The sequence below is a fragment of the Vicugna pacos genome, unplaced genomic scaffold (assembly GCF_048564905.1).
Source record: "Vicugna pacos unplaced genomic scaffold, VicPac4 scaffold_20, whole genome shotgun sequence".
Lineage (NCBI taxonomy): Eukaryota > Metazoa > Chordata > Mammalia > Artiodactyla > Camelidae > Vicugna > Vicugna pacos.
The window spans coordinates 30968834-31040922 of record NW_027328741.1 but is presented as its reverse complement, the minus strand read 5'-3'; the positions used below and the strand labels follow the sequence as shown (position 1 = coordinate 31040922).

Below are 72089 nucleotides of genomic sequence, written 5' to 3'. Positions count from 1 at the left end.
CTCTAGACGGACTCTTGGATTTTCACATAGAAGCCCCTGGTAGTGGGTCATCCTTGTGTTAGTTATCCATTTGTAACCTGGGCCATTCATCAGGGCCACCACAGAATGGGGCACTTTTACATTTAAAGTCTGTCCCAGTGTGAGTTTGTCTGCCTCATTGACCAGGAGGGCTGTGGCAGCGAGGGCCCGTAAACAGGGTGGCCATCCTGATGCTACAGGGTCCAGTCTTTTAGATAAATAAGCCACAGGGCGCTGCCATGGCCCCACATTCTGAGTTAGGACTCCAAGAGCAGTTTGGTCTCTTTCATGTACAAACAGATTAAACTCTCGTGTTACATCTGGTAAGCCTAGTGCTGGGGCTTGGGTTAGTAGTTCCTTTAATTGCCTAAAGGCATTTTCTTGTTTAGTTTCCCATTTGAGGGTTTCTTTTCCTGATCCAGCAGTTGCTTCGTAGAGGGGCTTGGCTATTCTTGAAAATCCGGGGATCCAGATCCGGCAAAACCCAGCTGCGCCCAGGAACTCTCTCAGTTTCCTTTTTGTTTCCGGTCTGGGTATGGCACAAATAACTTGTTTTCGTTCTGGTCCTAGGGCTCGGTGTCCCTCTGAGATAATAAATCCCAAGTATTTGACTGTCTTTTTGCAGATCTGGGCCTTTTTCCATGAGACCTTGTACCCAGTTGTTTGGAGTAACCCTAGGAGGGCTCGAGTTCCTTTCCAACAGTCCTCTTCACTGGGGCTGGCTAACAGCAAGTCATCCACATACTGGAGCAGAGTACAGTTCAATGTTTCCCCAGGGAATTTTACAAGGTCTGCGGCTAGTGCCTCTCCGAACAAGGTGGGCGAGTTTTTAAAGCCTTGGGGGAGACGTGTCCATGTCAGTTGAGTTTTTCCTCCTGTATGGGGATCCTCCCATTCAAATGCGAATATGGGCTGGCTCACAGGTGAGAGTCGAAGACAGAAGAAAGCATCTTTAAGGTCTAGGCATGTAAACCATTTGGCATCTGCCGGAATGAGGCCCAGAAGAGTGTATGGATTTGGCACTGCTGAATGTATTGTAGTGACTACTTCATTTACTTTTCGTAAGTCCTGCACTGGCCTATAATCTATTCCTTCTGCTTTCTTCACTGGGAGCAACGGTGTGTTCCAGGGAGATCTGCACTCAGTTAGGATTCCCTCTTGTCTGAGGCGCTGTATATGCTTCTGGATTCCTAGGTGGGCCTCTCGAGGCATGGGATATTGCTTCTGTCTGACTGGGCTGGCTCCAGGTTTGAGGTCAATCACCAGTGGTGCCTGATTATGTGCCAAGCCTGGTGGTCCATTTTCAGCCCAGACTAATGGAAACTCTTCCAGGAGTTTGCAAGGATTTTCCTGGAGTTCTCTGCTCTCATACAGACGCCACTCTTCTTCTCGGGGAACTGAGATGGCTAGAATCATAGACTCTCCCTGTAGGGTCAGATGTGCCTGTTTCCCGGGGACAAAGGTAATTTGTGCCCCCAATTTAGACAGAAGGTCTCTTCCAAGCAATGGTATTGGGCATTCAGGCAAATATAAAAATTCATGTGTCACTAGATGGCCCCCTACTTGACAGGATCGTGGTTGGCAGAAATGGCGGGCAGTTGAGTCCCCAGTAGCCCCAATAATAGTCGCCTTTTTTTTGGTCAGGGGGGCTACAGGTTGGTCACCACAGAATACTCTGCTCCTGTGTCTACCATAAAAGTCATTGGTTGGCCCCCTATAAACATCTTGACCTTGGGCTCCCGGGGGCCCAGGGGCAGGGAGCCCGGTCTCTCCTATTCTGAGTTAACCCCAGCCAGTCCGATGTGATTACTGGCTGGTGGCTCCAGCTGATAAGTAGGCCTTTTAGGGAGTGCTCTCTTTCCATCCTTTCTGTTTGGGCACTCGTTCTTCCAGTGCCCTGTCTCCCGGCAGTATGCACATTGGTCTCGGCCCAGGGGCATCCATGGTTGGGGTCCCCTCTTCCGGGGTGGTGCAGGGTTCTGGCTGAAGCCTGTTTTCCCCAGGGCTGCTGCAAGGAGCGCGGCTTTCTGCTTCATTCGCTGGTCTGCTTCTCGTTGGGCTTCCCGTTCTCGGTTTACAAAAACTTTGTTTGCTACTTCCAGCAGCTGTGTAGCGTTCATCCCTGCGAATCCATCCAGTTTTTGGAGTTTCCGGCGTATATCTGGGTATGATTGGGCTACGAAGGCAGCGTTGACCATCCGTTGGTTTTCTTGGGCCTCAGGATCAAAAGGAGTGTAGACTCGGAATGCTTCACACAGTCTCTCATAGAAGTCAGTGGGGGTTTCGTCTGGCCTCTGGGTCACTGTGGTCGTTTTAGACATGTTAGTTGGCTTCTTGGCTCCTGCTTTTAGCCCTTGTAGGATGGCCTCCCGGTACTCACGTAGTGCTTCTCTTCCTTCTTGAGTGTTAAAGTCCCAATCTGGTCTGGTGTCAGGGGCACGTGTCATGGCCCACGCCTCAACATCCATTGTGTCCCCAGGGGCTCGGCCCTGCAGCCATTTTCGTGCTTCAGTGAGAATGCGTCTCCTCTCCTCTGTATTGAAAAGAGTCAGAAGCAGCTGGCGGACATCTTCCCAGGTGGGCCGGTGAGAATGGAAGATAGACTCTATGAGGTCAATCATAGCCTGTGGCTTTTCAGAGTAGGAAGGAGTGTGATGGCGCCAATTGAGAAGGTCTGTGGTGCTAAAGGGTTGGTAGTAGAGTACGGGGTGCCCAGGCTGAACAGTCCCGTCTTCCCCAACTTGCTGTGGCCCTTGTGTCTCCCGCAGCGGCATTTGGAGGGCCGGTGGTGCTGGCTTCACGGCTTGTGCTGAGCGGAGTCTCCTTCCTACCGGCTCAGGCTGGGGGCTGAGTTCTGCCTCTGGGTCCTCAGGTTGGGGAGGTGGTGACACAGAGGGTGGTGGTGTCTCCAATGGGACTGGAGGTGTTTGTGCCTTGGGGGCATATGGAGGGGGCAGGCATATCTCGTCTGCTGCGTCTCCCTGGAAAATCGGTTTTTTTCTGTCTGTCTTTTTGGCCTGGACTGGCTGAGCTGCTAATATCTTGCATTGTCCAGGTCCATTTGAGCAAAACCGAATCCATGGGGGTAGAGTCTGGGCGATATTCAGCCAGGAGTCAATGTAAGGGAATTGATCTGGGTGGCCTGGGGTTCCAGTGATTATTTGATAGACTGCTCGCACTGTTGCTAGGTCCAGAGTTCCTCCTGAGGGCCACCCGACTCCAAAGGCAGTCCATTCAAGCTCACACAAAGTGCGCAGCCTGCCAGGGGTCATTCGAATTCCATAGTCTCCTGAGAACCCCTTTTTGAAATTCTTAATCATGCAGTCTAGAGTGGTGGGTTTTGACTTAGAGCCTCCCATTCTTTTAGATATTTAAGGATAATAGTTCTGTTGCTTTAGATGTTTGGGAAGGTAGCCTTTATATCTTTTTCTTCTTCACTCTTCAAAACACCGGAGTTCCCAGAGAGACTGCTCTCTTGCTGGGTCTATGAGTTGTTTTAAGGCTAACTTGGTCAGGGACTCTGGGTTCCAGTCTCAGCTGATGTCTCTGGATCTCAAGGCCTCAAGCAGTTTCAGGGACTTTCTTCATAAAATCCTCTCTATATTCTGAACTAACGTATCAGGGGCGTGGGACTGACGGCAGATGGCAAAACAAATGGACTAGAAAAGGGACCTCCAGGGCTGGGCAAGCCCGGTCCTGAAGGAATTCGTCTTCTAAACTTACGTCCTGGGTGTCTGGGGCTAGGCAAAAGGGGCACTACTTGGGTCAGTTCAGTAGGGGAACAATAAGTCTCGGGTGTTCTGTGACAGAGTCAGGTAGGAGACTTTCTCAAAGAAATAGCATCCTAGCCTCCAAGGGCACAGGGGCGTTGACTCATTGGCTATGTCCTTTTCCCTCCCAGTGTAGCCACCCTGTGCCGGTGTCGCAGACAAGACAAGGGAGGGTTTTCGTTGCGTCCGCCTGGCCGCTCCCCTCGCGGGGACGAAGGTGCCTCTTAGCTTTGGCGGGTCAGTATAAGCCGCTGACTCCGATCGGGACCCTGAGGGACCGATACCGCCCTGAGCCGTATGAGGTCACCACGGAACCGCAGGTTGGGACTCACTCGAACTCCGTAGCAGAATGCCGTGGAGCTACAAACTCGAGCCTGATCGCATGCTTCACAGGCCGCTCATTCACTCACACATACACACACACACAGAGGTTAACAACATTCCTCCCACCAATACCAATATCCTATTTCCTGTAGGAGGGGATCAGCCTCCTCTTCTGTCCACTGGGACAGGACCTGATTCCTGACCTGATTCCTGATTTCCCCGTCTGAGTTACCATCAGACGGAGAGCCTGTAGGAGGGGATCAGCCTCCTCTTCTGTCCAATGGGACAGGACCTGATTCCTCCCGGGGGATCCTACCTTGTCCGGACGGCCACCTGGTGAGTCTGTCCGTCCCTCCACGGAGTCTGGCTCTGGTTGTAGCCCAGCCACCCGGGGGGCCGAGTTGCCGTCACGAAAGAGAACCCGGAATACCGTCGGGTGGCGCCTCCTCGTTCGCTGCCGGAGTCCCGTCCCCCGGTGGGCCAGAGCCACCAGTCCAGCGGCTCAAGGGGCCGGCGTGGTTGTATCTCGCTGGGGCCTCCAAAAATGTTACGGAAATGACAGGCCAGCCAAGAAACAAGCACCACTCGGAGGGTTGGAGTACTCAGATTTATTACGCCGGCGGGCTCAGAGGGGCTTCTGCTCCGAAGCTCTGAGCACCTCCAAGACGTGCACATGAGGTTTTATAGGGTTAATTACAAGTATGGGGCTATTAGCCAATAAGGTTCAAACAACAAAAAGCAAGGAATCAGTACACTGGAGCTTATCAATTTGGAACAGATCACGTTACTGACACTTGTTGAGCTTGGATTTACGAGTTAGCTTGTTAGCCCAGTAAACTGACACTAAACTTTAGATTTACAAGTTAGCCCGGCAGAACTTATATCAGTAAACCAACACTTATCACACTTAGATTTGTGACTGAGCTCGTTAGCCCAATAGACTGACACTAAACTTCAGATTTATGAGTTAGCCCAGCAGAACTCAGATCAGTAATCCGACACTTGTTGCACTTAGATTTGTGACTTAGCTTGTTAGCCCAGCTGGGCTTTTCCTTCACAATCTCACGGTCGCCCCTCTCTCTCTCTTTGGGGACAGCCTACATTCTGTCTATGGAATGTGTCCCTACTTTTAATCTGAGCACCCAACCCCCACACCTCGTGAACATTCTCTGGACTTTCTCTTGCATTTCAATGTATCTCTCTGAATAAACTACCTTCACTCAACTGTGACTCTCTCTTGAATGCTTTCCTGCATGAAGCCAAGGACCCACACTTGGCGGGGCATGTCCCAGGGGCTCAACTGAGACCTGGACTTTGCCTTCCTCACGCCCCACATCTGTTTTCCTGCCTCAGGGGTGCACTCAGAGTGAGGGGGGTATCCTGCAGTGGCGGAAACATGCTGAGGGTTGGGCCCCCCAGAATGGAAATGACCTGGCTGAGGGTTAAGGCTGCAATCTTGGGATGAGGGGAAAATCTTGGAATGAGGGGCCTGGGGTGAGGTATGAGGGGTCATCTTGGGGTGCAGGCCCCTTAGATTAGGACATAGTGGGGCAGAATGTGGCGGCGGGGACCTCAGTATAAGAAGGTGTTTCATCTTGGGGGTCCTGTCAGGGACCTGGCCTAGCCTGGGGTGAGGGGCCAGTGACAGGGGTTTGGACAAGCAGGAGTGTGGTTGGGGGTGTGGCCTGGCCCAGGGCAGGTGTTGGTGGTTTGCTTGGGCGCCAGGACCCGGTCTGTGGCGGGGTGGGGCGTTGGGAATGGGCCTCGTCCAGCCCAGCTCGCCACTCGCTGTGCTGCAGGAGCCGCTGCCCAAGCACCGGCGCTGCGGGCGGGCGGGGGAGGTTGCGCGCAGGCCGCCCGGACGCCAGTGCCCGCCCAGAGCTCGCGGAAGCTGTGCGGGAGCCAGGCGCTCCTGGACCAGCCCCCCCGAGGAGGAAAACGGCCTTGGATCTGGGCAGCCGCCTGCTGTCCCCTTCGCTGGCCCCTCTGGGTAGGTGAAGGGATGCTGGTGGGGGCACGCAGGTCGGGGAGCCGGCGGGAGAGGCACACATGTGGGAGTGCGGAGGTGAGGCCGGGGCCGCGTGGCTCGTTAGGACCCCGAGGCCGGTCCGGGGCCGCCGCCATGTTTCGTTGTGCCCCCCCAAATTAGTAGCCACTGAACCCCGCACCTTCACCGCCACTCATACGCTGGTTTGGGAAAGCGGGCGCAGCCCCAGGAGGTGGGAGGGCGCCGGCCGGGCCCAGAGCACCTCCGACTGACCCTCAGGCCAGGGTCCCCCGGCGCAGGTGGGCCTGCCTGATGAGTGGTGGCTGCCCCCAACCCTTCAAGGCACAGGCCACCTGGGGCGGAATAATGGGCGAGGCCCAGGTCTTTGGGAGCTTGTCAGCCTGTTCTGAGATCAAAAGCCTTTGACAAGTCTAGTTTTAGTCTTTTGAGGAATCTCCATACTGTTTTCCACACTGGCTGCACCCAACTACTTTCCCACCTGCACTGTAGGAGGGTTCCTTTTCTCCACAGCCACTCCAGCATTTGTCATTTGTGGACTTTTGCATGAAGGCCATTCTGATTGGTGTGAGATGAGACCTCATTGTAGTTTGATTTGCATTTCTTAGATAATTAATGATATTGAGCATTTTTTCATATGGCTATTGGCCATTTGCATGACTTCATTAGAGAATTGCTTGTTTAGTTCTACCCATTTTTGGATTGGATTGATTTTTTTTTAATTCAGTTTTATGAGCTGTTTATTCTGGAAATGAAGCCCTTTTCAGTCTCATCTTTTGCAAATATTTTTCTCATTTCATAGGTTGTCTTTTTGTTTTGCTTATGGTTTCCTTTGCTGTGCAAAAGCTTATAAGTTCATTTGGGTCCCATTTGTTTATTTTTGCTTTTATTTCTATTTTTTGGGTAGACTGCCCTAGGAGAATATTTATGAGGTATATGTCAGATAACATTTTGTCTATGTTTTCTTCTAAGAGGTTTATAGTGTTTTGTCTTATATTTAAGTCTTTAAGTCATTTTGAATTTATTTTTGTGTATGATGTGAGGAAAAAGTCTAACTTCATTGATTTACATGCAGCTGTCCAGTCTTTGCTATATCATTTGCTGAAGAGACTGTCTTTTCTCCATTGTATGTTCTTGCCTCCTTTGTCAAAGATTAACTGACCAAAAATTTGTGAGTTTATTTCTGAGCTCCCTATTCTGTTCCACTGATCCATATGTCTGGTTTTGTACCAATACCTTGGATGACTGTAGCTCTGTAGTATTGTCTGAAATCTGGGAGGGTTACTCCTCCAGCTTTGTACTTTTTCTTCAGTAATCCTTTGGTAATTCTGGGTCTTTTGTGATTCCATATAAATTTTAGGATTATTTTTTGTAGTTTTGTGAAAAAAAATCCTCGGTGATTTGACAGGTTTTGCATTAAATCTGTTGATTGCTTTGGGTAGTATGGCCATTTTAATAATATTAATTCTTCCAGTCCAAGAACTTGGGATATCTTTCCATTTCTTTAAGTCCTCTCTAATTTCCTTAGTCAGTGTTTTGTAGTTCTCCATATAAGTCTTTTGCTTTCTTGGTCAGATTTATTCCTAATTATTTTATTGTTTGGATGCAATTTTAAAAGGGATTATTAGTTTCATGTAAAGAAATGCCACTGATTTCTGTATGTTGATGTATCCTGCTACTTTGCTGAATTCTTTTATTAGCTCTAGTAGTTTTTGTGTGGCGCCTTTAGGGTTCTCTATATGTAGTATCATGTCATCTACATATAATGACAATTTTACCTCTTCTCTTCTAATTTGGATCCCCTTTATTTCTTTTTGTTGTCTGATTGCTATATACTATATTGGATGCTAATACTATATTGAATAGAAGTGATGAGAGTTGGTATCCTTGTCTTTTTCCAGATTTTAGCAAAAAGGCTTTCAGCTCCTCATGGCAGAGTATTATGATAGTATGTGGGGGCACACTCAGGAGTTAATAGATCGTAGGGCTGCGATGCAAAAAACTGCTGCTCTGTGTCTTGCTGAAAACAGCGAGACCAGCCTTGCTTATCTTCGGTGTAGCTTGTTAGCTATAGGGCTGCTTCTGCTTCTTGGGAAACCATCGCATCTTTCCCTTGCTGAAAACAGCAGGGCATTCTTCACTTATCTAGTTAGATCTTGAAATTTATGGGGTCTTTGTGCCTGCCTGGTTTCCGTTATCAATTGTATACTCCCTGAACCTTGTAAACTTCTCCCTAGAAATACAGATTAACACTAGTGTTTCTATTTTTCACAAAACTGCTGACCTGCATTTCTGCACGCGCCCTGCCTCTTGCCCATCCCTGTGCCATGTTTTGTCTTAATCCTTTGTTAGACTATTCTCAATAAATAGAGAGCTGCAGAGGGGCCCTGGGAGTTGGAGTTGATATCTGGCTCCCTCTCACTCTTGACTTGCTGAAGTGTTGAGTAATTCATTCTTCTGCAGTGAGTCTTTCCCGGACAAAGCCCACAAGCGGTGACACCGATGTGACAGTCTTGAGCAGCAGAACCGACACGCTGAGGGAGGGGAAAGCACTTGGGGCTGAAAACTGCCTCCCGGTAAGGGACAGCAGCCCCCGCCTGGAGCAGCTACCACCTTGGCCAGCATTCAGTGCGAGCTGTCTTTCTCTTTCTTTTCTCACTTCCTCTTTTAAGATGGACCAACAAATGACTAAAGAACAACTTCTTTACCTCGGGACATTACAGCAACTCTTAAAAGCGGCCCAGTGTTCCGTTCCTGAGGAACAATTAGTTAAGCTACTGCAAGTCATACGGGATTTCTGTCCTTGTTTCCTGCCCAGGGAACAATCGATTTAGAATTATGGGAGCAAGTAGGGAAAAACTTAAAAAGAAGATATGAACAAGGAGAAAGGGTGCCCGCATTTGTTCTGGTCACCTGGAGCTCAGTTCGAGCCGCATTGTGCCCTTTGTATGTGGCGCCCTCGCCAAACAACTTTAGGGAACAAGACGATGCCCCCTGCCGCGTCTGCCCCCTCGGCCTGCCTTTTACAGACGGCGAGCCTGCCTTTCCGCCGGCGCCTGAGAACGTCCAGAATTGTGTGGGCCCAAAAAAGCCCTCTGTCATACAGCAGTGTCTTAGAGAAGGCTTAGCCCTTGGAGAGCCACATGCTGTCCCTGTCACCCCTGTGCAAGGGCCAACCCCCCAAGACACGATGCTCTCCTTTTTCATGTTTTCAAAGAACTGCAGCACAGCATCGAAGGGAACGGGCTACAGTGCCCTGTACTAAGGGCATCACTGGGGTAATAGGGTGTGAATGAAAATACTGCCATGTGAGTGAAAATACTACAACCATATCAGTAAACAAAGAATGCTGAAACCAGGTCATCAGTGGCTGCCGCCACCCCCTAGTGGGAGCGGGCCTGCAGCCCAGCCTCTGCAGCCACTCACAATGTTGCCCTCTGAGCGGACTCAGAATAACAAAGGACGGGACACTGGCCCTGGATAGCTAGGTGCTTGTCAAAGGAATGAATTCAGTGAGCCCAAATATTTGCTTCTTCCCATACATAGAAAGACACTAAATTCTTTAACTTGAGATGCCTGGCTTTCTTTAGATAACAAGTAATTTTCTATTGTTCCTACTACCTGGTCTTTCTTGTACAGCTCCTATATATCCTAGCTCCTCCCCAACCTCTTCGGAGCAGTCCCTCAGAGCGATCTGAGAGGCTGTCATCCCGGCTCGAGTCCTCCCGCCAAATAAAATATAACTCTTAACTTTTAGGCTGTGCATTTATTTCAGTCGACAGTTTTGGTGACCACAAAGGGACGCAGAGCAGACTTCTCCTTTGCCTGAGCTCTATGAGGAGCTGGAGCCTTGGTACCAGCAGTGGCACTTTGTGCCCACCCGCCTCCTCGGGGAGTCCAGACGAATTTGGTTGAGTCTCTCCTGGTTTTCAGATCTCCCATATTTGTTGATGATCCTGAGTTTTATTTGGCAGGGTATCCAGGTACCTGGCCCTCCAGTTGAAAGATACTGGGGGATATACCCACCCAGTGGAGATGTCCTGGGTGGGGCCCGGTTGAAAGATCCTGGGGTCTGGACTGAGTGGTTAGGTAAGAGGCTGGTCTAACGCTTTCCTCAATTTGGCTACCTCCATTGAATTTGTCAGGATAAAAGTAAAATCTTATGAGGAACATTTCAACTCCATAAATGGGACCCTCCTTCTTGCTGGCAACAGCTTTCTCAGGTGACTGAGAAACTTGCAGGAGTGGTAGAGGCAAAGACCTCATGCCGTGCAGTTGTCCCTGCAGGAAAACCTACTAGCGATTTTATTCTGACAACCCGACCTTAGAATGGGAAATAAAACTTTCAAAACAAAAGAAAAAGAAATGACAGATTGCCAGCCTCCAACTAATACCCCAGCCAGGTTTATGTAGGTACAAAACTTACAACATTAATTGAGAATTAAAAAAAAAAAAACTCACTCTGAAAATAACTAGCCAGGCCTGATAAAAACATTTTATTTTGAAATTCTGACCTTATGAAAATAAAATCCCCTTTAGAGGGAACTTGGATTTCTCTTCATGTGTCCTTGAAACGTAAATGTTTTATCTTTCTCTGGGTGTTTTATGGGTGTGTATGTATGTATATATGTTTCCTTTTTTTTTTTAAGGAAAACTTGTACTCTGCCATGCAAAGGTTCAAGTATTGTGTACACATGGCGGCCAAGCAAATAAATTGGGTTCGTCAACAATCCTTTTTACCAATTCTCAGGCATTTTGCCAACTTAACCTTTGTTGCATCGGCCTGGACCACAAAGGCTTTTACCTTTTGAGGAGTAAACTTCTGAATTTTATTTAGGCAACACCCCCACCCTTATGTTGAAAAGCCTCTTCATCTTATTGGGTTAAAATCACTATATTAATTGATGGCTATATGATGGATCCTTTAATTTATAAAAACTTCTAAATTGGTGAAAGTTAAGGGAGTTCTCATTATAAACATCTGTTTTATTGGTATCTATTAAAATCAATCAAGTTTAAAGGTGGAAAAATATATCTAATGGTTAAACTAAGAACATAGTTAAAAAAAAAAAAGGTTTATAAAGCTACATTTGTGTTTTCCCTTTCCCTTCAATGGGTTTTAGAGATGCTAATAAAAATATTAGAATAATTCATGTTAATTAGGTTGAGTAACTGAAAAAAGGAATGTAAAAATGTCGAAATTTTTTTCTTAACAAGAAAAGAAAAAAAATAAATAAGGGACTTATCCCAAATGAATAAATGTTTTGAAATGGTCATTTTGAAAGGGATAAATAAAATGGACATTTTTGGATTTAGATACAAGGTTTTGATACTATGCTATGTAAAGTTAATATAAGGCCAAGGGGATCACCTACTGGTCCCCAGCATTAAAGTTCAAACAAGAATGCTTTATTTACCCCAGTGTAAAATATATACACTTATAGGGGTGGGAAACTATATATAGACTGAGATATTAGATTAATGATTGGGGAAACAGACATATTAATCAAATTAAAAATTGATAAAAGCCTAAATCTTTTGGCTCAAACATGGGGTTCCCTGAGACTTTTATATAAAATTAGATAAAGTGGACAAAAAATAAAAGAAAAAGTCTTCTGGCACTCCTTCTAAAATTAAAATTATTGATTAAACCTAATGAATATTAAAATTCAAGTTATAAGAGTTAACAAAATTAAGATAAAATTTGTAAAATTGGTATATTTAAATTGGCTTTATATAAACCTCTTTTGCTTAATTACATTGTGGGATAGATATGTTTCAATGGAAAAACGCTTCTCTTCTTGGTATTATAAGGCTTGGCACATATCTGTGCCTCAGAAAATATTAATTTAACAAACTAAAAGAAACCAATAGTTAACCTGAGCCATCCAATATAAAGTAAAACTAAAAACTGATATTCAGGGGATAATAAAAGTAAATAAATAAGTAAATAAATAAATAAACAAACAAATAAATAAGAGATTTACCCTGGGTTTAACTTATATCTGAAGGAAAAGAGATCTTACTAAATATGCCTTAGGCATTTGTTTTAACATGGAACACTTTGTTTGGAGGTCTTCTCACTGATGCAGAAAAGCAAATTAAGGAGAAACATACAACTGGACCCAGGTGACAGACCAGTTCTTTGGGGAACTGGAAGCAACTGTCTTTGTCTTGCAGATCAGAAATATAAATACAGCAGACAATGACCTGAGACTGAGCCTAATTAGCTCAATAAGGTAGAATTTATGGCGAAAGAAATTTTTGGCATTTTTGAACTCAGAACTCTGATGGGTCCTTCAGACTTTGTCAAAGACGAATAGGAATCTTAAAAGTCTTTTTCATAAATAGTAAGCTTTATTGATTTGAGCAAATTCAATTTATCCCAACTGTTATTTATAAGCAATAAATTTATAAATACCTAACTCATAACTAAGTTTTAAAGTGAAGCTATAAGATATCTAGATTTGTCTGTTCATAAGTCTGTGTACACATTATAGATATGAGATCTCTACTGCTAAAAAGTTTCCAAAATTAAATTTATAAAAGAGGTCTGTTTAATTCCAGCAGTGTAACCTAATGTGCTTACAAATTAAATGTTTCTAAAATAAAAACTGAACAAACTGACTTTCAGGTTTACATGAACTGGAAAATACTCAATATTAAGTTAAAACCTGGTATTAAGTTCAGTTTAAGTTTGTTTTATTTAGTATAGTTGTCTTTAGAGTCACCAATATTAAGTATAATACCTTTATTGTACCTAGGCTTAATGAAACTCAAATACGATCTTGCTGTATCTGTTGCACATTTGTCAAAAAAAAAAAAATAGAAATTTGGTGTGATAAAATTCCAAGTAAATTAAATGCAGATGAGATAAGCGCTTTCGGGTAAGTACTTTTAAATATATTTTTAGAAATGTATGCTTAAGATAATCTCTGTAAATATTTGCTATCTTAAAATTCTAGAGTTGTGCTAAATTAAGTTAAATAATGGGAGTTTATTAAATAGCTATGCCATTTTGAGGTAAAATAAGATTGAAATATTAATTACTTAACACTCACTTCCTCTTACAGAGAAACTAAAGGTGTTTAGATATATTAACAAATGGTTGGTGCAGAATTCTTTTGACCTCCAGCTAAATCTAGTATGCTACATAGGGCCCCAAAACATCCCAAAGAGAGATTTTCATAGTGACCTATAATTTCATCTGACCAAGTGTTTTGAAACTTAACAAGCTTCCCAAATATCAAATTTTAATCAGAATTCTTTTGACTTCCAACTAAATCTGGAATGCTTCAGAGGGCCCCTGAAACATCCCAAAGAGAGATTTTAAACTGGTAAGTTTCATATGGTATGTTAAATAACGTGGGAAATATTGCCCAATGAATAATAAACCTTCCTAGGTTATACTGTATGAGCAAATATGATTAATATAGATAGTCTAGAAATTATATGGAATCCCTAAAAATCTGGTATGCCTGAAATGTTACTAGTCATAATTCTGGTCATTGTGACCCGATCTCTTTATTGTCTGCAGAGTAACTAGGTGTTTAACCATGTCGTTTATACACAGTTATGGTTTTATTCTGATGCTTTTGCAAAATGCTTTCTCTTCAAGGAGATTTACTGGTTTCTAATAAATTTCAAACTATAGCACTGATCTAAACTGGATAAGAAATTTTAAAGATCTGATGAAAACTCTGATTTCATAAAAATGTTAATAAAAAATGATTAGTTACATGGGACTAAGTAAATTGATGAATATGGTTATAATTTTTGGTTTTGTCTGAAATATTACTGGCTTTTAATCTGTGTTCCCCAGATATAAACAAACTTTCTCCTTAAGCTAATTATGACTCAGCAATTTGGTAAATTATACCTATGTAAGCAGACTTGGAACAGTTATCTTTTCCCTCTATCTGATCCCTCCAGAGACTAGAAACTCTTAGATCCCCAGTGGCTCTATAAGATAAATCAAGAAAATCACCTCCTAACAGGTAAAGGAACCTCAAGGCATTTTGAGGACCTTAAAGAGAAGAGAATTCACTTAAATCTGTAAGGCAAAAATATATGACAAGCCCTTGATGTGGCTTTCCTGGCCTTAGAAAACCTTATTAAAATTCTAACCTGAAAGTCCTTATTAAAATTTCCAACACAGCCAATTTAAAAGAGCCTACATGATCAAATAATCAGACTTAACTTATAAACAAATTAATCTTGATTTGGCTATATTTTACAAAATGAGGGTAACTTTAGAGAGAAAAAGACTATATTTTAGTGAGTATTAAATTCTAGTTTTGTTGACTGAGCTCTATATTTTACTAAGGCTCACTTCCCAGATCATTCTTTGTTGTTATGTTACAATGCTGCAATGTTTAATTGAATTATTAAAAGGGCACTCTAGGTTTGTTTCTGAAGCTCAGTAATCTATCCTTCGCTGAATATCCGATGTCACATGACCTGCAACCAGGGGATTACACATACAGGAACAGACATAACTTATAGAACTGTCTCCAACCTGAATGGAAGGACACGTTATCAGGTACTCTTAACTAGACCATGCACAGTGGAAGCTAAAGGAAATTGACTTTTGGATAAATTTTCAATCAGAAATATCCCTTGCATTGGACTGGCCTATAGATTAGTGCTCACCTTAAATCAATGCTCAAATGGAAAAGAAGCTACCAGGCCAGGATGAGAAGAAGAGACATCTGAGGTAGACACCTGATCCGAGAACCTGGACCAGGCCTGTTTATCAATTACTTTGATAATTGCTCTTACCTTTGATTATGAACTAATCCAATTGTTAGGTTTATGGTCAATTAACTATATCTTGTACTTCTGTGTTATCTTGGTGGGTTTCCCTACTCCAAGGTTCTAACTAGATAGCCCTCAGAAGTTTATTTTAAAAGAGAAATTGTAATTCTATTTAGGCCACTATTGACATTACAATTTGGGAGACCTCACCTGGGCAAATAATAATACCTGCTCTGAGCCTGACCATAAATATGAAATTTCTTATAAGATCACTCAAGCTCAATCAAGACAACAAGCAAGATTTCCACCAAAGAATATAACCTTCTTCAATTATGAAAAGAACTTATATAGTTAACACCAGGATATGGACGTTTAAGTTTAAAGGCTCTCTTATGTTGGAAAAATTAAACTGTACTAAAGATAATCAACCTAATAACACTATGGAATTTGGCTGAGAGACTTATGAACACTGCCTGTATAACATCTTCCCTAAAGATAAGGATTGGCACAAAACAGACTAAGTCAGATGACCTGAGGATATACTGAGCTGCATCTAATGGAAGTTTTTCAATTAAATTCTTACTTATGACTTTAGTAACACTGCTAAATACATTATTTGTATTTTGTCTGTTTTACAAAATTGTTTCTGCATTACCAAATGTTAACTAGGCCTCCAACAAGACTGATGATGGCTAAACATCTTGAATAAATAGATAAAATTTATAACTTTGCTTAGAATAATTTTAATAGTGTAATTCTAGGTATGTTTATCAATTTCTTTGATAATTGCTCTTACAATGAGGGGTAACAATTTTCTGGACCATAATAGACTAGTAAGTCAGATGATACAGAGAATTTTTGAGTATAAACAGGGCCAGATCCAAAAATTAACACCTGAGTTACATGTCAACACTATCTTCCACATGACCTAGGAATAAGCCTTCCTAACACCATGGGACAAAATTGGTCATGAAATGTCTCCCAAAATATTGGTTGAATTTAGGACCCAGGTTGAGCACTGTGAATGAAAATACTGCAAACCATATCAGTAAACAAAGAATGCTGAAGCCAACAAGTCATCAGTGGCTGCCGCCACCCTCCACTGAAGAAAAGCCTGCAGCCCAGCCTCTGCAGCCACTCACAATGGGGTACTCTGAGGGGACTCAGAATAATAAAGGACAGGATACTGGCCCTACATAGCTAGATGCTTGTCAAAGGAATGAATTCAATGAACCCAAATATTTGCTTCCTCCCGTACATAGAAAAGCACTAAATTCTTTAACTTGAGATTCCTGATTCTCTTTAGATAAAAAGTAATCTTTTATTGTTCCAAATAACTGATCTTTGTTGTAAACCTCCTATGTATTCTAGCTCATCCCCTACCTCTTCAGAACAGCCCCTCAGAGTGAGAGGCTGTCATCTGGGCTCCAGTCCTCCCACCAAATAAAACGTAACTCAATGTTTAGGCTGCACATTTATTTCAGTCAGCATAGGAAAATTTAATTCCACGAGGAAGGGAAATGTATTCCCACAAATTCTCAATTGTGATCATAATGGATAAATGTATGTCTTGCTAAAGGCCTCAGGATTATACATGATTCCATCTGGAATCCAAATAGCACTAACTCAGAAAGTTATTCCAAGGATGATGCTGACAAAACTTCTTTAAGGTGACACAAGGCTGCCCTTTACTGGACACAAATTATAAATTCACAAAAACCCTTATTGACTGTTTCCATAAAAAAAAATTATTGCATGGCCTTGTAGACACAGGAGCAGATATTTCTGTAATAGCCCTACATCAGTGGCCTGAACAATGGGTACAAGTGACTAGTCATATGGCTGTGACAGGAGAAGGATGCACTCACACGCTGATGCAAAGTAAAAAAAACTCTAAAATGTATTGGCCCAGAAGGACAAGCTGGGCGTATTCAGCCATTTATTCTCCCTATTCCAGTCTCTCTGTGGGGCGGAGACCTGTTACAATAGTGGAAAGTCACAATTCAAACTTTTGGGACCAAGCCACTGTTAACATACCTCCCCGTCCATTAGTCTGGAAATCTTCCACTCCTTTTTGGGTCAAACAGTAGCCCTTTAAAGGGGGGAAACTTAATCAAGCTAAGCATTTAGTCCAGCAGGGGCTGGACACACTGAGCCACCTGCTCGTCCCTGGAACACTTCTATCTTTACTATCCCAAAAAGGCCAGGCAAGCGGGTTGCATGACCTCAGGGCTGTAAGTGCTATAATCCCACCCCTGGGAGCCCGGCAGCCAGGCCCCCCAGCCCTGCTATTACTCCTGCAGATTGGCCTGTCGTGGTTGTTGATCTTAAAGATTGCTCTTTCACTAGTAAGTTGGTAAAATCAGACCGAGAGCGTTTTGCTTTCTCTTTACCTTCACCTGACAATCAGGCCCCTTTGTCTCACTGTCAGTGGCGAGTTCTGCCTCAGGGAATGACTAACAGCCCCGCTACTTGCCAGCTCTGTGTTCACCAGGCCCTGCTGCCTGAGCGCTCTGCTTTTCCCTCCTGCCTGGTTTATCATTATGTGGATGATGTTTTACTTGCAGCCCCTACACAATCCCAGCTTCTAACTAACTATCGATTTATGATGGATCCCCTTTCCAAACACGCACTCCAAATAGCACATGAAAAACTTCAGCTTCAAAGACCTTGGGATTATCAAGGTTACATCTTTTTTAGATGAACTAATCCATCTCAATCAGGAATCTAGATACTACTCGCCTTCCTACTTTAAATGATTTTCAGAAATTTGGGGGAGATATAAATTATATTTGACCCATTTTAGGCATCACTGTGGGACAACTTTCTAGTTTATTCAACAACCTTAAGGGAGATTCACCCTTAGAGCCCCCCTGAAAATGAACTCCAGAAGCTAAAGAGGAAATAGCACTCATTAAAAGGGCATCCAAAACAGACAATTAGGTAGGAGACAATTGGACCACCCAATTGATTTGTTCTTATTCCCCACCTTTTGGAACCTTACAGGATTATTGAGACAGCTTATTAGCAAAATTCAATGTATAAAAGAGATACTACTTTCTCATTTCTTTAAAACAAACAAACAAAAAACTTCTCTCCTATGCACAACAGCTTATAAATTTGTTATATATGGGCCGATATCGCTGTCAGCAATTGACTGGCTATGATCCAGACATGATTTACCCAAAAATATCCTTAAGGTTTCCAACAATTAGTCTCTTGATTTCTAATCTGCCATAGCTGACTTTACGGGGCAATTTGTTTATTCTCTACCCTCTGAGAAGTTGTTACAACAGCTAGCCCTTATCAATGTCATTTTGCCTCACAAGATTGTGACCACTCCTATTCACAAAGCTGTCATTGTCTTTATTGATGGCTCTGGAAAAACAACTAAGTCTGCATTTCCTGGACAAGCAAGGGCATAGATTGTTTTCTGCAGGGCAACCTCAACACAAAGAGCAGAACTTAAAGCTGCCATTATGGCATTGCAACACCCTGTTAATTTGATGTTTCACAATACATGGTTTATTTATACAAAATATAAAACAGTCATCAATTAAGAAATTAACAGACTCCTCTCTCTTTTCGCTGTTTCTTACTTTGCAATCTCTAATAGATAAATGTAAACATCCCCTTTTTGACATACACGTAGGGTCCCATACCAATCTACCCTTGACAGCCAGCAATGCTATGGCAGATCACTTTGTTGGTTGCAGCTTGGCTTTCAAAACAGCACAACAATCGCATAAATTCTTTCATCAAAACTGTAAGTCTCTGGTTAAACAGTTTCACCCAACAAACCGTCAAGCAAAACATTATTTCAGCTTGTCCTGTTCGACAGTTATTGGCTGGAGGACAGAAATCTTGGGGTGCCAATCCTTGGGGCTTAGAGCCCAATCAAATATGGGAAACAGACATGACTCACTATCCTTCATTTGGTCCCTAAAAGTATGTCCACGTTTCCATCAATGCCTTTTCTAAATCTATCTCTGCTTCCACACACATTGGTGAAAAAACAAAACACGTTATTAGTCACCTTCTTCATGCCTTTGCACACCTGGGCAAGCCATAACAAATAAAAACTGGCAATGGACGCAGCTATACCTCTGCTAAATTTAAACTCTTGTCAAAACTGCGAATTACAACAAGTTACAGGAATTCCTCTTAATCCCTCTGGACAAGCCATTATAGAAGGTACACATTCCACATTAAACTCTATGATTTAAAAACAAAAAGGTGGGGGGAGGATACACGCAGTATGATCTTCACAGATAGGTTACACAGAGCTGTATAAACTAAATTTTTTAAACTGTGTTGCTCAAGGTCTCACAGCAGCAGCTCACCATTTTACTAAAACAGCTCTGTTAGAGCAGAAATTCTAGAAAAAATATTACACAGGAAAATGATTCATGGGAAGGGCCCTTTAAATTAGTCACCTGGGGGCGAGGATATGCTTGTGTTCTTTTACCCCCAGGACCAGTTTGTCTACCTCCCTCATGTCAAACTTCACCGCAGACTGGAAGAACATACCTTATGACCCCAACCTTCAGGAGGACAATCCTTTCCCTCAGATGGCCAGCCTCTCCCTATTAGACCCCCAACCAGAGACCTGCCCAAACATCCTTAAGGCACCAGGTGTGACCTTGGGACAATTTAAGAAACTCAGTCAACAGACCAATGAATTTATGCAATGTGTTGGAGTCCCTCCAATCCAGAAAACAGGTTTTTATCAAGACTGGTTGTTGTTTCTCAAAACTCAGCTAAGGTAATACCTCTCCTGCTTTTGCTTCTCTGCCTCTCTGTCACAGAAGCGCTCCTATACTGGGCTCATATTGTAGATCCCCCTCTTTTAGGACCTATCTCCTGGTTGGGTGCCAATCCTCCTCTCAGCAGTGGTGACACCCCGTGGACTGGAAGAACCTGGCTCCCAACTCAAGGACCTCTACTAGATCAATGAGACTGGCTCAACTTAAATGAATCCATCTCCTTTTTCTCCCCTTTCCACCATCCTGTTTTGCTAACATAACCACACCTGATTGTCTTATATCAAGCCTCATGCTTACTTACATTGCACTCCTAAAGACGGATTTCATAAGATGAATTTGACTTTCATATTTACTGCAACCATTGATGCTGGAAGTCTCCCTGATCAAAATTGCCCTCCACGGTTGGAATGCTGTCATATGACAGAAGCATGGACCCCAGAAAGTCAAAACTGTTTCTGGAACCCATGTCCCTCTCATTAAGCTACCATGAAAACTCTTTTTGCTAATTTCTCCCTTTTTGTTTGGGGCCACAAAGTTATTTATCATCTGAACATTTGTCCACTGTCTTTTAATGAAACCAGTAATTCTAGCATCTCCTGGAGTTATGAGGCTTTTCTGGCCCTATTCTAAGCATTCCCAGTGCTCACAGACACAGCCCCAGCACAGTAATCTACGCCATGTGGCTCTGCACTTTGTGCCTCATAACATATCTCATGGGAATTACACACTAAAAGATGGCCTATTTAAAGTTAACCTTACTTCTCATGTTTCTGATCACATTCTTTCTTGTACTCCACATCCTTGTATTTTTACTATGTCTTACCAAAAAATCAATATTACTCTTCAAAAGAGATTTTATTTACTTCAAGTTCATACGTCTGTCTGGTATACCTCCATATTAGCACAACGAATATTACATATTTAGGTCTCTCACATGTGATTGTCCTGAAGGGACAGCCATAGGTCTGTTTCCAGTCAGTCTCACACGTCCCTGGGAAGGGGCTAGCGGCTTTAATAAACTAGCACAAACTATCTCTAAATGGAGACCTAAATGCTTTATTGGATGGCCCATAACATTCATCATCTCTGCCGCCGTCACTACCGCTGCAGCTTCTGCAGCGACTGTAAGTTGCTATGGGGCCGCGCCGTCTGTTCCACCCAATAGCCCATTGGGCAAGGTTTTGAATGGATGGTCTAATTATAGTTAGCCACCTATGACTAAGAAAAAGATGGTATTTTACTGTAATACTGCTTGAGTAATGTATGTCTTAGGTTCTGGGGAACACTGGTCTGAAAATGGGTTATTAAATTACTATATCATTCTCCAGTTAGAACTGTTTTGCCAGAGAAAAGGTAAATGGGAAGAAGTACCATATATACAAGTCTTTATGAAAGTCTATAATGAGGAAGGAAGGAAGCCAGGTACTAGATTGCTGGTTCAAATACAAGCAGAGAAGGAATATAAAAATGAACAGAGAAAGGTTACCAGACAAGTGAGGGAAGAAAGAAAACAGCAAGAACAAGCACCTTCCAATGTCATGGTCGCCCAAGGTATCATAGACGAGGAAGTTAAGGACTGACGGGGCCCGGGGCTCTCAGCTATGTTAAAGGTCCCCTGTAACAATTGCCACCCAAGAGCCTTGGGTACAGCTGACAGTGGGGTCTCAACTAGCGGACTTTCTAGTGGATAATGGCAGAAACTTCTGTCCCAGTACCAATGACTCAACTGCTGTTACGACCTGTGGAATGCAAATTTTGAGAAAGGGAGCAAGTAATTTGGAAACAAAAAGAAATCTTAAATGTCTTCTATAGAAGTCAGTAAAAATGTTTAGCTATCTAGTCAGGCAGCTTTGATTTGTTCCACCTGCCAAAAATTCAATTTCTATCCAACCTCTTCTGAGTCTTACATCGTTGTACCTAATTTATGGCTAAAGATTTAAAATGGGAATTATGAGGTCTCTGTGTTTGTGATTGTACGTACCTATATGTGTGCTGTATATATGTGGCATGGCCAAAATTAATTCATTAAAGAGCTCTATCCAATTGGCTTAAAGGAAATTAAATGCTTATATAAATACTCAGGAATATAAAAGAAACTGGCCAGAATGAAAATTGGGTTTATGTGATCTAAAAAATATTCAGTACTGAATTAATACCTGGTCATTGAAGTTAGCTTAAGCAAATTGGTTTGATAAATATAGACATGTCTCGAGATTCATTAATGTTAAGAATAAAACTTCTACTGTACTTAGGTTTAATAGAAATACATAAGATCTTGTCATATTTGTTAAAATTTGTTAGCAAGAAAAACAACTCGGTATAATATTCTTGTAAGTAACTTAAATACAGATGAGAAAGAGCTTTTCGGTAAACTCTTTAGGAATGATTATTTCAGGAATATCTACTCAAATTGTTAGAGCAGGCAGATAGCTAGATATGAGCAGAGAAAGGGGGACACAGACCAAATGGCAGGAATTAGGCAGAAAAGAGGGGCACAGGACAAATGCAGGAAACCACACGTCATGTGAGCAGCAGGGATCCTTGGGCTGATAAGGGACCACAACTTTTGGCTTGGAGACCAACAAAGAAAGGTCAGAAAAGGCAGGAATTTCCAGTGCCCGAATGTAACCTTTTACTCATTATGCCCTCATTTCAATAAAATTAGCCTTGCAGATCAGAAGTACCCATCATGCACCGACGCCATGAGGCTTCCGATCCAGACTGAATAAGGACAAAAATCCCTCCTCCCTTTGGGAAGGTGGAGTTGGGATGATAATCAGGGAATACGACCCAAACCCTTCCCTCCCCAATGAATATTCCGCCCATTCATTTTTACACCCTATGTAACTAACTTGCCAAAGAAACTAAGGGCAGCTGCTCACCTGAGCCTGCCCGCTCTCCCCTGAGAGTGTACTATCCATCCTTTAATAAATCCTCACTTTAACTTTTTAACCTCTAAGTCTTGTCTGAATGTTTTCTGGGACGGGACAAGAATCTGGTACACCAGTTGCACCTATCGGCGACATGTTTGGCAAGCTGCAGCCAGGAGATTGCAGATCTGGTAAGCCAAGGCCTCTCGCCTCCCTTGCGCTTGAGAGACTCAATTACTCTCTTATCATCTGTCACTTCTAGGGCGCTCGCCACTAAAACCAGTGAGGGGATCATGGACTAAAGAGACGATAGTTCTGTTCTGATAGTTCAGTTCTTTGCCTACCGCAAAACAATTTTCTATGCTGCATTCTATAGGCACACAGTTAAGAGCTTAATACTACCCCCTCCCCGAGGCTATCCTTGTCTCCTCTCCCTGCCTCCACCTCGCTACTTTCTGGTCTTTCACTGCAAATGGGAGGGGGGAAGGAGGAATTTACCGAGCACTTCCCAAACCTTGCTGCCAGGTTTGTTTTCTATTTCTCATTGTTACATATGCACAGGGCTTGTTAGGGAAAGTTCCCAACAACTTTCACAGGAAGCTAAGGACCCAAACAACTTATAGGATATTTGCCCTCTGGGTTTCAAAAATAAATACAGCTTTAAATAAACTACAAGAGAGCATAGACAGCGGCTGAGGCTGCAGTCCCTATGGGAGCTCCCTCCAGCCACAGGTGCTTACTGGGGGACCATGTCCCTGATGATGGTGGGGGGACAATCCCTCACCGCGCGATAGGGTTCAGGCTATCATTTGCTTTCTACCACGGCACAAGGTCCTGGCGTCTAACAGACGCCCTCATGGTACACTATGTATACGGGGTCTACACCTACTCCAACCCCGCCTCTCTTAAGGTGGGACAGGATCTGGGCAATAGGGCCATGCTCTTGGCTGCGCCCCGCTGATACTGCACTTGGCATTTTCCACCCAGGCCCTCAGTTCCCCCTCAGTACAGGCATGATGCTTCCACCTCGCGTCACCATACACCTTTCCCCGTGCGCAGCCCGCTGGATGGAGTGCATGTGGGAGGGAGAAGGGGGATGGAATGCTAAGATCTGGGGCATCACCCACAAAAGAAAGAGGTTATCCCACTGGGCCTTCAGGAAGGTCGCCATCTCGGGTTCTGCAGACCCAGGATGGGACAAGGTGAGCTCCCAGGACACTGAGACCATCAAGGCAGTTTGCCATGTGGGGGGTCGCTACCCCTACATCGGCAAGGTTCGGCAGGACTAGGTGGACAGGGACGCCTGGAACCAGTCCTGTCTTACGAAGTCCCCAGGGAACCTCCTAACGTTAATGTTCCTTCTCTGTTACAGGAGCATTCTCTCCCTGAAGGATCCATGGGAAACACTTCCTCCATCCCCAAGGACTCACCTCTTGGGTGCGTTCTGAGTCACTGGAACCAATTTTCTCTAGATTCTTTAAAACAGAAAAAATTCATTTTCTTTTGTAACACAGCCTGACCCCAATATAAACTCAGGGACAATGAGGCCTGGCCAGAAAATGGAAGCCTCAACTATAATACTATCCTACAGTTAGACTTTTTTGTAAAAGACAGGGAAAATGGACAGAAGTTCCTTATGTTCAGGACTTTATGGCCTTAAGAGAAAACCCAGAGCTTTGCAAGTCCTATGTAAGGGAACCTTGTCGGCTGGGACCCATTCAAGCTACACAGAAGCCCCTATAATAGCAACTCTGGAGGAACACAAGCCCCAGACAGAAGACCCAAGCCCAGATGCTCTTTCACCATCTTCAACCCCTCCCCCACGCTATAAGCCTCTTTACCCTTCCGTATCGAAAGTGCAGCCAAACTTTCTTTGCCCCCTCCAGGAAGTAGCAGGTGGGCCTCAGGGAATTACCAGAGTCCACACTCCATTTTCTTTAACCTCAACCAGTGTCGCACACTGTTGGGCCGATTCTCAGAAGACCCCAGTCGGTTCACTGAAGATTCCAGACACTGACTCTCTGCTTTGATCTTACATGGAAAGACCTAAATATTGTCCTTTCCCACTGCTGCACCACTGAGGAAAAGACCCGTATCTGGGCATAGGCTCAAACATATGCTGATGGATTACACATTACCCAGCCTCAGCAATACCCTGTGGGCTTGACAGCAGTGCCTCTAATTGATCCCAATTGGGATTATCATCCAGGCCAGCCTGGCATCACTAGAAGGGACCGCATGTTCCTTTGCCATATTGAGGGAATGAAATGGTGCATAATTAAACCTGTTAACTATGATAAGGTTAAAGAGATCACCCAGGGCCGAGATGAAAATCCAGCCCTATTTCAGGCTCGGTTGGTAGATACCCTCAAAAAGTATACTAATGTAGACCCAAACACTTTTGAGGGACATACTGTATTTGCAACCCACTTTATTAGCCAATCAGCCCCTGATATACGTAGAAAGCTTCAAAAGCTTGCCATGGGGCCCCAAACCCCTCTTAACCATCTTATTGGCACGGCCTGCAGTGTCTTTAATTATAGAGACCTGGCTGAGGAGGAAAGTTAGGACCAGCGTGACGTAAGACGGGAGCGACGGCAAGCCAAGCTTCTGACAGCTGTCATGATAAAACCTAACCCACCTCCTGGCCACCCCAAAAGTACTCCCAGAAGACCCCCCACCAGAAAGAGGAGTCTGTTTTGGCTGTGGGAGCCCTGAACACTGGAGCAAGGAATGCCCAGGAAGCCGGTCTCAGACTCCACCCAAGATGCCATGCCCACTCTGTAAAAAGATGGGCCACTGGAAGAGGGAATGCCCTCAGCTCCGAAGGGAGGGAGGAAATTCCCCCACACCAGTCAAGGCAGTGGTTGATTGATGGGACCCGGGACCTCCCAATGCTCCTGAGAAGACAGTCATCATCACTCAAGAGGAACAACTGGTGACCATTGACGTGGCAGGTAAGCTTGTCCAATTTCTAGTGGAAACAGGAGCCACTAAATCTGTCCTGACTTCTCACGCTGGGCCACTTTCCCCTGAAACCTGCTCTATTGTTGGGGTAGAAGGAAGGGCAAAGCTAAAACATTTCACCACCCCTCTAACTTGCGCCTGGGGAAATACCCTTATAACTCATAAATTTCTTGTCATGCCTAAATGCCCCAGCCCATTATTCGGAAAAGATTTTTCTCTCGGCCTTGGAGGTAACTCTTATGCTCCCTGAAAACCAAAAACAGGGCTTATTTTTGTCTGGAATATATATTATAAAAGATACAAACAGTCCAGCCAAAAATATTCCCCCAGAAATAAAAAAAAAAAAACTTGTAGATCCACAGGTCTGGGATCAGAGAATCCCAGGAAAGGCAAAGTTTGTCACTCCTGTAAAAATAACTTCAAAGGAAACTAGTAACTTCACTTCCAGTGCCAATATCATATAAAACCAGAGCCTCGACGAGGCCTCCAACCCCTAATCCCAAAATTCATTAAATATGGGCTTTTGGTGGCATGCCAATCCCCTGTAATACTCCAATCCTACCTGTCCTCAAACCAAATGGGGAATACAGAATGGTCCAAGAACTTCGAATCATAAATGAAGCTGTAATTCCTCTCCATCCTATTGTTCCCTACCCATACACAATCCTCACTCAGATCCCTGAGGACACCGCCTGGTTTACAGTCCTAGATCTTAAAGATGCCTTCTTTTGCATACCCATTCACCCTGATTCCCAATACCTTTTTGCTTTTGAGTGGACTGATCCAAACACTAATGAAACGCTACAATATACCTGGACTGTCCTTCCTCAGGGATTCCAGGATAGCCCACACCTGTTTGGCAATGCCTTAGCAAAGGAACTAAGGGAACTCAAATTAGAGACAGGGCATTATTACAATACATAGATGACCTCCTTATCTGCAGCCCCTCAAAGGAAGCTTCAGACCAAAACACTATACAGGTCCTTCTCAGCACTCCTACTGCAGTAAAGTTACAGGGGACCACTAATTCGGTACATCTTTCTAGAATTAAACCTACCCCTCCCCCTGAGTCTTCACAGGACACAGATTCCAGGCTAAGTACCATTATCTCCCCTTGTGCCTGCTGTTACCCTCATCCGCCCACACTGACAAATATGCTTTGGTGGATTTGCATACTTATTGTCCTCTTTCTCCTGCTAGCTCTCACAATCTTATGAGTGCCGCTTTAACACCACACCCACACTTGAAAAAAAATGCTCTGTCAGTACTGGGTTTAGTAAAACCCGCTCCAATTCTAAAAGACACCCCACAGTTTCTTTTTTTCTCTGCCTTTTTTTCTTTTTCTCTTCCCCCCTCACCCCCCAAGTGCTAGGAACCCTAACTCTACCCTTACTTGTTCTTGTCTCATTTATCCAATCTCTTTGGTCTCAAGAGTTAACATGGAAAGATAACACAATAGTCAATAACTCTCGGATTATCGCTAAGGGAGAAAATCTCTCTCTGCTGGATTTGCCATACACAACCCATCACCCCAGGAGACATAAGCACTATTCTCAAGGACTACCCAGTCAACAACCACACTGTATTCTCTGCTTTTAATCAGTCTACTTTTGATTACTCTAGACAAGATTTCTCTTTAATCGTTACATGGGAGAGGCCCCCTCCTCTGTGTTACCACATCACACCTCCCTACTCAAAGGCTATAAATATCACCAAAACCTCCCTTATCTGTAATCAAGTTCTAGGATGTACCCCTTGTTACAATGATACTCACAGAGGAAACATAGACCCCTTTTCAGCCCGTGAGGCTCTCTCTAACAAAACATAAGCCTACCCCTAAATATCTTTAAGCCTATAAATTGGAGTGATATAGTGGGCCAGCCTCTTTACACATCATCCTGCACTCCTAACCACACACATTTATGCTATTACAATTCACAAACTAATGCCAACAAAATTTCTTGCTCTAGTTATATCAGCTATCCCCTTACTATGAGACTCCCTGTCTATGAACCCCCTCCTGGATACTCCAAACCAAAAACAAAATTCAAAATACAGATGGACCCCTCCATAACTGTCTCCCACCTCCCGAAACTTTTCTCCAGCTATATAACCAAACCAATCTCACAGTTTGACCAGCACCACCTGGATTATTATGGCTATGTGGAACCTCAGATAACTACCTCACAGTGACCAAAGCCATTGCTCTCTCACATCTAGACAATACACTTCACTATGGGGACTGCAGCTTGGGAACCCTGGCTCCAGCCCAAATAACTGTCCTCAATGTGACCCATGTGAGACAAAAAAGGGCCTTTGGTCTGGTACTAGCGGAAATTATAGGGACGGTAGGTGATGCTGCCCCTTGGGGAGGATTTGCCTACCATGAAACAACCTTGAGGGACCTAACCTCCTTCCTGGATAATGCACTAAAGAAAACCGGAGACACTCTAACACTCTTACAAAAGTCCCTTGATTCTCTGGCAGGGGTAGTCTTTGACAATCGCTGAGCCCTAGACTATCTCTTAGCAAGCAAAGGAGGGGTTTCTGCAGTCATAAATAAAACATGCTGCACATACATTAATGTCTCAGGGGAAGTAGAAGTAAATGTTAAAGAAATTTATGAACAGGCTTCCTGGCTCCACAGGTACAACCAAGGAAAACAGGAATGGACTGAGACACTTAAGGGATCGTTTCCAGGGTATACCTGGCTTCTTCAATTTCTAGGCCCCACAGCCACCATATTTCTCATCTTTCTCTTTGGTCCTTGTATTTTTAACCACCAAGTAAAATTTCTATCCTCTAGAATACAACAACTTCATCTTCAAATGATGATGCAACAAGGATTCCAACCCATTCCACCTGAAGATAAAGACCATCAACATCCACTGGACAAGGCCTCTGCCTCCTTCTACTCCCCACTCTCCATCCCTGCCACTACTAACAATCACGAAACCCATATCTCTGACAGATAGCAAGGAGATCTGGGCCCACAGGTAGGGATTACGTCCATATTCAGCTTGAAGCAGTTACAGAAGACTGACCATCAGCCCTTTTCCCCTTAAAAGATTTTAAGGGTCCAGACTCCTTGAGGGGAAAATGTTAGAGCAGGCAGATAGCTAGATATGAGCAGAGAAAGGGGGACACAGACCAAATGGCAGGAATTAGGCAGAAAGGAGGGGCACAGGACAAATGCCAGAAACCACATGTCATGTGAGCAGCAGGGATCCTTGGGCAGAGAAAGAAAAGCTGGAATCTTTGGGTTGATAAGGGACCACAACTTTTGGCTTGGAGGCCAACAAAGAAAGGTCAGAAAAGGCAGGAATTTCTAGTGCCCGAATGTAACCTTTTACTCATTATGCCCTCATTTCAATAAAATTAGCCTTGCAGATCAGAAGTACCCATCATGCACCGACGCCATGAGGCTTCCCATCCAGACTGAATAAGGACAAAAATCCCTCCTCCCTTTGGGAAGGTGGAGTTGGGATGATAATCAGGAAATACGACACCCTATGTAACTAACTTGCCAAAGAAATTCAGGGCAGCTGCTCACCTGAGCCTGCCCGCTCTCCCCTGAGAGTGTACTATCCATCCTTTAATAAATCCTCATTTTACCTTTTTAACCTCTAAGTCTTGTCTCTGAATTTTTTCTGGGACGGGACAAGAACCTGGATCACCAGTTGCGCCTATTGGCGACAAAATGATCTCCCCAGATATTTGGTAACTTGAAATTTTATAGTGGTGCTAAGTTAAGTTAAATGATGGAAGTTTATTAAATAGCCAGTTCATTTTCAGATAAAATAAGACATTGAAACATTTATTGCTGAATATTGACTTCCTCTTGCAAAGAAACAATAGATATTTAGAAATAAATATTAATAAATATGTGGTGCCACCCTGAAAAATTCTCTACTACTAAGGGAAATATCTCAGTATTCTAGGAAAGTAAGATGAATGCTTTCATTAAAAGAAGATATAAGAAATGGAATTATGTTTTGTTAATAAAAAAAAAAGTGACATTGTCCTAAAGCTAGTTGCTTCTGAATGGAAAAGAAAATATGGAACAAAATAATATGGATAGGGAAATTTGTGGAAGGCTTGCAAAAGAGGAACCCTGAGGAAAAGGTTTTACACATGGTCTGGATTGGCTAAGTTTAAAATGAATTTAGTCCAGAAAATTAATCCTTAAAGTAAGATGGTACAAGGCTAGATTTAGTTCGCTTTCTCTCTGTTGAGAGAACAAAGTTATCTTAAAATGTTAATCTGCTTTTAGTAACAGATTTTAAAGTTTCTTTTAACCCTTAAGTGATCTGTTCTGTATTTATCTTTGAAATATTTTGTTAATGAATAAGTAATGTTTCAAAGTGAACAATATGTTTATCTGACCAAGTGTTTCAAAACTTTATAAAAAGCTTCCCAAATATCAAATTTTAATCAGAGTTCTTTTGACCTCCAGCTAAATCTGGGATGCTTCAGAGGGCCCTTGAAGCATCCCAAAGAGAGATTTTAAACTAGTAAGTTTCATGTGGTATGTTAAATAACATGGAAAGTATTGACCAATGAATAATAAATCTTCCTAGTTTATATTGTATGAGAAAATATTAATATAGATATTCTAAAAATTATATGGAATCCCTAAAAATATGGTATGTCTGAAATGTTACTAATCATAATTCTGGTTATTGTGACCAGGTCTATTTATCAATTACAGTGTAAATAGGTGTTTAACCATGCTATTAAGTCTTCTGTCATTTATAGACAGTTATGGTATTATTCTGATGCTTTTGCAAAATTGCTTTCTCTTCAAGGAGATTTACTGGTTTCTAATAAATTTCAAACTATAATAGTGAACTAAACTGGGTAAGAAATTTTAAAATTCTGATGGAAACTCTGATTTCATAAAGCTGTTAACAACATCAAAAAGATTAGTTACATGGGGCTGAGTAAACTGATGAATATGGTTATAATTTTTGGTTTTGCCTAAAATATTACTGGCTTTTTAATCTGTGTTTTCCAGATATAAATAAGCTCTTCTCCTTAATTAATTATGACACAGCAATTTGATAAATTGTACCTATGTAAGCAGACTTGGAACAGTTATCTTTTTCCTCTATCTGATCACTCCAGAGACTTGAAACTTTTAAATTCCCAGTGGCTCTATCAGATAAATTAGGAAGATTACCTCCTAACAGGTATAGGAATCTCAAGGCATTTTGAGGACCTTAAAGAGAAAATACTTCACTTAAATCTATAAGGCAAAATCTGTGACAAGCCCTTGACATGACCTTCCTGGCCGTAGGAGACCTTATTAAAATTCCAGCCAGAGAATCCTTATTAAAAGTTCTGGCACAGCCAATTTAAAAGAGCCTATATGATTAAATAATCAGAATTAATTTGTGGAAAAACTTTTCTTGATTTGGCTATATATGATAAAATTGAGGGTAACTTTAGAGAGAAAACGATTAGGTTTTATTGAATATTAAATTCTAGTTTTGTTAATTGAGGTCTATATTTACTAATACTCACTTCCCAGATCATTCCTTGCTGTTATGTTACATTGCTGCAAAGTTTAATTGAATTATTAAAAGAACACTCTAGGTTTGTTTCTGAGGGTCAGTAATTTATCCTTGGATGAAGATCCGATGTCTCATGACCTGCAAACAGGAGATTATACACACTGGAACAGACATGATTTAAAGAACTATCTTCAGCCTGAATGGAAGGACCCTTTATCAGGTACTCTTAACTAACACAGTAAAAGCTAAAGGAAATTGACTTTTGGATTAATTTCCAGTCCAAAAGAGCCCTTGCACTGGAATGGCCTATAGAGTAGTGCTAACCTTAAATCAATGCTCAAATGGAGAAGCTAGCAGACCAGAAAGAGAAGATGACATCTGAGGTAGACAGCTGACCCAAGACACCGGACCAGGCCTATATACCAATTATTTTGATAATTGCTCTTACCTTTGATTATGAACTAATCCAATTGCTAGGTCTATGGTCAATTACCTCTATCTAGTGCTTCTGTGTTATCTTGGTGGGTTTCCCTACTCCAAGGCTCTAACTAGATAGTCCTTAGAAAATTTAATCTAGGAAAAATAAAAGAAGAAATTATAGTTCTATGTAGGCCACTATTGACATTACAAAGTGGGAGCCCTCTCCTGGCTACTTAATAATACCTGATCTGAGCCTGGCCATACATATGAATTGTCTTATAATATCACTCAAGCTCAATCAAGGCAACAAACAAAATTTCAGTCAAAGAATATAACTTCCCTCAATTATGGAAAAGACTTGTATAGTTAATATCAGGGTATGGACATGTAAGCTTAAAGGTTCTCTTATGTTTGGAAAAAATTTTAAAAATTGAACTATACTATGGATAAGCAACCTAATAACACTAGGAAATTTGTCTAGGAGTCTTATGAACAATGCCTGTATAACATCTTTCCTAAAGATATGTATTGGTACAGAACAGACTAAGTCAGTTGACCTGGAGATACACTGAGCTGCACCTAATGAAAGTTCTTGTTTTAAATTCTTACTTATGGCCTTACTAATGTTGCTAACTATATTATTTGCATTTTGCCTGTTTTACAAAATTGTTGTTTCTTGCATTACCAAATGTGTCAAAAGTGTGACTGAGCCTCTGATAAAATGATAAAGTAGCTTGGAACAGTAGAACAGATATATGCTTCTGCATGAGACCTATGATTGTAATGGTGCAACTCTAGATATGGGAAAAAACAACAAGAGAGAATATTCTCCTGGACCATAACAGACTAGTAAGACAGGTGGTCCGGATAATTTTTGCTACTGTTAATAAGGCCTAGTCCTGTAATAGCACATTGAGTGGCCTATCAATATAATTCTTGCATGGCATAGGAATAAGCAGTCCAAGCTCCGTGGATGAAATTGTTGTGCCAAGCCATGGTCAAATGTATGATCATGCAGGCACTCGCCATCAGCCTCTACAAGGATTGGGTCACGTTGGCACTTGCCTTCGTACTCTGCTTGGATTAAATCATGAGCCACTGCAGCTGCTGACCTCCAACACACCCTGAAAGGTGTTCGGGGTGGAGGTCAGGAATGGGGCGCTCTGTGCTCTGGGAAAGCTGGCTGAACAGACCTTCAAATAGCTAGATTTTTTTCAGGAAAAGATCTTATGAGCCCAAATTCCTGCATCTCCTCATATCCAGAAAAGCACTAAAACCATTAATGGTGACATCTGCTTTGTCCACTAAGAAGAGAAATGCATTTGAAAATCAAAATGAAATAACTATAGTTCAGACATTCAATGTAAAACTAGGTAAACATTGTAGATGTGATTTCAGACAAATTTCTGTATTGCTGAGAACCTGAGTTTTCTGAGCAATGTCAAAATTGGGATGCCACCGCCATTCTCAAAGCAGTGTCTGCTGGCAACTTGTAGCTACAACCTAATGGGCTTAACTTCTCCTCTTGTAATTATTGAGTTCCTAGATCCATACTGCCTGTCATGCTTTCACACCAGATGAGTCCAGGAGCATCACAACTGCCCTAGAGGACATGAAACAACAAATACATAATGTAGGGGATTCAGATGCATATGTGGGAGAAATTACATCTCAAGTTAACACCTGATTTTCTGGCATCTTTCCATGGACCTCAAGGTCTCAAATGCATTCTTTTGGGAATTTTACAGTTTCTGTTTTCACTTCTGTTAACAAAAAGTGTATATATATATATATATATATATATATATTTAGACTAACAGTTTTCTGATGTCTAATGTGCAGGAAACAAAGAGCTAAGGCTCTTTCTGAACCCCCAGCCATATGGCAAGATCAGGCTGGCTTGTTCCATTTCAAGAACCCCCCAAAAACACCCACATTCAACAGGAAGCAGGCAGATGAACACGACGCCCATCTCCCTATTTCCATAGAAATTGAATGAGAAACTGACAGTGGGGATTTTGAAGTAGAATTAATAAAATGGCCACACTTAGGCTAACAGATTTCTTCTTCTCATACACAACCTTAAAACGGTCAACTGATCTGATTAACTGGTTGCTACTCTTGGTTCCAGGCCTATTGTTAAAACTGTAGCTATAGATTTTACACTTTCTACTTTATTCCGGTAATCAAAAGCTATAATCTCACAGAGAAAAAAATGTGACAATGAGTGTGTATATGTCCATGAATGACTGAAAAATTGTGCTCAACACTGGAATTTGACACAACATTGTAAAATGATTATAAATCAATAAAAAATGTTAAAAAAATAAATAAAAGGAGATTCTAAATACTAAAAAAAAAAAAACCCTATAATCACGCTTGGTCTCCAGGGAGAAGGTCACAGGACTTAAACTTATAAAATAGCCTGAGTTACCAAAAAGACCACAACTTGGGTGCTTCTAATGAAGAGATGGAAAGAGTGACAAACACTGGCGGAAAATGACATTTTGTATATTTGCCATCATTATGTTTACATTTTGATATAGTCACTGAGGTCATTGTAGTGTTTTAACCTGAAAAATGAGGTAAATAAATTAGAAGAAATCAATCATTTAATTTAAATGTAAATTAAATCACATTGTGAAATTGTTGCAAATTCCTTCTCTGTTGCAATGTGTAAATTGTTTAAATTTTATAGAGTAGCAAATTTCTTAAAATTTCAAAACAACAAATACTTTTTGAACACCTACATACACACTAGATATAAGATATGTATGACTTATGCATAATATGACATCTATGTGTGTCAACATTCATATATATAACTGCATAAAACAAAGTGGAGTTTTCTCACCCTATTCCTCAGGCTTATACCTTGCAGGTAACCAGAATTAATGTATGGTGCAAATCCTTTTGGGTTTGTTTTATTTTAAACAGAACTAAAGTTGTAATCCAGGTCAATGTGCTCCAAATTCTGTTATATCAGGTTATAAAGCAGATTTTCAAGGCCACATTGATCTTAAAGTTTACAGATTGCCTCTGTTCTCCACATGTTACTAAAGTACTTCCTTCGATTTCAATAAAGACAGGTTGCAGGAATGCGGCAGTTCTGTGTGAGTGTTTGCTGTAGCGGGTGTAACCAGCAGCACACAGACACTCCTGGTGTCATGGCCCACGTCTCCATAATAACATCATATCAAGCCAAGATGCCCTCCCTGTTCAGATCAGCCCCTGTGCCAGTCCCCCATGATGAGGAACTGCCTCCTGAGGCAGCTCAGACAGCTCTGATTGCTAGAAAGTTCCATGTGGTGTCCTTTAAATTTAACTTGTCCAGAGTAAAACTCACTAATTTGAGCTTTCAGAAAGGGACAGCTCTCTTGATCTTTGTTAACAAAGAACTTACACCAGCAAATTGTCAGGACCCTCGGCCAATAAAGGCTTTCAGGCTAATGTTACTAGCTTCCTCCAAAGAGTGCTCAGTACACGGAACTTTCTTTAACCATGTGCTTCTAGATGCAGAGATGGGCTCTAAGGTGTAAGGGTTGTAATTCTGTGACATTGTGTTGTGAAAGGTGCACCTCTTATGGACTTTGACAACAACATGTGTTAATTTTATAAAACTCATATATGAGTGAATGACTAAGGTCACATCCCTAGAACTCCTGAAAACTGCTTGGAAGTCCAGAATGCCTGAAGCTCTGGGACAGTCACCTGCCCCCACCCATTGCCTCTGGCACTGTGCTTTACGTTGTTGGCCTTCTCTGCTGTATTCTAGAAATAATGCAAAATGTTGTTTAAATATTCTGGAATTTAGCTTTTATCCAGATAAGATGGCCTGGATATGCAAGGGGTTACAGTTTAAATTATAGGAGATGTTCAAAGCACAGGATTGTGGATATGCAAACCTAAAGGAAGCCAGTGATCTGGGCACAGGCCCCCTGTGCCGTGTTTGGGAGAATCAAGGGATCCACATTATTTGTTGAAGTGTTCTGAGTTGGTTTCCCTCGTTTTGTTTGTAGTGATATTGAGGAGGCTGTGTTTGGATCCTGGCTTTGTTTTGTAACCTCAACTTTATGGTTTTTGACTCATCAATGTTTGTACTTGCAGTGGGTTTATTTTGACAGTACCTCTGGTCCCTGGGGTACAGGCTCATCCTGTGTTGGCAGTACCTGCTCCAGCCATTGCCATGTGGACACTCAGGATTTCCATTCCTGAAGCCTCCCCAGCCCAGAAGTCTGAGCTTATTTGACCTGCTTTGAAAAGGTATGCATATATACATTTTTAACATTCTTCAGTATCCCCATGAAGAAGGAGGACTTTAATATCTACTGGGTAGTGTTTTTGTTTTCTTTTTAATATTTTTTCTTTCATGGTGGACCTGTGCGCCTGTGAAACGTGCACTGTTTCATGCCACGCCCCTTCATGCAACCCCCACACCCCACCATACCACTGGTTGTGTTCTTTAGTAGACGTTCTGTGGTTTTACATCAGTTTTTAATATTGGTGCCAGGTGGTTCCAAAGGTCCTGGTGATTGTCTGTATGTTCATCTCATGATCCTCAGTGTTGCTGAAAGATCAGCTCCCGTCCCTAATGAGCCAAATAACACAGAGACCGGGTCTTGGAGCTTACAAGAAAGGAGGCAGCTTTATTACTCATCCAGGCAAAGGAAACTCACAGCAGGCTAATCCCTTCAAAACTGTGCACCCACCTTTGCAATGGGGCAGGATAATTATATAGCCATAGCTTAAACAACGAAGCGTTCATAACAACTAACAGAATCATGTTCTCATCAGAAGACTCAGAATGGCGTCATGATGCCTCCAGGGGACCAATTCTATAGAGGATAGTGGTTAGATCACTTTATCTCATTAGCACTCAAGGTGTGGCCTTCTTTGTAAGGTTACAGTCCTTTGACTTTCTCCCTGGAGAAGGACACAGAGACCAAGCATGTTTATGACTTTCGATTACTGGAATAAAATAGAAACAGTAAGATCAATGGCTGTAGTTTTAACACTGGGCCTGGAGTTGTGGGTAGCAACTGGTCGGTCAGGTTCATTAAGCATTCTAAGGGCAACCATCAGAATAAGAAGTCTGTTAACCTAAGTGCGACCATTTTATTATTCCCCCTTCATCGTGATTCATTGAGAATGGAAGGTAGGGACTTCTGGGCTTCTTGACACAGTCTTGTTTTCAAGGTGACATTTAAAATTAGGCTTATCCCACCCATCTCCTTGGCCCCTCCCAGGCCCTAACCCTAACCCTGTAACCAGAGTCTGTCCTTGGGGCTCTTGCAGGCCTCTCCAAAAGACAAACTCAGAGTCTCTACATTTTCAAGTTTTGCTGATAATTACTTCTGGAAAAAAACAGAAAGTACATTTGATTTTTGTTGTTGTTGTTGTTTTCCAGAATAGTAAATTTACAAAGCATAAGAAACTGTTTACAGAATCCTAAAGTTAAGGATTCTTTTTATAAAATGTATTTTAAAATTCCTTAGGTAATATATATTTTGTGTGAAAACATAAGCAATACTGAAATATATGGAATAAAAAGTTTCTCTGTAGACCTTAATTTGCTGGCTGGAGTGTTTGCACATTGAATTTTGATAGATACTAACAATGGATGCTTTCCAAGGTGTACCACCACCACCACTGGCAGACTTCGAAGGCTTCCCAGCAGGGTTCCCAACACTGGGAACATCTTTGCAAATGTTTACCAGTTTGATAGGTGCGAAAATAACATTTCACGTTCATTTGCATTTCTCTGAGTACAGTAGAGTTGAGTATCTTACTGTTCTTTTGTTTGGCTCTTTTCTGAGACAGGACACAAAAGTCATCTTGTACTGGGAAGGTGTGAGGTGCTGTTACAGAATCCAACCTCATTCTGCTCACCACACGACAAATCAATAAATCAGTAGATGAGGTGTTGGAGCAAGGAATAGCGACTTTATTTGGAAAACTGGCAGACTAAGAAGATGACAGACTAATGTCCTGGAGAACCTTCTTCCCCAACCAGAATTCAGGCACCTTTTATACTTGAAAGGGGTAGGGGTGTGATTGGTTGTTGCAAACTTCTTGGTGTAGGAATTATTTGTTCTTGTAATCCTTTGTTCTTGCAGCTCTCCACATGATTCATGTCATTGTGCCCCTGTAAATCCTCCAAAAAAAAACCCATTATTTTCTATTCTGCAACTTGTCATCTTTATATGAGTGCAAAAGTGTGAATATCCTTAAAGGTCAGAGTCTTGGGAATAGGCTGCCTTGTATATTTCAGGCTAAAGGCAACATTCTTTTACAAAAGGTGCCGAGCTAGCAAGGCTAAGCCTAGAAAACAGGGCACAGGGTTAAAGCCAAAGGAACAGATCTAGCATAGAGTCAGATTTCTTCTTTTCTATTACAGTGCCTTTGCTGAGAGATAAGAGGATGTTTCTGGGCGGGTCCTCCTCTGCCCCTGGCAGGGATTCGGCAAGAACCCTGCCAGACTCACCATGACTGTGGATGGAACTGCTCTCCAGCAGAGAAAATAACAATTATTGGTGATTAAAATTACTTGTCAAAGTATCTTCAATTGCCTGTAAACTATACCATGTAGGGTGCGGGGAACTTCTCACTTGCCCATCAATAATCAGGCTCCCCAGATACAAGCGACCAGCATTGCACCGGGTTCCAAGATGGCCTAGCCAAAACAGCTTCACACTTTTCTCTTGAACCTTTGTCTCCTAACAAGTACACTTTCAAAGCTCTGGTTCCTCTTCCCTTTTCTGCCGCATGAATGAACACATCTCTGAACCCACCTGGGCTGAGCCCAGATCATGCAGACAACCACATGCTGTCCATTGCCAGGCTTGGCTGCATCCTCCCTCTAGCATGTTCATGTGCCCAGCACCTCTGCCATAGGGGTCTGGATCACCATCTGTGCCATCACCCAACCAAGGACTACTGGTGGGTGGTGAACAGCCCAGGACCACCCTGGCATGCAGCCTAGGATCTCCCTGAGCCTCTGGCTTAGAGAAAGCACAGGGCATGGGGGGCAGGGTTCCTGGGTGGGAATTGGAACCACCTCCATTCTCACCCACCAAACCCCAAAGCCTCAGATACAGGGCTGTTTGCCCACACACTACGCCAGAGCTCTGACTGGTGTCTGTCGCCATGATGATTGGAGCCTGTAATGCCCCACCCCATTGGGTGAAGAATGAGGGTGTCATCTCGGGTTAGGGGTGCACTCAGAGTGAGGAGAATCATACAGTGTGGGGACAGGCTGAGTGGTGAGGGGCCGCTCAGAATGGAAGTGACCCAGCTGAGGGTTGAGGCTTCAATTTTGGGGTGAGGGAACCATCTTGGGATGGGGGACCTGGGGTAAGGTATGAAGGGTCAGTTTGGAGTTCAGGATCCATAGATTGGACGTGGTGGGGCAGAAAGTGGGAGCGGGGATCTCAGTGTGAGGAGAAGCTTCACCTTGGGGGTCTTTTTGGGGACCTAGCTTGGCTGGGAGTAGGTGTCAATGATGGGGGGCGGTGAGAAGGAGAAGTGGGGCTGGGGGTGTAGCCTGGCCCTGGGCCTGTGGTTGTTCTGGATGGATGCCGGGACCCTGTCAGTGATGGGAGAGGAAGCATTGGGAATGGGGCCCTGCCTGGCCTCCCACACCACAACCTGTACTGCAGGAGCTGCAGCCCGAGCGTCCACGCTGCGGGCGGGTGGAGGAGGGGCGCGCGCGGACGCCGGAGCCCGCCCAGAGCGCGTGGGGGCTGGGCTGGAGCCGGGCGCCCCTAGGCCAGGCCCCAGAGGAGGGGGACGGCCTGGGGTCTGGGCCGCCGCCTGCCGTCGCCTTCGCTGCTGCCGCTGCCGGGCAGGTAAGGGGGCGCTGGTGGGGGCGCGCAGGTTGGGGTGCGGTGGTGAGGCCGGGGCCGCGCTGCTTGTTAGGACCCAGAGGCGGGTCCGGGCCGCCGCCCTACTGCGTGGTGCGTAGTCCCCCCAACATTAGTAGTCACTGAACCCCGCACCTTCACTGCCGCTGGTACGCGGGTCTGGGAAAGCGGGTGCAGCCCCGGGAGGTGGGAGGGCGCCGGCCGGGCCCGGAGCACCTCCGACTGGGCCTCAGGCCAGAGCCGCCCTGCGCAGGTGGGCCTGCCTGGCGAGTGGTGGCGCCCCGGACCCTCCAGGGCGCAGGCGACCTGGGGCGGAATAATGGGCGAGGCCCAGGTCTTTGGGAGCTTGTCAGCCTGACCTGAGATCAAAAGCCATTGACAAGTCTATTTTCAGTCTTTTGAGGAATCTCCATATTGCTTTCCACAATGGCTGCAGCAAGCTGCGTTCCCACCAGCGGTGTAGGAGGGTTCCTTTTCTCCACAGCCTCCCCAGCATTTATCGTTTCTGGACTTTTGAATGATGGCCATTCTGTCTGGTGTGAGATGATACCTCATTGTAGTTTTGATTAGCATTTCTCTGATATTTAGCGATATTGAACATTTTTTTTAATGTGCCTATTAGCCATTTGTATGTCTTCACTGAAGAATTGTTTATTTAGTTCTGCCATTTTTGGATTGGCTAGTTTTGTTTGTTTGTTTTTTTAATTCAGTTGTGTGAGCTGTTTATATGTTCTGCAAATTAAGCCCTTTTCAGTCTCATTTTTTGCAAACATTTTCTCCCATTCCATAAATTGTCTTTGTTTTGCTTATACTTTCCTTTGCTGTGCAAAATCTTATAAATTCAATTAGGTCCCATTTGTTTATTTTTGCTTTTATTTCTATTCGTTGCATAGACTGCCCTAGGAGAACATTGTTGAGGTATATGTCAGATAATGTTTTGCCTACATTTTCTTCTAAGTGGTCTATAGTGTCTTATCATATGTTTAACTCTTTAGACCATTTGAATTTATTTTTATGTAAGGTGTCAGGGAGTATTCTAACTTCATTGATTTACATGCAGCTGTCCAATTTTCCCTGCAATGTTTGCTGAAGAGACCGTCTTTATTCCATAGAATGTTCTTACCTACTTTTTAAAGATTAATTGACCAAAAGATTGTGGGTTTACTTCTGGGCTTGATATTCTGTTCCATTGATCCATATGTCTGTTTTTGTACCAGTACCCTGCTGTTTTGATTACTGTAGCTCTGTAGTACTGTCTGAAGTCTGGGAAGGTTATTTCTCCAGCTTTGTTCTTTTTCTTCAGCAATCTTTTGGTAATTCTGGGTCTTTTGCAATTCCATATACATTTTAGGATTATTTGCCCTAATTTTGTGAAAATTGTCCTGGGCAATTTCACAGGGATCACATTAAATCTGTAGATTGCTTTGGGTAGTATGATCATTTTAACAATATTAATTCTTCCAATCCAAGAGTATGGGATATCTTTCCATTTTAAGTTATCTTTAATCAACATTTTGTAGTTCTCCATGTATAAGTGTTTCACCTGCTTTGTGAGATTTATTCCTAAGTATTTTGTTGTTTTGGATATGATTTTAAAAGAGATTGTTTCTTTACTTTCTTTTCCTACTGTTTTATTGTTAATGTAAAGAAACGCAGCCGATTTGTGTATCTTAATCTCTATCCTTCTACCTTGCCAAATGTTTTTATTTTTGGTTCATTTCTGTATTTTTCTTCTTCTTTCAGAAAATACCCTTATGGTTAGATGATTTCCGTTATTGTTATATTTGTGTTTCTCTCACCTGTTTTTGCATATCTAATGTAGGTTTTTAATTTATGGTTTTCATGAGTTTCATATATGTTGTTCTGTTACAATATCTGACTGTTTTCAAGTGATTGTCATTTAAGGTCGCTTAAAGTTTTATTCCCTCTCCCCCTTTTTTGTTTTGTTTTTGATTTTATTTTTTACATCTTCCTATACCTCTTGTAAGTGTTTATTGTAATTATAGTTGTTTTTATAATTTTTGTTTTTTAATCTTTGTAGTAGCTTATTTAAGTTGTTGACACAGCCATTGCTGCATTTTTGCCTTTAAACTGGGATTTCCCCCTTCCCAGAAGTTCTTCTTTTCCTTGGTAATTTTCTTGGGAGGTGGGTAGTTTTATTTACTTATTTTAGTGCGATTGAACCCAGTACCTCATGCATTCTAAGCACACTCTCTACAGCTGAGCACTACCTTCCCCTCAACAAGTTCTTATTTCTTTTTACAGATTTTTCTTTTTCACATAAAAAGATCTTTTAATACTCTTTGTAAGGTTAATTTAGGATTGATGAATTCTTAGTTTTTGCTCATTTGAGAAGCTCTTTAACTCTCTTTCAATTGTGATTAATAACTTTTCTGACTAGAGTAGCCTTAGGTTGCAGATTTTTCTCTTTGAGTACTTACTAATGTTGCTAAATGTTTACAATAGCATGTAATCATGGCTTTCCCTTCTGGCCTGCAATGACTCTGCTGAAAAACAGCTGATAGTTTATGAGGAATTTCCTTTCATGTGATGCTTTCCTTTTCTCTTCCTACATTTAGAATTCTGTTATTCATTCATTCATTCATTCAAACAAACCAAAACTTTTGTCATTCTTTGCAAAATCTATAACATTTTATCTGTTAGGAAAAAGAACAAAGAAGTCATTCTTTTTTGCTGATTTTTACAATTCTGTCATTATCTTTAAATTTTGCTTTTTGAATAATGATTTGTCTTGATGTGGGTCTGTTTGAGCTGATACCATTTGTGACTCTGTGTTTCCTGCGCCTGGATCTCTGTTTCCTTTTTCGGATTAGGGAAGCTTTCAGCTATAATTTTATCCAATGTTTTCTCACCCTTTCTCTTCTCTTTCAGGGACCCCTATAATATGAATGTTAATATGTTTGATGCTGTCTCAGAAGTCCCTTAAACTCATTTAATGTATTTTTTCTTCTTGCTCTTCTAATTGGGTGTTTTTTATTATTCTATCATCCAGATTGCTAATGTAGCATCTGTACTGACTAATTTTCCACGTTACCTACACTTCTGCTCTGACTGGTTCTTTTTGTATATTTTCTAGTTCTTTTTAAAAATTCTCCCTGTGTTCATCTGTTCTTTTTCCCAGTGCAGTTATCATTCTTATTACTATTGCTTTGACCTCTTTGTTAAATAAATTATTTATCTCTTTTCATTATGGCTATTTTCTTATTATTTCACTTAAAACATATTCCTGTCTTTTCACTTTAACTTTCTATATCTCTGTGAAGTTAGGTGAAACAGTTACCTGTCCCAGAATTCAAGGTGTGTCCTTGTGTGAGAGCATTCCTATGCAGTCTTCTGTGCCCAGCAGATCTGTGGGAAGAATTGCATCTTAACTGATAGTTGGCTGCCATCTTCCCCCAGGATGTGCTGGCTGCCAGAGTAATGGGGGGGTACAGCTGGAGTTAGAGGGATTGGAGCCAGTTCCAGGTTCAAGCAGGGGCTTCTCCTCTGCTCCATGACTGTTAACAGCCCTATCAGGGGTGGCACAGGGTCCTGTTGGGCTGGAGCAGGATCTCTGTGGGAGTTGGGTTCTCCTGGGTGTGAGGGCAGTCTCTGCTTTGGTTTGGAATGTGGCTGAGGACTGAGGGCTTGCAGTGGCACTTCTGTACTGGTTTTACCTTTTCCCCAGTGTGTACACCTTGGCTAGAGGGTAGGTCAGGGCCAGAGAGATTGGGGCCAGACCACTGAGCTGGCCTCAACCCCTCTCAGTTGTGCATGAGAAAGTGAGTTCTCATGATGGCAGCCTCTGCCCTGATGCTTGTATTGCTCCTTCCAGAGTGTGTGCAGGGACACTAGCTAGCAGTGACTGCCTACAGTCTTTTCAGAGGTAGGGCCACATCCAGGCCAGCACCATTTTCTCACACTCTGTGCACTCTTATTGACAATGGAAGCTACCACCTGAGTGGGGAGCAGCAGCAGAACATGGAAGGCTGGAGCAGGAGCCTGTATAGTCTGGGGGGCCCCACTTGAGGCATCCGTGGAAGCTGCCAGAGCCCCAGGCAGTGTTCAGCCTGCTGTTTCCCTGCTGTGATGGGGCATCAGCAACCCTCTGCACAGGCTCTTCAAGAGCAGGGTCTCAGTTTCTTACAGTGCTACAGTAAATCCACTGGTTTTCAACCAGGCCAAGCGGGCACATCATCCCAGTGCTGAACCTCATGCCTGGGGCACCTGATCCATGGTTCAGACCATAGCACAGGCGTGGTGTGGGACTGGTAGGGCTCGAGCACCGCTACAGCATCGTGCTGTCTGGGTGAGAGTGCCTGCAGTTCCGAGCGCTGCGTGGCTGATGGAGGACCATGTGGTCTGTTTAAGTCTGTTTGGCATGGACAGATGGAGCTCGTTATAATTATTGCTTATAGAGATAGTATAATTACAGGATATGCCATCGAATTTTCTAAGGAATTTAATATTATAATATTATAATACCCCAGCTGCCTGGTGTGAGTAATATAACTGCAGGTACTCGGGATCCTGGAACAAAAATTTGAATTATGCTTTTGGTAATCAAAGGTGTAGGTCCTAAAGGGGTACATTTACCATAATGCTCTTATACATGTCAGTCATAGGGAAATTCTACATTAAGAAATGGATGCTAATGATCATCAGGCACATTTATAAATGCTCAATATCACTAATTATCAGAGAAATGCAAATCTAAAATACAATAAGGTGTCACTTCACACCAGTCAGAATGGCCATCATTCAAAAGTCCACAAATGACGAATGCTGGGAGGTTGTGGAGAAAAGGGAACCCTCCTACACTGCTGGTGGGAATGCAGTTTGGTGCAGCCACTGTGGAAAACAGTATGGAGATTCCTCAGAAGACTAGGAATAGACTTACCATATGACCCAGAAATCCCTCTCCTGGGCATATATCCAGAAGGAGCCCTACTTCAAAATGACACCTGCAAGCCAATGTTCATAGCTGCCTATTTACAATAGCCAAGACATGGAAACAACCTAAATGTCCATCAAGAGATGACTGGATAAAGAAGAGGTGGTATATTTATACAATGGAATACTATTCAGTCATAAACACCGACAACATAACACCATTTACAGCAACATGGATGTTCCTGGAGAATGTCATTCTAAGTGAAGTAAGCCAGAAAGAGAAAGGAAAATACCATATGAGATTGCTCATATGTGCAATCTAAAAAATAAAAAATAAATACAAAACAAACAAACAAAAAATACCTCATAGACATAGAATGCAAACTTGTGGTTGCCAAGGGGGCAGGGGTGGGAAAGGACAGACTGGGATTTCAACACGTAGGATAGATAAACAAGATTGTACTGTGTAACACAGGGAAATATATACAGGATCTTGTGGTGGCTCATAGCAAAAGAGAATGTGACAATGAATGTATGTATGTTCATGTATAACTGAAAAATTGTGCTCTACAATGGAATTTGAGACAACATTGTAAAAGGACTATAACTCAATAAAAAAGTTTAAAAAGTTGATGCTGTTTGAGTTTAGTATTGAATTATTAGAGAATGTAATGAACCTGTAAGATTCTGGATCAAAATTAGTGAAATGACAAGAGCAAGTGATCCAAGTATTATATACAATAAGAAATAAAGTCCTGAATCGAAACATTTTGTCTGATTTTCTCAGTGGGTAATAAATAATTAGGGTTTTGACTACAGTTGTTTTGAGTAAACTATAGAATGTAATCAATTGTGAAGTGGTGAAAATTTAAGGATATTTGTAATAAGATTAGCACTGTGATAATATAGTGGGGGGTTAATGATCCTTTGGATAGATGAAATTGGCTGGCCCTGTGTATTGGTAGATGAAGACAAGTTGTTGATGCAAGTGGAGGGACTTATAGATAGGAAGGTTAGTGAAAAGTGAAGGCTATTATCATTCAGTTGATTGAGGAAGAATGAGCTGATAAGTCTGGTTAATAGGCCATAAGATGTAGTATTAATTCAGAGGATATAATTTTCATAATTACGTTAATGGTATTAATATAATGTTTGGAATAATGAGTTTTAGCACTGAAAAAGGTTAAGATTTTGTACATAATCAGTACCATAAGCATTGGATATCATGGCTATTAATGATAATCCTAGTGCAGACTCACAGGCGATGAGTACTAAGAATAGGTATTATGGTAGCTAATGAAAAATGGGTGTTTAGAATGATGGCAGTTGCTATAATGAATAATGCTGATATGCCATCTAAGCACAGTAATGAGGGTATTACATGTGATTTATATATTATTATCCATATAGGGTAGTGTAAATGCTAAAATGGTAGTAATATTGACTAATACCATTTGATAATTATGAAGTTAATTATAATTTTATGAGTCAAAATAATGTTTTTGTTTAAGCTAGTTATCATATACATTCATTCTAATCCTTTTTAATCCATTCATAGGAAAACCTTATGGCTACTAGTAATAAGATTAGAGTTTGTGCCATGAAAAATTTAGCTTTTGTTATTCTTTTGAGATGCTCAGAGTAGGAGTAAGAGGAGGGCAATTTCTAGGTCAAATAATAGAAAAGTAGTGACTACTAAGAATAAATAAATAGATAAGGGTGGTTTGATGACCCTATAGGATCAAATCCACATTGTTATTAACTTGATTTTTCTGTATACACATTCAGCAGAGGAAGTCAGACTGTGATAAGTACAACTTGTAAGTCTAGTCGTGTATTGGTAAATGATGTCTCTATGAGCTTTATTAATCTTTCTCCAGTTACATGACAAGCAATAGACTGGAAGTCAGTTGTAAAATTTAATACTAAAAGAAAAAAATGATCATCAATAGATAGTGACCTACAGGAAAAATCATTTTATCTACAAAAATGTAATATCAGGAAGCTGATTGAAATCCAAAATGATTAGATGTAAAGTGAAATTTTAATTGGTGTAGAAATCACAGAGAAAAGTAGAACCAACAATTTTGTGTAGTCAGTGAAAGCTTTTAGCTATGAAAGCTACTAAGCCAAAAACTCCACCTGAAATTGTAAATTTCATATTCTTCTGAGGCTTGCAATAATATAAAATAAATTCCTAGAGGAACTGTAATGAATCAGACTTGCAGTATTGTTAATGATTTCTTCCTATTAGATGATGGTGAGTACAAAGGATGGAAAATTCAGAGGCTCAGAACTGAAATATTAAGAAGTTTTATGGGAACTGTGTGTGTGGTCAGTATGTTGTTAGGTGGTGTGTGCGCATATTTTTATCATTTTTCTGATCAGAAGGTAGGATCTATGTGTCATTTTAGGACTTATGTGTATTTGCCTCTATGTGTGTGTGTTGAGAGTTTGGTGGTGGGGAGAAGCATTGTAATCTTACCGACCTTGTACTGAGAGCTGTAGGACCTCCTTCCCTAATAAAAATGACCCTGCTCTTTTCACCACATTCCCACCCGTGACAATAATTCATTGTAATGGATGTATGTAATGTCCTGTTTGTCATGGACCAAAGCAATGCATCCATTTATAATTCACAAAGTAATTTATATTTTGAATAAAAAATACTTACATATATGATGGATTTTATGTTTTTACTCTTATTTACCTTGGTGCCTAACAATGATAATAGAAGATCCATTTCCTGAGACCAAGCTGACTTTTAGGAGTCAGGATCACTCATGAACACATCCTCACCCTGTTTGTCCTGACTGGTGTATGACTTAATGTTATTGCAAGAGGAGTTTCCCAAGACAAAGGCAATGGTCTTCCTCAGAACCTCAGGGAGCAGGTGACAGAATGGGCTCCAGGTGGAATCTCTTTCCAAGTTAGACTTTGGTTCGAGGTAAAGTTACAGCACTCACCACCCCTGAGACCCTATGGTGATTCACATCCCCTCTGTCTTCTCATCCACAAAATGGGTTATTGAGAATGTAGTGTAATCGCAACACTGCACTCTGAATTTGGTCAATTGGCACATTATATTGCCCAGTGTGATATTTCAATACCTTTGACCTGATGTTAATTGGTAATTTATAGGGGGTCCCGACTCCTGAGTGTTGGAAGGAATTTTTGTTGATAGTGGGAAGAGCTCCAGTATCCCTGAAGCCTGCTTACTCTGGATGGGACTCAGTCCCTCCAGGATGGGGGTCCTGGGGCCAGCAGAGTGCCTGAAGCCCAGCTGTGGATCCAGGAAGGCCCAGCAGTGTGGATGGAAGTGCAGCCCCACTGGGTCTGTGAGGATTCAGGGTCAACTCCCCACAGGGAAGTCTCTGGAGTTTCCTCCCAAAGGGCAGCCAATCTTCCTGAAAGTCAACCCCAACAGGGACAGACACAGAGGCTGGAACCAGCAATCCCAAGGAAAATGGGAGGTACCAATCCTTCCAAGTACAATGACCCCTGGGGAGCTCAGTTCCAGGGAGGTCAGAGCCTTAGAGTGGGAGGGACTGTGAGGCCTGGATTCCTGCCTTTTCTGCCCCCTCCACTCTGGGCCCCTTCCCAGAGTCACACCACCCTGGCCCATTGTCCCCCACCACGGACTCTGGGCTGGCTCTTTTTCCTTCTAGCCTCCTCTTGTCTCTGGTTCTCCCTACTCAGTTCCCCTGTCACCTCCTGTCACTTTCTAGGACTTGACCCCCACGTCTCTCAATCACTCACACACTATCTCTGTCCCTGCCTGTCTCCCTGTCTGTCTCTTCCCTCAGGCCCTCAGGCCCTGGGCTCCAGTCCAGCCCTGTCCAGGGCCACAGGGCCCCACCTCTCCCAGCCCTCCCACCCTCACTGCCAAGTTTTGGCCAAGGCCATGCTCACAGTGGATGGAGTCCAGTTACAGAGGCTGCTCACGGCGGTATTTACTGCAGCACAGCTGTTCGCGCCTCTTCCTGGGCAGCACAGTCACACCTTGACCTGTTCGTGGCCCAACCCGGACCCCAGAGCAGCTGCAGGGCTGGCCACCTCCCCCACCTGGAAGGAGGCACAGACCTGCAGGCTAGAGGGGCTACTGGGGATTGGATTGAGGGACCTCTAAGGAGCCAGATATTTCCACCCAACTCCTCTTTGTGAGCAGCAGGGAGTCCCAAACCACTGACCCCTGCCTTGCCAATTTCTCACTAAGAACACTATGGGCAGATTGTGGGAGCTCCTGAGACTTAGGAGGGTACTGCTGCCCTCAGTCCCCCTCAGAATTTGCCTGGAATCGGGGCTCCTGGGGCAGCTAATAGGGCAGGGTGGGGGCACAAAGCCTGGATTAGTGCAGGGCCTTCTCACTGGGCTCCCGCGGCCACTCCTGGCACCTCATCCATTCCTCACCATCAGTAGTTGGTCACTTCACAGGGACAGATATGAGGGACTCTCTGACCCTTGTGACAGGCAGGCCCCATGTGCTCAGCACTTATTGATTGAATGAACACAACCACCCCCATATCTAGATACCAAATCTTCCCACTGCCCCAGAGGGACTTCCCAGGCCCCCTCGCAGTCAATACTGCCCCAAAGCATAACTCTGCTTCGGCTCCACCAAGGTAATTTCTGCCTCTTTAGACCTGGGTGTACACATGAAACACCCAAGTGAACTGTAGAGAGGTGTGACAATTTGGGCCAAAATAATAGGTTTGATTTTTATGCGTATAGCATATGTACCTAAAATTAATGTCATCTGCAGGTGTATTACAGAGAAGGATAGCCATATGGGTGTGGCGATGTGATTAAGATGGTTTGTTAAGTTCTTTTCCATCTCGTGGCTATTCTGTCTGCCTTTTGTGTGAAGTGCTGAGTGAGGGGGAGTGAAGGCCTCCCACTCCACTTTTGTAGTTGATTCCTTTTGCACTTCTGTCATTCTTTGCCTTACATGTTTTCCAGCCACTGCCCATGGGAAACCCTGGGAATCTGGAAAAGAAGGAGGGAGCACCCAGAAGTGGTGGGGCAGGGGACCTGGGTTGAGAAGGACCAGAAAGCATAAGGTTGGGAAAGTTTCCAGAGAGGACCCAGGGTTGGATGATGTGTGGCGGATCATCAGGTAGTGGGGCGTGTTCTAAAAGTGAGGTCACCCTGAATGTCCACTGTGAGGAACCAGGGGCAAAGGCAGGTGATTGGTCGAGAGAGGGTATAAAGCTTCTGCGTTGCTATGGCATCGTCCAAACCAGAGAAGACTCAGAGGAAGACAGAGTCTCATCCCCTCCCACTGTTCCTGAGAGTCTGATTGACCTGTTGTTTGTTCTCCTGACCTGCTTACCTGCTGACCTACTGACCTGTCTGAACCCTCCTTCCTCCCTCAAGGGCTTGGTTGAGCCTGATCCTTTCTGTGACCCCCTTCTTCTCCTCCCAAGTACCCAACCCTCTTCCTGTCACACTCCCCCAATCCCATCCCCAGTTCCAACTCCAACCCTTCCCCATCCCTCCTGAGCTCTCCCCTCCTTTCCCACCCCTCCTCCTGCCTGTTGACCACAGGGCCCCCTAGGGGACCAGGACATGGAGCTGAGGAGGCTGCTCTTCTGGCTCTGCTTGCTGGGGTCTCCGGATACCAAAACACCAGCATGAGTAAACATTGGGCATCAGGGGTTTCCTCCTTTTTCCTGGGCTCTTTCACACTGTGGTTAAAGAACTGCTTTTTCATGGGATCCTTGATGGGAGCTCATGACTTGTGAAGACCAGGGCCCTCAAAGCAGGTTTCTTGACCAACCTGATGCAGTTCTGGCCACCGGCGTCCTCATCAGTGTTTGAGTCTTGTGGAGACTGCTTGGATCAAACACAGCAGGGTTGGCAGGATGAAACTTGAAATAATAACTTTATTGCATCAAAGAAGGAAGTGTGAATATACATAAATTCATTGAGTTATATGCCTGATATGGGGGAATATGTGAATTGTATCTCAATAAAGCCATTTTTAAAAAGTGAAAAACTCTCATTTACTAAAAGTCATAGAGTTAGACTGGCTTCTGGAAAGCTTGTCAAGATCCTGCTTCAAGCTCTACAAATTTGGGGTCCGTTCCCTGTGCACTGTGTTTTCCTGTAAATACACTCTTCATATTAGTGAGGTTTGGCAGCCCTGGGAACAGTGGTATCTAAGCATTGGGTTGGTGCTAGTCTGTTAAACAGTGAAATGTCATTTGTGCTCCTTGCTTTCTGGTTTGTTGAAGCACAGGCTTTCCTTCTGAGGCTGCAGGCCTGGGAGGCTGAGGTCTGGGCAGAGGCACTGGTGCCCAGGGGTGTGTCAGCATGGAGCCCAGACACTGCCAGGAAAGATCAGGCAGGATGAGGGCCTCTGGGGTATTCTGTGGGGAGATTGTTAGAAATCCAGCATCTCAGTCCCCACCCCAGATCTCCTACAGCAGAATCTGAATTTTATTCAGATCTCCAGTTGATTCATCAGAGTTGTTCATCTAAAGACTCATCTCTTGGCTCTAAGCTCTCATTCAGGGATGGTGGGACTTAGGTCTTCAGTCAGACTTTCTGGAGTGCAGTGTGACCATGTGTGTGAAGGAGCCTTAAACATACTCATACTCTTTAATGGAGCCAATATTTCTATTTCTGAGACTGTAACTGAGCAGAAGCACCAGAAGCAGGTACAGAGAATGTTATGAATGGAGATGTTCATTGCAGTATTTATAAACAGAAACTACTGCATACCCACAAACAGGAAAGGGTGAGATAAAATGTGGCATCTTATATATTGATTGTTATGTTACTGTTTGCAAAATTGTTTTAAAAGTCATTTGCAGGCAATAGGCAGGAAATATAGTGAGAAACAAGGCAGACAGTGTCTTCCCTCTTGCAGCTGACATTCTATTGGTGAAGACAGACAATAAGCAAGTGAAACCAATGAGATGTCAGATTGTGACAAGTATACAGAAGGAAGAATAGGTTGATGTGGTAGAGAATCACAAGTGAGTTTGGGTACCATTACTTAGATGGAGAAACAGGGAGAGACTGTCCCAGGAACTAGCATTTAAAGAGAAATCCAAAAGATGCAGGGATCCAGCTAAATGAACAGCCAGGAAAAGATCTTCCAGGCAAAGGGAACAGGAATTACCAAGACGCTGGGGTTTAAGAGCTTGGCTGTGTCAGGGAGATAATGGAAAATGTGTGGCTGGAGCAGGATAAGCCAGGAAGAAGCTGGAAGCTGAGGGCACTGGAGAAGTGAGTATGGCTAGAACCCTCAGGCCTTGTAGGTAGGTTATGAGTGAAATTTAAATTTTATTCTAAGGCCAGAGTATTACAGTGTGAGAGGGTGAATGATATCAGTAAGATGGCAGAATAGGAGGCCCCAGCCCTCATTCACCCATAGAAACAATAATCTGACAAACTTCTACAGACAAAAATACCTTTGTGAGAGCTCTGGAGTCCAGTTGGGAGGTTCCAGCTCCCAGTAGATCATAAAATTTAAGGTCAGCCACACTAAAAGGATAGAAAGAGCAGTGCCATTTTACTTGTGTCACATCCCCCCTAAGCTGACAGAATTCAGAGCCAAGAATGATCCTCCAGCCCATGACTTCTGCAGGATAAAGAGAAAGTGAGGATCTGGCTCCCCAGTTTTTTGGGACAATGTCTAAAAGCTATGCTTATGTTGATGCACCCAGAACATTGAAGAAATCATTATAGTCGGGTTGTCTGTGAACAGAAAAAAAAAGAAAAGAAAAGGGTGGAAGCTCATAGAAACAGATACACACCCCCAAGAGCTGCAGTTTTCCACAGATAGTGTGCCCCAGAGATGACACACACGCCTCGGCAGCCAGCGCCATTCTCAGCAGCCAGCTTGACTCTGCAGGATCAGAAGCAGGTGAACAACCTGTGCCTTCAGAAGGGAGGGCCATAAGTGGGATTGAACCTATTGTCTTGGCCTATCAGTGTACTGCCATATGGAAAGAGGCAGGTGACCCCTGGGACTCGACTTAGCTCTGTAGAATAGGGAAATGGCACACAATTCTAAGACATAGCCTTCAGAAGGGAGAGAGGAGAGTGCTGCTTGCATATAGTGCCCTGGCCTAGCAGGGCACTGCCCTAGGGAAAAGGAGCAAACAGCTCTCAGAACCTTACACAGTTCTGTAGGATCAGGAGAGGCACAAAGTTCTAAGATGAGCTCCCCAAGAAGGGAGTTGGAGGATTAGAGTGGGCATATCTATAGAAGAAGTTGATAGATCACCAGAATTTCTAGCTGAGTTTTCTGGTGAAGTTCTTTCCCTTCAAAGCCAGCACATAAAGCCTGGAATGGGTGATTACTTCTTCAAGTGTGCAGGCATCAACACAGGTTATAAGGGTCACACAGAATCAGGGAAACATGGTATCACCAAAGAAACAAAACAAAATCCCAGTAACTGACTTCCCAAAATGTAGATCTATGAATTGTCTGACAAAGAATTCCAAGTAATCATCTTAAAGAAGCTCATTGAGCTATAAGAGAATGCAGACAGGTAGACAAAATCAGAAAAGTAATAGATGTTCATAATGAGAAGTTCAACAAATCATATAATTAATAATAATGATGATGATGATGATGATAACAACCAGAACATAATTTCTGGAGCAAAGAATACAGTGACTGCACTGAAAGGTTTAATAGAGAGCTTCAACAGCAGGCTTGACCAAGCAGAAGAATCATTAGACATGAAGACAGGTTGTTTGAAATGCTCTATTCACAGTAGCAAAAGTGAAAAGGAGTGAAAAAGAGTGAACAAAGCCTACAGGACTTATAGGACACAGTCAAGAAAAATGATAATGAGAGTTCCAGAAGAAGAAGAGAAAGGAGAAGAAAGCTTATTTAAAGAAATTATGGCTAAATTTCCCCAAAATTTGGGAAAGGAATAGGACATCTATATTTATAAAGCCCAAAAGATCCCAAATAGGTTGAAACTAAAAGAATTCTACACTGAGACACCTTAAACTTGTCAAAACTTTAAAATGAGAAATTTGAGAACAGAAAAATAAAAGAAAAAGTCTTATCAAATACAGTGGAACTCCACTAAGACTACCAGCAGAATTTTTAGCAGAATCCTTGAAGGCCAGGAGAGAGTGGGATAATATATTAAAAATACTGGGGGGAAAATATGCCAACAAAAAATACTACACATAGCAAGAGTTTTCTGTGAAATGAAGGAGAGATAGACTTTCCTGGACAAACAGAAATTGAGAGAGTTTGTTAACACTAGACCTGCTGTACAAGAAGTGCTACAGGGGGGTTGTCAAGTTGAAAGGAAAGGACAATAAGCAACAACACAAAAGCAAAAGGAAGTATACATTTTACTGGTAAAGGTAAATATACAGACAAATACAGAGCAGTGAAATACTCAAATGATAGTGCACAAATCACTTCTAACCCTGATTGATAACTGAAAAGAAAAAGATACTAAGAATAACTATAACTACAATAATTAGTAAATAATTAATTTAAATTTAAATGGGTTAAACTCACTAATCAAAAGAAAATGAGTGACTGAATGGATACAACAAGAAGCTACAACTGCATGCTATGTAAAATTTAGCCTTAAGAACACCCAAAGGTTGAATGTAAAGGGATAGAGAAAGATATTCCATGCAAACGGTAACCAAAAGAGAGCAAGTGTGCCTATACTTACAGGAGACAAAGTAGACTTTAAAAGTTTAAAAATGCTACATGAGTTAAAGAAGATAATTATATAAAGATTGAAGGGTTTATTCAAAAGGAAGATATAGCAATTATAGATATATGTTCACCCATTTCATTCTTGGGTACATATCTGGGGAAAAAAACAGCTAATTTGAAAAGCTACATACATCCCAATATTCACAGTAGTATGATTTATAATTGCCAAGATATGGAAGAAACTTAAATGTCCATCAACAGATGAATGGATAAAGAAGATGTGGTAAAGGAATACTACTCATCTATAAAGAATATACTGAAATTTTGCCGTTTGCAGCAACATAGATGGACGTGGAGGGCATTAGGCTAAGTGAAATCAGTCAGACAAAGACAAATGCTGTATGATATCATATATATGGAATCTAAAAAACTAGTGAATATAATGAAAATGTAGACTCACAGAAATAGAGAATAAATGAATGATTACCAGTCAGGGGAGGGGCAACTTTGGGATGGGAAAGTGGGGGTACAAATTCCTGGTTGTTAGACTCAAGGGGGTACTGTACAACATGGGGCATATAGTCAGTAATTGTTAGTAACTGAAAATGGAAAATAACCTTTAAAATTTTGCTAAATGTTCTTAAATATAAAAATATATATGTATGCACCCAACACCAGAGATCCTAATTACATAAAGCAGATGTCTGTAGATCTAAAGGGAGAAATAGCCACACAATAATAGTAGGAGACTTCAGTACTCCACTTTCAGTAATGGGTGGAACATCCAGACAAAAAATCAATAAGGGAAAAAGAGATGACCACCACTGTTACCAATGGACCAAGTCTTAACAAATCTAAGAAAACTGAAGTCATCCCAAATGTCTTTTCTGATCACAATGGAATGATACTACAAATCAATAAAAGGAAGAAAATGGGAAAATTAAAAATACATGGAAATTAAAGGACATAATCTTTATTAAAAAATTCCTTTAAAAAAAACTTGGGTGGGGGTGTAATTGTTTATACATTTATTTAAGTTTTAAATGGAGATACTGGAGATTGAACCCAGGGCCCCGAGTAGCTAAGCACATGCCCTACCACTGAGCTATACCCTCCCCATAAACAGCACACCCTTGGAAGAGGTATCAGCTCACACCAGTCATAACGGTCATCACTCAAAAGTCCACAAATAATAAATGCAGGAGAGGCTGTGGAGAAAAGGGAGCCCTCCTGCACTGTTGGTGGGAATGCAGTTTGGTGCAGCCATTGTGGAAAACAGTATAGAGGTTCCTCCAAAGATTAGGAATAGATTTACCATATGACCCAGTAAGCCCACTCCTGGACATATATCCAGAAGAAACCCTAATTCAAAAAGACACCAGCTCCCCAATGTTCATAGCAGAAATATTTACAATAGCCAAGACATGGAAACAACCTAAATGTCCAACAACAGATGACTGGATAAAAATGTTGTGGTATATTTATACAATGGAAGACTATTCAGCTGTAAAAATGACAACATAACACCATTTGCAGCAACATGGATGTCTCTGAGAATGTCATTCTAAGTGAAGGAAGCAAGAAAAAGAAAAATACCATATTATATCACTCATATGTGGAATCTAAAAAAGAAGAAGGAGGAAGAGAAGGAAAAGGACAAGGAGAAGGAGAAGAAGGAGAAGGAGGAGAATGGACATAAATATAAAACAGACTCATAGACATAGAATATAAACTTGTGGTTGCCATGGGAGAAAGGGGTACGAAGGGACAGTCTGGGAGTTTGAAATTTGTAGATACTGACAGGTATATATAGAATAGCTAAACAAGTTTATACTGTATAGTACACGGAAATATATGCAAGGTCTTGTAATAGCTCATGGTGAAAAAATATAAAAATGAATATATGTATATTCATGTATGACTGAAAAATTTATACACCAGAATTTGGCACAACATTGAAAACTGACTGTAACTCAATAAAATTTAAATAAATAAATACATAAGTAAACAACATATTCTTGGGTGACATTGGATCAAAGTAGAAACTCAAGGAGTAATTAGAAAATACTTTGAGACAAATGGAAATGAAAATACTACATACCAAAACTTATAAGATGTAACAAAAGCAGTACCAAGAAATACCAATAAACACCTACATCACAAAAGAGAAAGGCTAAATTAACTTAAATTTTTACCTCAAAGAAGTAGAAAAAGAACAAACTAAGCCCAAAGTTAACAGAAGGGAAGAAATAATAAAATTCATAGCACAAATAAATAAAATTAGAAAATAGGAAAGCAGTAGAAAAATAGACAAAACTGAGTTTGTTTTTGAAAAGAGAAAGCAAAATTGACAAGCCCTTAGCAAGATTAAGAGAAACAGAGAAGACTCAAATAAATAAATAATAAATGAAAGAGAAGATGTTACAGCAGATGCCACAGAAGTTGCTTTTTTTTAAGTATTAGAAACTATTTTGAACACTAAAATACCAATAAAGTGGACAACTTAGAAGTGGATAAGTTCCTAGAAGCATACAAGCTACCAAGATGGAATCAAGAATAAACTGAAAGTTTGAACAGAACAAGAATAAATAAAAAGATTGTATCAGTAGTCAAACATCTTCCAACAAAAAAAATCTCAGAATCTGTTGTCTTTACAGGCAAATATACCATTTAAAAAGAAATTAATATCAATCCTTCTTAAACTCTTCCAAAAAAATGGAAGAAAGAACACTTCTAAACTCATTTTATGAAGCCAGCATTACCCTGACACCAAAATTAGACCAAAAAATTAGAAACAGAGCTTCCAATTGATCCAGCAATCCCACTTCTGTGTATGCACACAGGGAATTGCAGTCAGGCCCCCAGAGAGATGCCTGCACTCCCTGCTCACTGCAGCAGTGCTCACAGCAGCCGGAACATGGAAGCTGCCTGAACGTGCATTGACTGACCAATGGGTAAAGAAAAGCTGGTATATACACAAAATGGAATAGTATTCAGCCTTAAAAATAGAAGGAAATCCTCCCATTTGCAACACCATGAATGAACCTGGAAGACATTATGCTCAGTGAAGTAAGCCAGACACAGAAGGACAAATTCTCCATGATACCACTTATATGAGTAATCTAAAATAGTCAAACCCATAGACAAGAGCAGAAGGGTGGTTGCCAGGGCCTGTGGAGAGGAGGAACAAGAAGGTGATGGTCAAATGTTCAAAGTTTCAGTTAGGCAGGATGAATCAGTTCTAGAGTTTTGCAGGGCATGGCACCTGTAGTTAGTAATGCCATATTGTGTACTTAAATCTTGGCTAAGAGGGTAGGCCTTCTGTTAAGGGTTCTCATCACAATACTAAGTGAAGAAGGTGGAGGAGACTTGGACTTGATGGATGTGCTTATGGCACAGACTGGTGTTGGCTTCACACACGTACAGTTATCTCCAGTGTCACTATGTCATATACATTAAATATGTCCAGCTTCTTCTGTGTCAATTATAGCTTGATACATTGATTGAAAGAAGTGAATGAAATCTGTTACAGTCTAGGGATCTGAAGACCTCATGGACAAAGCCATTGGGACACATTTATAATCCACAGTAAGTGACATTAAGTGAGCAGAGCTGGCAGAGAATAATACAAACTGTCCTTTTGACTATATAAAAAATAGGAAACTTGCAAAAATATTACAGTGATTACCTCCAGGTGATGGGATTACAGATGATTTTAACTTGTTTTTATTCAGTTTTCTGTATGTCTTCCACACAGGAAAAACAATGGAGGTCATTTCAGAGTCTGAATTTGTATCAGTCACAGTGATTAGTTATAGATGGCTGAATCCACTTTTTGTGGTCTGAGCAGAGGTGGACTTATTTCTGGGTGTTAAGACTGAGATTCCAGTACTACAAGGGAACATGAGTGGATGCTCCATAGCCAGGGACAACCCGCCTGGACAATCAGGTAACCCTACCCGTGACTGTTGCCATGGAAACCCACTGTCTGTGATGCTCAGGCCCAGCCACTGTGGCTGCTGCTGTAGGAGAACCAGAGCCCTCGTTCCCTGCCAGCCAGGAGCTGCTTCCCTACACCGCCCTGTGTTGCTCGCTCCCACCTTCACAGCTTGAGCAGCCATCAGCCATCTGTCCAGAGGAGCCGAGGCCGCCTGCAGAGCCCTAGCTGCCCGGGGACTGGGAAATGTAGCTTTCAGGCTTCCCAGAGACTAACATACACAAGGCATAGAAGGTGGGAGTGGCACACATGTTGAATGAATCAGTCTGCAGAATCCCCCACAGAAGTGAGACAAAGGTGACAAACCACCACAAGTAACCTTGACCTTCTGAAGTCCACATGGTGTCTCAGGTATCCATGGTCTTATGATAAGGATGGCAGGAGGTTCTCTCATTCCAGGGAGTGCTGGCTCTCAGAGCCCCAGTCTCTGGCCTCCTCGTGCATGAACTGGCAGCGGAAGTGTAGAGGCTTACCCTCCCCTGGAAGCTGACTCAGCCAGGACACCAGCCACCTCTCTGCAGCGGCTCCCAGACTTCCTGATGGGCCATTTCCCACTGCCTACAGTGGGGGTGTAGGGGGAATCCCACAGCAGCAGTTCCTGCAGCGGGGGATCCTGCAGTGGGAGGATCCCGCAGGGGGGCTGCACAGTGGTGGCAGGTGTGTTAACAGCCATACTGAGGCACCTTCCTTCCTCTTCCCTCTTCCCTACACCCTTGCCTCCATCTCCCACATAAACTCCTTGTGCCAGAAGCCTCATCTCCATGTGGGTCTGGGGCAGCTCAGACTAAGGCAACTCTGGCCTCAGCGTGAGCACATGTGAAGCCTCATCCTGGCTCCTGATGTGGTCAGACCCCTGGACATGAGCTAACAGGTGTGAGACTACTTCCATGACCTCACACACATTGACACCAGTTTGGAAAGTCATCCTGTTCCTAGTTCTTGTCCTCCCGAGCAGGAAACCAGAGGGTTCTGAACTGCTCCCGCTGCCTGCTGCCCAGTCCATGGTGATGCCACGGACACGTGCACACACAGGCATCTTCTGCCTGAGTCCTGCCTACCCCATCTCTGTGTCCTGCATTGCTCCTTCTGTCCTAGGACCAGCAAGGATGCACCATGGGTTTCACGGGTGTCCTCCTAACGTGCCGTCCTTGGCTTATATGTGACCGTGCTGTCAGCATGTGAGGTGGGCTCACACAACACACGAATCCTGGAGCGCTCGGGGCCAGGCCCTGCGCTGAGACCCTGCACTCGGAGCTGCCTCACCCACTAGGGAAGGCGCCCTTCCCTCCGGGCACCCAGGTCTGCCTGTAAGCGCCGCCCAGGGAGGGGGCTCACAGCCTCACAGTGCACCTTCAGGCAGGTGCTGGGAGAAGCGGCTTTATTGATCAGCCTCTCCAGCCCAGGGGTCCACCTTTACACCTTCCACATTCTTGGGGCTCAATCTTCCTGTCACCCCCAGTCCACTGAGGAGGAAATCGAGGCTCCTAGAGGTGGAGTGACATTCTGAGGTGGCTTGGCAAGCAGTCAGGGGTGGGGTTGGGCAGGAACCAGGAAGGTCTGCTCAGGGTCCATTCTTGTTCCCTGGTGTGTCCTGGCCTCTCACACACGGGGCTTTCCACAGTGATGGGGCCTCTGGCATTGCTGCCTTACTGTGCTTCAGTCTCTGAGCCCGGAGGCCCTGTCAGCCTTAGCTCCAGGGAACTGCAGTGCCCGTGACAGACCCCGTGTCCTCACAGAGGAAGACAGAGGTGGTAAACAGAGGAAGATAAGTTCACCTCCACAGCCCCGAGGGATGGAGAGGCGGGGAGGAGGCGTCGTGTGTTTCTGGTCCCTTGCTGCATCACAGCTCCTGGCAGCAAATATTTATTGTCTTGGTTCCTGGAGGACAGAAGCAGACAGAGCTGGGTGGTTCTGACTCAGGGTCCCTCATGAGGTTGCAGTCAAGACATCAGCTGGGGCCGCACCATCCAAGGGGCTGGGGAGTCACAGACGGTGAAGGAGGTGTGCGTTTCTCACACATGGGCCCCTCACAGGGCAGCTCACTCGGCAGGACAGGACAGCTCACAGGACAGGACAGGGCAGGACAGGACAGCTCACAGGACAGGACAGGGCAGGACAGGGCAGCTCACAGGACAGGATAGGGCAGGACAGGGCAAGGCAGGGCAGGGCAGCTCACAGGGAAGGACAGGGCAGCTCACAAGACAGGACAGGGCAGCTCACAAGACAGGGCAGCTCACAGGACAGGGCCACTGGCTTCCTCCGGGGTGCAAGGTCAAGATGGAGTTAAGAAATACACACACACGCACTGCCTACTTTCTCTGTCATATCTGTGATAAAATGGAGAAGGAAAACAAAGAGGAAGAGCTCTCTGACTGCTCCAGGCCACCCTTCCTCAACGGCCTGTGCTGGCTTTTGTTTTGGAGAGTCTGGCTGATGGGACTGGGCTGACCTGGTCACTACCCTGGGGCAGGAGGAGCACAGGGTTCTATTGGCCACTCAGGTCCCTGACATCTGCCAGTGTCCTGGTGGTGTGGCTGTGTCGGCGAGCACTGGTGCCCACCTAGAAGTGCTGGGAGGGAGTCGGGTCCTTCTGGTCAAGGGGTTTGCACTCAGACAACTGGGAACCACCGGCTGTTCACTCATTTGCTGCTGGTGAGCCTGAGGTGGTGGCTGGGTGCTGCCAGACATCCAGGCTCATCCAAATGTGGCAATAGGCCTGGGTTTTTGAGGAGCAAACCGGGGGCTCTGTCCCCCCTTCTAAAAATAATAACGGCACTTTGTTGAAAAATTGTGGTTTCTTTTCATTAAAAATTATTGATAAACTCACAGGAGACATAAAATACTCATCTATATAGGGGTGTGTGTGTGTGTGTTGTTAATAGTTTGAAGATCCACTGTCCTCACTGCTCAAGTCAGTAAAAGAAAACAAACCTCTCCCAGGGGTCCAGTGCCCTGACTTCAGTGACAGTCCTGTGTCTATTCTGCCTCCTCTTCTGACTCCCCGACAGGCACCTCTCAGCCGCAGCACTGGGCTTTTCTGTTCTACTTCCCTCTTTGGGGACTGGCCATCTGGGCGACGCACTCTGAGGCCGTGGCTGGTGAGTGTCCCCTGTGTGGATGGGCCACGCTCGTCTGTGTTCCTGATGAGGCATGCTGGGCCTGTTCTTGCTCAGGGCCCGGGACTCACTGCTAGGCCGGCTCCCACGTTCCACTGGCATTTACACTGGAAGCAGGATTTCTGGGTCAGAGGGGGCCTTCACTTTCCTGGCCAAGTAAAGCATCTTTCCTAAAAATTGAGCAGGTGGGTGTGCCAGGCCCCGTACCTACCTGGGAGGATGGGAGCAGCATTGTACGGGGACATCTAAGCCACACTACTGCCTGAGCCGTGCTGTGGGGAAGAGCAGGTGCTTCGAGAGTGGGGAATAAGGAGGGGGGCCTGGCCGATGCCCCTCCTATCCCTCCCCAAGTTAGAAGCACAGTCGCTGGGCGGGAGCTGCACAAAGCATCAGGCAGGAGGGAGTGTGTGCAGAGCTGCCAAGGCTGGAAAAGCCGCCACGACCCAGGGTCACCACCCAGGAGGCTGGACAGCAGAAGTTCATCTTCCTACAGTTCCGGTGGGGGGAGGCCCAGCAAAGTCCAGCGAGGTCACTTTCTGGTGATGACAATCCTCCTGGCCGCCAGCTGGCTGCCTCCTCGCTGTGTCCACATGGGGCGGGGAGCCAGATCTGGGGGCTCTCTCTCCTGTAAGGACACCAGACCAACAGGGTGTGGCCACCCTCAGGACCTCACTCAACCTCTGTACCTCCAAACCCTGTCACATGGGGTGATCTCAACCTGTGGCTCTGCGGGGCACAAACCCCAGTCTGAAAAGGTGAGGGGAGTCTGAGGACCCGGAGCAGGCGGGGGCGAGGGCGGGGCGGCATTCAGGAACCTGCTGTCCTGAAACCAGCCGCCCCTAAACGCAGCAGTTTAAAGCAATCCTCATTTACCCCGCCGGGCTGCACGGGGCGGGCAGGCCCGGGGGGCGGCTCCTCTCCGCCGCCGGGACCTCAGTGGAGGCCTTGCGCACAGGGGCCGCCATCCCGGGCGCAGCGCGGCCGGTGGCCGGGCCTCCGCCTCCGTGTGGCTGCCGGGTTTCCGCCCAGCCTGCCGGCTGGTTTCCAAGAACAACGAAGCAAAAGCTGCCACCCTTTGCAGGTCGGGTTTGAGCCTGGCAGGTGTGTCATTTCTGTCTTGTGGAAGTCAGAGACGGTCCAGATGCTGGCCACTCACATCCCAGACCTCGTCTTTTTTTTTTTTTTTACAAGAATACTATGAATTTAAGGAGTACATGATGAAATTTCGGTGTGTATATACATAGTGAAAAGATTACTACTGGCAAGCTAATTAACACACCCACCTCCTCACCCATTTCTCACTTTGTGTGGTGGGGGCATCTCAAGGCTACTCTCTTGATGAGTGTCCCTGACACGATGCAGTGTCATTAACCATGGTCGTCCTGCTGCACCTGTGTTCGCAGATGCACCTACCCTACAGAACTGGCACTTCTGACCCAGGGCCACGTCTCCCTGTTTCTCTGTTACAGCAGCTGGGCCTGCCTCTAAGCAGGACAGCAGTCTAGGAAGGGACACTGCTAGCGGTTCCCCCGGGGCAAGCTGCTCCCAGGACCACAGATGCCTGAGGTTTCCAGTCCTCCCTTCCGTGGGTGACAGCCAAGCCCGGCTCCAGTCCACTCTCCCCTCTAGACACTTCTCTGGAAATCCAACATGTGAAGATGGATGCTCCCAACTAAATGAGTCAGGAGCTGACATCTTCCAGAGTGCAGCCCCACTGTCTCCCAAAGACGCAGTGTGTGTGTAAATACGCTGTACTGACTCCTTCCCTGCTGACATTTGTGGATCTAACTGATTTACTCAGGGAACAGGGAGGCTCACAAGTGATGTAACTTGGTTATTACTGGAAAGATTAGTTTGAAACTGACAACTTCTCTACTAAGCTAGGTGTAAAAGCTTAATTTGAAAACCAATGAAACTCCACTCACAGTGTGAAGGCAGGACATGGTTAAGCCTGGGCCTGAGCCCTCAGTTTGGGAAGACAGATATTTAGGACCTTGCAGGTCCTGTCCACATAATGTTTATGTCTCCTCCACCCTCAAGGAGCCTATGATATTATGGGGGAAAGGAATTCTAATTTATATTAAAATATTAAACTTGTTGACGATGTAAAAATTATACAGGTCTTTTGTTCTTCATTTGTTTACTATAAGTGTCTGCAAAGAGTCTCACAGGCTGGTTTGAAATAGATTATTTTAGTAGAAAATCTGTGGTTCAGGAAGGCCAAGAGATCAGGAGACAACTGCCATTGAAAAGGCAGTTTCTACTCACCGGACTGGCGGTGGGCCGGCACCCAACGTGGGGCCACACCACGGGGGGAATCCCGGGGCCAGGAGCGGAGGGGCAGGGTGCTGTGAACAGGGGCTGTCACAGGGTTTCTGCAGGAGGGAAAGGCGAGGCAGGTGAGCAGGCTGAGGACTGGCCAGTTGAGTAACTTCATGGGTTCTAGGGTTGAATGGCGACCCCAAGTGTCTGGACTTGACTCTGGGTGAGCTGGGCAGGTGGACAGTGGCTCAGTGTGAGTCCAAGTCCAGTGGAAAAGGTGGGGGGTTAGACCTTGAAGAAGGATTCCTCCTGGGGTGAGAGGGCCCACAAGGGAGGCAGGAGGCCAAGTCCAGGTGACTGAGAACAGGGTGTGTCCCGCCTAGGCCTGCAGGGCAGATGAAGGCATCCAGCCTGCAGAAGGTAGAAACACGGTCCATACAAGGGCTCCCCTCAGATGTCACCTCAGAGGAGGAGCCTTCCCTGCCTGCACAGTCTACAGGGACAGCCTCCTCCACGCACATCTCCCCAGCAGACACCCACTTCTTTTCCTGCATAGCATTCAGGACTCGGCCACTGCTCCGCACCCAGCCGTGGTTCCGCTGCCCAGAGGGAAAGCCCTCACAGGAGCCATCAAGCCCTGCACGACCTGGGCCCCACCTCTCTGTCTCCCCTGCCACCACTGGCCCCCCAACCCGGCCCTCTCCTCCTCCACCCTGAACTTCTGACTTACCTGAACTCTGTGTGCTCTCCAGAGCACGTGTCCCTCCTCACACACTGTGTGTGCTCACTGTGTGTCTCACCCACTGTGTGCCTCCCACCCAGGTCAGTGCCCAGCACACAGTAGGGCTCAGCAAGTAGTGAATTAATGACTCTTACCATCGTTGCTGGGGAGATTCTTGTCTGTGGCCTACAGCGTTCATACACCCGACACACATTCACTGAGGTCCTACTGTGTGCTGGGCGGGTTCCAGATACCAGGCACAGCAGGGAGTGAAGCAGGCAGGTCTCCATTCTCATGCAGCAGACAGCCTGGTGGGGGATACAGAGAAAAATAAGTAAAATACACACAATGTCCGGCGGTGATAAGTTACATGGAGAAAAATAAGGTCAGGGAAGACATTTGAGCAGACACCTGGAGGTGTTTTAGAAGCAGAGGGAGAGAGTTCCTGGCTGAAAGAGCAGCCAGTGCAAAGGCCCTGAGGCCACAGTGGGATGCACGTGGAGGGTCTTAGATGTCCTTGTGGATTCTTTGTCCCACCTTGAGTATGTATGTTGTTTTTTATTTGTAAGCATTAATCTCACCTTTCTAGCTAAATAACCTGCATCATTAATCTGTAAAATTTAGCCAATTCTGCCTCAGGTGTTTTGGCACAATGGCGAGCTAGTTACTTGGGTTGGTAAAGAACTACCAGGGTCTGAGAAGGGTTTAGGAAAGTTTAATAGGGACACTGCTATAGGCCACATCGGGCCCCACAGACAAGAGGTGTCTGCATGAGCACCAAGGGTAGGAGTGTGGGGTCTGTTATTGGGGGGTGCTGTGCACACAAGGAGGAGGGGGCTGCATGATCAATTCATGCACAGGTACCTGGTTGGTTGTGAGATCTGTCAGGGGCTTCCCTGAACAACAGGATTTACCACTTTGATAAGGGCAGGATGTGAGGCCTGTGTTCCTGAGGCAATGAGTTTTCATAGAGTAAACACACATTAAGACAAGATGTTTTATATCTTGTAGAAACGAAGGTGTGCAAAGGGTCGTGCAGTGGGGAGTGGGAGTTAATTTGCCACTAGGCTCCAGGCATACAGAGAGCCCAGGGGTGGGTCTGTATGCCTCAAGAGAGTGCCAGCTGTCTCCACACCAGGGACTTAGTATGGAAACAGGAGAACCTGGGTTGTCAGCACGTGTCTGAGTGACCTCCCTAAGCCCAGCTCTGTTAGGCACCAGGCAGCTGTGAAGTGAACACGAAGATCTACGTCCTGAGGTGCCAGTGAGTGAACATCTTGACATCCTCAAGCCCCTTCTCCTGCACCATTGCCCCACTCATCTGGGTCTCAGGCTCTGACCCTGACCTCAGTGGCACCTTTGTCCCCTACCTCCAGCTCCTCTGGACAACTCTGTGCTGAGTTGTTCCAGGTCAGCGAACCCCAAACTGAGCTCTGCCCTTGCCCCATGTCTTCCTCCTCCCTGTGAAGTCCCCTCATGAAAGAGGCCACCACCAGTGGGATCCTTTAGACCTGAGGCTCGGCCTTCCTCATCCCTCTGATGCCTCCCGGCCCATGATCCCGCTCTGGGGAAACCCCATCATCCTCTCCTCCCCGCTTCAGCCTCGGGCTGCACACAAACACCCTGTTCACAATCCTCCATGAGGCGGGTCCATGTTCACTTGAGGACACAGATTTTGACAAGTGGGCAGAGTTGGGAATGAACAGCAGGACCCTGGAGCAGAGGACAGACGAGGACTCCAAATTCACCAGAGCACAGGTTATAGTGGTGGCAAGATGTCCATAAATGATGAGGCTGGCATCACACTGCAGCCTGGCCCTCTGTTCCCCCAGGGTGCCCTGCGTTTCCTGCCTTGGCCTGGGGGGCTGCCCCCCTCACTCTCTGTTAGAGGGATGTTCATTCATTCATTCACACTCTCATTTATCATGTACGTGGGTTCCGGCTAGATGACAGCTTATCCTTGGAGACACAGCTCAGACCTCACCTCCTCCATGAAGTTCTTCTGGATTCCAAGTCCCTCCTGCAGCCCCTCTGGCCTCCCCTGGCACCCCCAGAGCTGGGACATCACTCTGATTACCTCTCCAATCTGTGAGCTCTGTGAGAGCCCTGGGCCCAATATGGAAAGTGACTCAGAAAAATGTGCCAAAGGGGCTAAGAAAAATGCTACTAGTTCTGTGTTACAGACAAGGACACTGAGGTACAAGGAGGGCAGTGTCTACCCAAGGCCACAGAGCAGGATCTCAGTGAGCCCTTCCATGGCCCTGTTACTAGTTCTCCATTACAGATGAAGACACTGAGGCACAGAGAGGGAACAGGGACCTGCTATAACCTTGGCCCCATGGCCTGTGTCCTTTATGACCAGCTCCATGCTGCCAGCAGGGGTGTAGGCCTGGAATGGATGTTGAAAGCAGCCTGACCCCCAGGGCCCCGTCAGATGCAGAGTCACTAAACACCTACTCCACACCCCTGGGGTGAGGCCCTCATTGCTGCTCCTGGAAGCTGGCTGGGCCTCCCTGTGGATTGTCATGGGACAGCCCAGGAGAGGCTTGGGACAGCCACAGGGCCCCTGAGGCTCCCTGTCCCCAGCTGAGCAGCTCTGATCCCCTTGACTGTCCCTGGCAGAGGCCTGATGACAAGAAGTGTCAGCCGTGCAGCCAGGTGTGCTGTGAACATGAGGAAATGGGGCACTATGCAGCTACATGCAGATGTTCATGTATTTACTCAATAATCATTGATTCAGGCCTTGCAGGGTGGCTGGCCTGGGCCCAGGCCTGGGTGTCCAGCAGTGAATAAAACCAACCCCTTGATCCTCCTGGGAAAGCAGTGCTCAGAGAAACGGGCCTTCAGTGCCCCCTCCCTGCTCCCCATGAACAATCACACTGAGATGAGGCTGCGGCCGTGGGTCCCAGTGGAGGGTGAAGGGAGGGGGGACACCCAGAGTGGGCACCGATCATGAGCCTGGACACTGGAACCAGATGGCCTGGGCTCTGTAACCTGGGGTGGTCACCTCACCTGTCCTCTCTGTGCCTCAGTTACTTCTTCTGCAGGAATGGGTGACAACGGCTGTCCCTGCCCCACAAATTTCCACGAGGAGTCAGTGAGCTTCTCTTTCTTAGGCGTGTAGGACAGTGGCCATGGGTCAGGATCCCGCTCACCTCACAATAGTCTGTCCCACTTTAAAGATGAGAAAGTCAAGGCTGAGGGGGTTATGAGACCAGCCCGGGCTCGCCCCCACCTCATGCTCCGCTGACATCCCCTCCACCCAGCTCTTCTGTGTTCATGTCATCCTTTTGTCCCTCATATTGTTAAGAATCTCTGAGCAAATCCACATGAATGGAGACACACCCTCTCACCACTTTGGTCTCTCTGGGCCATGAGCAAGACGGGGTTATCGGGCTCCCCCAGACAGTCCAGGAGGCCCAGCATGTCCATCAGTGCACTTCCACTCAGCACGGAGTCGGTGTGAGGCCCAGGGCCAGAAGGCACTAGATTAGCCCAGAATTGAGGAATGCCAGGTGCGTGGTGAAGCACACAGAGGCCCCTGGAAGACAGTGTCCAGGCAGCCAAGGTGCAGGGCCTGAGAAGGAGCAGAGGACAGAGTCCAGCCTGGACACCACCCCCTGCTGGGCCATGAGAGGGGATGAGAATTGGGACAAGCCAGGGCCCTGCTAGGACTTCTCCTCATCCAGCAAAGAGGCGAGAAAAAGACAAGGAGACAAGTGCAGCTGACCCCACGGCCCTCCCTGTGGGCGGGTGCTGCTTCCAGTATCCTGGAGGTTCCTTAAAAACTTGTAAAGTGTCTGCTTGTTCCAGCCCTGTGTGGGCAGAACTGAGGCAGGGAGGATAGTGACTCAGGACAGAGCTAGGATTCGGCCCAGTGTGTGCTGGGCCCCTCGCTGAGAGCAGCCTCTGGGCATCATGGACTCAGGAATTACCCCGACCTCCCTCTTAAGGCTCTTGACATGTTAGCAGGGAAAGTCCCAGGGCCCATACCCTATCAGGGGATCCCAACAAGTGGGATCGCCACGGTCCTGGGAAAGGAGAGAGTGTGGGCTGGGCGTCAGGTCTGCATTAGACCCCAGTGCTGCCCTTACCACCGTGTGGCCTGGAGGCTTTCCCGTACCTCTCTGTGCCTGGCTTTCCAGCACTGACTCAGAGGACTGCTGTGCTTGGCACACAGTAGGCCCTCAATCAGAGGAAAAAGCCAGCCCTCCCCCAAGAATCTCTCCTCTTACAGGTCCAAAGCTAAGCTATGTGCTACATGTCACCAGAGCTGACCCTTGACAATCAGGGCAAGTGCAATCCTGAAGCTCCTCCCTCCTGCCTGAGGCCCTTCCCTCCTCAGTGACAGTGGCTCAGAGCAGACCTCTGCAACCCAGAAGTCTGAACTGAGCCTTGTGACCTGGGGAAGTCCCTGTTCCACACAACTTGGTTTCCAGGTCCTTCCAACAAGGCACACAAGCACCTGCTCAGTGTTTTAGCTGCAAGGTCCTCCCTTTGCAAATTGCCCCATCACAACCGGGCTAGAAGATATAAGCTCCAGACCACGTGACTATCAGACGCATGACTTCAGGGAAACATCCCTGCCCACACTGCACTCCTGAGAGCCCAACTCCTAGAAGAGGGGATGGTGACCCACAGCTCTGCAGTTTTATCAGAACACAGCCCCCACCCACCCACTATTGGAAACACGTGTGAGAAGTGATGATTCCCGAGTGCCTGGACCCCGGTCATCCAGAAAGCAGAGGTCGCGGCTGACCTCGTGGCGCAAAGGTAGCGGGTCTGACTCCAGAAAGCTGAGGTCAGGGTAACAGACAGACTAGGAGAAAGTACTTTCAGACCATATATCTGATAAGGGGTTAACACCCAAAACATATAAGGAATTCTAACAGTTCAACAGCAAAAACAAGCAATCTGATTTAAAAAGTGGGCAGAGGAACTGAATACATTTTTGTAAAGAAAACACACAGATGTCCAACAGGTACATGAAAAGGTGCTCAACATCACTCATCATCAAGGAAATGCAAATCAAAACCACAGTGCGATATCCCCTCCCACCTGTCAGGATGGCTGTCATCAAAATACAAGAGATGACAAGTGCTGGCTGGGTTGTGGAGAAAAGGGAAACTCATGCGCTGTTGGTGGGAATGTAAACTGTGCCATCACTGTGGAAAACAGTATGGAGTTTCCTCAAAAATTCAAAAATAGAACTCCCATATGGTCCAGCAATTCCACTTCTGGGAATATAGCCAAAGGAAATGTAATCACTATTTTAAAGAGAGAATAGTGCCCTCATGTTCGCTGCAGCATTATTTTCAATAACCAAGATATGGAAACAACCCGTGTCCATCGACAGATGAATGGATAAAGAAAATGTGATATATACAGAGGGAGAGGCTTCAATGTTCCAATTTTACATATGAGAAAACTGAAGCTCATTTGTTTTGAATAATTGAGCAAGTGATGGTGGAAGCTTTGAACCCCAGTTTTCTGATTTCGAAGCTACACCTTAACCCTGATTTTTAGAAGTTAGGGGTACAGGCTCTGGGGACCCTCTACCTTCCACACTTGTAGTCATGCTCCGGGGCCGCCATCCCAGAGGTGGCTGCGTAAACACATTTAATCTGCTTATTCTGCACCTGCTCAGCCCTTGGCTGCCACTCTGTTGTCACTGCCTGATACCAGCTGAGGTTTTATAGGTGAATCATCACCAGCTACCCGCCCACCCCCCTTGACATGTGGGGCAGGCCCCTCCTAGCCTGGTCATTCTAAATCTTTAGCTCACACATCAGCACAAATGCTTCAAAAGAGCCTCACTTCCTGTGTGGAGGTGTTGACAAGGGGAAGGGAAGGGAGTTTGCGGTGGTCTCTTACTCTGAAGGTGACACATGAAAGGGATATATTTATGTCCATAATGGGACTCAATTTGAAGCTAAGAACGTGGTCACAGAGAGGAGTAAAAGCTGAGAGGCTACAAAGCTGCTGAGAAAGGGGCTTGACTATTGGATTGCAAATGTGTAATTTAATTTAAAATATCATCCCCCTGGATGACAACAATTTGCCCCCAAGTTGAGAATTGGCCCCCTGACCCCTGGGCACCCCTCACTTCCAGAATGTAATCATCTGAGCATGGGGGGCTTTAATTTGGGGTGCTGTTCCCTCAGTCATAGGTGTACCTGCTCACATGTGCACCCATGAATTGCAGTGCCCACATGACAAGGCGCCTCTCACACCTTGCCAAGGAGGCCCAGGTCATAAGAAAGGAATTACAGTCTGTGGTGTCACACATGAGTCCCTGTAGGGGTGAGTGTTGTATAGAGAAGAGCCCACCCCTCCGCTCCCCACCCTCACCTCCAGGTGGAGTGATGGACGGAGCAGGACTCCTGAGCCCCTAGGCTTAGCAAGCATCCTGGCTAAGGGTGGGGAGGCTGCCCACTCTGAAGTCATAGGTCAGATGGTAGATTGGAGTCCCACCCCCACAGCTCACCAGCAAGCCCCTCTAGTCTGTTTTCTCCTCTGTAAACTGGAACCCAGTCACCCTCACCCTCAGACATGGGGGCAGCCTGTGTAAATTACAACACAAAACTCTGGGCTGTTCCAAGTGCCCTGGGGTGTCCAGCCCCAAGGCTAGGCACGTGGGAGAGGAGAGGTGTGGGTTAGCAGGTGTGACAGCAGAGCTGAGACCCGGCTGAGTGTGTGCACACTAATATCCAGGAACTGGGAGTTGCCACTAGTCAAATCCATTCACTGAGGCCATATTTACTCTCCCTTGTCAGTTACAATCCTCTATTTGAACAGAGGGCTCTGGAATCTATTAGCCACATCATTGCCTGTCACCACACTGTTGCAGTTCCAGGGTCTCCATTTAGCCAACTTGAAAGAATAGTTTTGTTTTTGTTTGTTTTAAACCAGTGACAGAAAACCAAAGTGGCTTAAAGAAGCAAACAGGGCAGGAGAGAATGACTTACTTAACTGAGACATTCACAGGGAGACAGCTTCAGGCAGGGCTTTATCTGGTGCTCAGTGACATCAGCAGAAGTCATCCTTCCCCACCTCTGGGTTCTGGCATTGGTGCCATCTTCACATGGCTCTGCCTTTATGAGAGCAAGACAGCCACCAACTGCCACAGGATGACATCACCACCCCTCAACTCCCAACTGAAATAGAACTTCTCTTCCCCTAGGATTCCAGCACCAAAGCCTGAACTCTGTGGAGCCTGATTGGGCTGGTGTCCAGCCCTGAGCCAATCACAGTGGCCAGGGAGGATGGAAAATGCTGATTGGTCAGATCAAGGCCATGTGACCATCCTCTCCAGGAAACCCGTGGGCTGTTCACCCGTTTCCACAGTGGAAGAGTGTGATGTCTCCCAGAGGATCCTGCTATTAGCCCAATCTGCAGTTAGCATGATGAGCTGGGATGAATCCCTCTGCTTGGTGACAAGTGACAGGTCACTTAGTGGTTCCTTGCTCCAGAGAGGGCGGCATGTCCACTCAGGTTTGCAGCTTCAGGTCCAGAATATAGCAGAAAAGCCTCCAGTCTCCCAAAAGTTGGGAAAGTGAGCATTGACACTGGAAAGGCACTCCTCTCTGTGGCCCTTGGCTTTCTCCTTGTTACAGTGGAGAGTGCAGTGCTGCCTGCTGCCCCTCACAGCCCACCTCCCGGCTGGGAGGCTGATGCAACAGGTGGAGAGTGCTTGGAAAAGCCCACTTATTCTGAGGAACTGTTGTTGCTCCTGGTGATACTATTATTTTCATGTCAGTTGTGAGGTGGGCCCTGAGGGGTCCCTGAACTGGGGGGACAGACACCCACAGAAATTGGACCCAGTATTACTGTTCATTCAATGATGATTTACTGAATACCTACTGTGTGCCAGGTTCCCAGGGTAGAGCAGTGATGCTGACAGCACGGGGTCCTGCCCTCCTGGGATGGTAGACACCACAGGGGTACAGATGTGAGCAGCATGTGGAATTCTGGGGATCCCCAGGTAGGGGAGGCAGGCCTTGCTGAGGGTCACAATCTCACCTTTTCCGTCTCTGAAACCGTAGTGCTGGGACCTCTGATCCCCTGCCAAACACACCTTTCTCCCAGCTTGTTCTTAGGACTATTTCATCATAAGCAAGGAGTGAGCATGTTCAGGGAAGAGCTATGAAATGCATCTCCTTGGGGAAAT

The 72089-nt window shown here is 44.7% G+C and overlaps 4 long non-coding RNA genes across 4 annotated transcripts; 3 read left to right on the top strand and 1 right to left on the bottom strand.

Moving 5' to 3' along the window:
* Positions 1–22471: 22471 nt before the first annotated feature.
* On the top strand, positions 22472–25169 carry LOC116280279 (uncharacterized). The gene is made up of 3 exons (XR_012069577.1): positions 22472–22701; positions 23883–23947; positions 25039–25169. It is a non-coding gene; the product is annotated as an uncharacterized lncRNA (long non-coding RNA).
* Positions 25170–35453: 10284 nt separating this feature from the next.
* Positions 35454–37971, top strand: LOC140694236 (uncharacterized). Its single transcript, XR_012069983.1, has 2 exons — positions 35454–35676; positions 37811–37971. It is a non-coding gene; the product is annotated as an uncharacterized lncRNA (long non-coding RNA).
* A 1188-nt stretch (positions 37972–39159) lies between these two features.
* LOC140694201 (uncharacterized) lies at positions 39160–62530 on the top strand. Its single transcript, XR_012069952.1, has 3 exons — positions 39160–39260; positions 60829–60918; positions 62406–62530. It is a non-coding gene; the product is annotated as an uncharacterized lncRNA (long non-coding RNA).
* Positions 62531–63285: 755 nt separating this feature from the next.
* LOC140693970 (uncharacterized) lies at positions 63286–71055 on the bottom strand. Its single transcript, XR_012069692.1, has 3 exons — positions 70888–71055; positions 64075–64227; positions 63286–63311 (listed from the first exon to the last, which is right to left on the bottom strand). It is a non-coding gene; the product is annotated as an uncharacterized lncRNA (long non-coding RNA).
* Positions 71056–72089: the final 1034 nt, after the last annotated feature.